This window comes from Suricata suricatta, chromosome 6, assembly GCF_006229205.1.
Source record: "Suricata suricatta isolate VVHF042 chromosome 6, meerkat_22Aug2017_6uvM2_HiC, whole genome shotgun sequence".
Lineage (NCBI taxonomy): Eukaryota > Metazoa > Chordata > Mammalia > Carnivora > Herpestidae > Suricata > Suricata suricatta.
Genome location: NC_043705.1, coordinates 147,685,237 through 147,749,835, shown reverse-complemented (window position 1 = coordinate 147,749,835; position 64,599 = coordinate 147,685,237). Strand labels below are relative to the sequence as shown.

The 64,599-nt window shown below is 46.9% G+C and overlaps 3 protein-coding genes and 2 pseudogenes across 6 annotated transcripts in view; 3 read left to right on the top strand and 2 right to left on the bottom strand.

The window, feature by feature from the left end:
- Window positions 1-5,064: 5,064 nt before the first annotated feature.
- Window positions 5,065-16,857, bottom strand: CCDC127 (coiled-coil domain containing 127). Of its 2 annotated transcripts, none has more exons than XM_029941134.1 (3): window positions 16,759-16,857; window positions 14,306-14,436; window positions 5,065-6,327 (listed from the first exon to the last, which is right to left on the bottom strand). In XM_029941134.1, the coding sequence occupies exons 2-3, from the start codon at window positions 14,424-14,426 to the stop codon at window positions 5,666-5,668; spliced, it is 783 nt and encodes a 260-aa protein (XP_029796994.1). In that variant the 5' UTR covers window positions 14,427-14,436; window positions 16,759-16,857; the 3' UTR covers window positions 5,065-5,665. The 2 variants fall into 2 exon arrangements, with proteins under 2 accessions (XP_029796994.1, XP_029796995.1); XM_029941135.1 differs by lacking the exon at window positions 16,759-16,857 and adding an exon at window positions 16,691-16,753.
- Window positions 8,740-10,811, top strand: LOC115294020 (annotated as a pseudogene).
- Window positions 16,858-16,911: 54 nt separating the features above from the next.
- SDHA (succinate dehydrogenase complex flavoprotein subunit A) lies at window positions 16,912-48,076 on the top strand. Of its 2 annotated transcripts, none has more exons than XM_029941132.1 (15): window positions 16,912-17,020; window positions 24,198-24,287; window positions 25,742-25,903; window positions 28,102-28,245; window positions 28,534-28,698; window positions 29,573-29,721; window positions 30,381-30,505; window positions 32,138-32,306; window positions 33,122-33,317; window positions 34,148-34,319; window positions 37,124-37,242; window positions 43,155-43,266; window positions 43,469-43,599; window positions 45,747-45,860; window positions 47,632-48,076. In XM_029941132.1, exons 1-15 carry the CDS (start codon window positions 16,958-16,960, stop codon window positions 47,716-47,718), a joined length of 1,998 nt encoding a protein of 665 aa, XP_029796992.1. In that variant the 5' UTR covers window positions 16,912-16,957; the 3' UTR covers window positions 47,719-48,076. The 2 variants fall into 2 exon arrangements, with proteins under 2 accessions (XP_029796992.1, XP_029796993.1); XM_029941133.1 differs by having other exon boundaries at window positions 16,915-17,020; window positions 24,201-24,287.
- LOC115294019 lies at window positions 21,477-21,891 on the bottom strand (annotated as a pseudogene).
- A 4,722-nt stretch (window positions 48,077-52,798) lies between the features above and the next one.
- PDCD6 (programmed cell death 6) overlaps window positions 52,799-64,599 on the top strand; it is a 20,435-nt gene continuing 8,634 nt past the window's right edge. The window contains exons 1-4 of one of the 2 annotated variants that reach the window (XM_029941131.1): window positions 52,799-52,969; window positions 53,901-53,962; window positions 63,030-63,074; window positions 64,045-64,197. In XM_029941131.1, coding sequence (XP_029796991.1) covers window positions 52,875-52,969; window positions 53,901-53,962; window positions 63,030-63,074; window positions 64,045-64,197 — 355 coding nt within the window. In that variant the 5' untranslated portion in view covers window positions 52,799-52,874. Of the gene's footprint in view, window positions 52,970-53,900; window positions 53,963-63,029; window positions 63,075-64,044; window positions 64,204-64,599 lie in introns of both variants that reach the window. The other variant, XM_029941130.1, reaches the window with a different exon arrangement.

The following is a 64,599-nucleotide window of genomic DNA, read 5'->3' as shown; positions in this document are numbered from 1 at the left end:
CCGGCAAAGTCTCTGAACCCTATTTTAGTCACATGGAGTTTGTTATTTCAAGAAGCTCTTGGAAAGAGAGTAGTCACAGGGCAAAATTTTGTAATGATTGAATTCTAACTCTAAAGAGTGGAGTAATTTCAACTATTCGTGTCTGTGGCTGGCAGGACAGGACCCCAGCATGTACATGGGCAGCTGTGGTGGGGGTGGGCCCAGGGGTGCTGCAGCGGCTGAGGCAGGAGGTGGGCACACAGGCGTCTGCTGGTGGCCAATGTTCCCGACAGCTCCAGTTCCTGGTGCCCCTGAAGAACAACCGACGTATAAAAGCCAAAGAGCCCGGGCAGCGGTGGGGGGGGCGCACTATTAGAGCAACTCTGAAGCAGCCCAAGCAGGACCTATGCCTCCTGCGCCATCCTTGTTCCCGTGGACCTGCAGGACCCCAACCCCGAAAGTACCGTTTCCAGCCATGATTGGTTTTTGCTGCACCTGCCCAGCCTGGGAATCGGAGGCTCTGACGATGCCAGTGTGATGTCGGTCGCAGAAATCTGCCAGGGCCCAGGCACATCTCTGTACTTTTCATGCTTAGGAGGGCATGGCTCCAACCCAAAGGCAAACTGTGGGGACAAGAAAACTCATCACGAGTCTCCTCCCGGTGAAGCTTAGGGACCGATCACTGCCCAAATCCACCCGGTCTCCCAGCGGCCAGCAGCTGAATTGAACGAGAACAGTGGGAGGACCATGGTGGCCACTGGGAAACCACTTCCCGGGACATCAAGGACATGGTTTTGCCTCCCCCAGGTCCTTTGTGGTGGGTTCTCATTGCACTTCCTCCAGTAAGTCAGCACTCCTTCCTGTTTCCTGTCCTGCAAAGAGGGAATGCAGATTCAGGGGCTTCCACTTGGTCCTTCCTACCCTGCTTTTGTTCCAGATGTTTCTTTCCAGTCATACACTCCAGACGAGGAGAGATCCACAGACCCAGGGAACCCTCTGTGCGGGGGACATGGCCAAAAGACCTGGAGACATGAGCCTGTGGCTCTTATTGTCACTGACACTCTCCTTTCGCTTCTCATTATGTGGCTCGAGCAATACCCGATCAGCTGCCACCTGCTAGACCCATAACCCTATTCTCCATCCCTGGCCACGGCAGCAGCTCCCTACGGATGAGGCACTGTGGCTGCCACCTGGGTCTTAATCCCCCTGGCTCTCATCCCCCACTGACCTCAGGCCACTCATAAGAAGCCAGTGTCCTTACAAGGACACTAGACACAGGGACACAGGGAGTCCCCAGAGCGTGGTGCCCTGCCCCACCCTTAGACACCCCCACCCCCACCCATGAAGCCCGGGTCCTCTAGGCGCAGCCATTTCCAGGGACTTGGTGCTTCTGCACAGGCCAGTGCGGGCGCTGTGAGGGCTGCGGGAGAGGCTCAGAGCCTAGTGTTTCCCTGCAGTCTGCACCCTGGCAAGATGCTGACTTCCCACAGGATCCGGAGAAGATGGACTGCCTTCAGAGCCGCCTCAGAGGCCGCCACTGGCTGGTTCATGAAGCCTCATTTTTTTTTTCTTTTTTCCTAACTTTATTTATTTATTTATTTATTTAATTTTGAGAGAGAGAGACAGCGTGAGCAGGGGAGGGTCAGAGAGAGACGGAGATACAGAATCTGAACCAGGCTCCAGGCTCTGAGCTGTCAGTACAGAGCCCGACACGGGGCTCGAACCCACGAACCCTGAGATCATGACCTGAGCCAAAGCCGAACGCTAAAACAACTGAGCCACCCATGCGCCTCTCATTTTCTTTTTTCAAGATTTCCTCTGAGGTGAACAAAAGCCACACATCTTGATTTCCCTGCACCCTCTCCATTCAAATGCCATAGGGGCATATAGCCCCGCAGCCCCCACGCTGCCACATAGGGGGATAGAACAGGGAAGGTGCAAGCTCCGGAGAGCCAGGAGGAGAAGACTACAGCAGACATGCACGTGTGACGCAGAGAGGCCGCTGACCCAAGGTTCCTGACAGTTGCTGGCCATTTCCGGTTCCTCTCTGAGGGACGGGCGTGCATTCTCCATTCCTGCCCTGCGGTTCCGTGATGTGTCCTTGAAGAAGCCACCCCTCGTTACCGTCTCAAGGAGCTTGGATGATCTCTGTTGCTTGCAGCCAGAGTCCTGATGTGGAGAGAAATGGAGCAGCTGGTTTTGTCATTGCGGGAAGAGAGGGGCACCTTGCATGGGCGCAACCCCCACGTGGGCGGTCAGGGCAGGTCCCACGGGCCTGGCTCTGGCTGCGCACAGCCCTCCCAGCGAGCTCCGGGACCTCTCTCTGGCCTCCACAGCTCTGGCTGAGCTGGTGGGGGCCCCTGTGCCCCCTCACAAGACAGCCGAGTGATCACGCACCGTGGCTGTCTCCACCAGTTCCCGTGTGTTTACTTCAGATCGGCTTTCGTGAAGTGAGATCAAGGCAGTGGAACTAATGAGAAAGACTTGCCCTCCCTCTCTGTAAAGTGATGATCTTAGTAAACTGCAGCAGTCAGACTTCTGAACAATCCCACACAGAAATACTCTGTTACATAGTGTAATTAAACATAACTTCCGTTTCTGAAAACACACAGGTTCTTCGGTGAAGTCTCTTCCCTGTCCTAACACCTCATCTTTGGTGCAACGTTTGCAGAATTACTTTGTCATCATGAAATCAACAACTGTGTCTGCCAGTCACGTACGCATTATAGACAGACACAGCTGCACACGCAGAAGTACATGTGAGACCCTGTATCTGTCTCGTGAGCTTTAACAAGGGGGAAGCAGCGTGTTTACAAATAAATTGAGTGGGATTAACGTACAGCATTATTTTATTTTAGGGACATTTGAGTCAAACGCTGTGCCTTCCAGCTTTATTCCAAAGTGAAGCACACTCAGAGCGCCTGGGTCGTTCAGTCGGTTGAGTGGCTGACTTCGGCTGAGGTCATGATCTTGCAGTTTGTGGGTTTGAGCCCTGTGTCAGGCTCTGTGCTGACAGCTCAGAGCCTGGAACCTGCTTTGGATTCTGTGTTTCCGTCTCTCTCTGCCCCTCCCCTGCTCATGCTCTGTCTCTCTGTTTCTCAAAAATAAATTAAAAACAACAACAAAACCCAAAGTGAGCACCGCTCTGAAATAGGCAGTTCCACAGGAAGCACAGTTAGGAAGCAGAGGCTGAACACCGTCGCGCCCCACAGCCCTTCCTGCATAAATCACTGCAGCCCCACCCACAGTAACCTGGTGTCCCCAAATCAATTAAAACCACAGGCCACAGAAGGACCCTCTTCTTGGCCACAGCAGAACAGGCCCTTCCAGGGACAGGAGCTTCGGCCCGGCCTCCAGAGTGTCCTCCCCGCCTTGGTGGCTCAAGGTTACCGAGAACTCCAGAAAGCGACCCAGACAAATGATGATGTTTGACTCTCAAGTCCCAACAAATCCTGCACGTGTTTCAAACAGCTCCTGGCTCCTGTTCTTTTTCTCAATTTTAAACCCTTTTATTTCAATCATATTGCACTGTAGTCTGAGTCCACACGTATTTTGGTGTATCTGTGAAGCATCACGTAGGCATGGCATGGCGTAAACATTTCAAACCTAATAAAAAACAATGTGAAAAAGATGGATGGCATCAAGTTAACCTGCAATGGAACTTGCTAATGGCAGGCAGCTGTGCCGCACAAATACAAACATGGCCTAACAATTTTCTGTATGAGGTTTGTCTTTCTGACTCTGCAGGGTCAAGCAGCGTCTAAACTGACTTGAATTATATGAATATAGTTATCAAGCTATTAGAGGCTAGGCTGAGAGCATGTTGGACGTTAGAAAATAGGATGAGGATTAATAATTCACCTTGAAAGTTACCTACTTAATGGTTGGCTGACTTTTCCTCATTTAAAAGAAAAAACCAAGAGGAAAGAATTACGTGGTTTATCCCCGGAAACCAGGAGTAACAGGAACTGAGTGTACATCACTCTAGGCGAGGGAATAATGCACCAGCAAATACAAGTAACCAGGGACACTTTTTAGTTCAGATTTACCTGAATGTTTTGTTTGGACTGAGTGGTGGCAGTGGAGCAGAAAGGACATGAGTCACTGGAGAAGAAAAGCAGGAAACTCCTGCCCAGCGCACAGCAGCTAAGAGCTAAGGGCAGGCCGGGCGGAGGACCCTAGCCACTCAGGGAAGAGCCGCTTCCTCATTGTTGAAATGGTTCTGACGATTAAAAACCACACACGAACATAATCAATGTGCATCCGGTGTGCAGGTAAGTCCTCAGCAATAGTTGGTCCCTAGACCAAATCCAGCTCCTGAAATTCCCCTGCTATTAAACGCTGTTTTTTTGTCAGCTCATATTTGTAACAGTTTGTCTTGCTGCCACAGACAGGCGGGCGGGCCTGGTGGAAACGGTTCAAAAGCAGGTAGACCTCAACCAGCTGCCACTGGGCCACTTGCTACCAAGCAGCTGGGTGTAAGGTAGCAGCAATTCTGGAGCCACACTGCCGGGGCGCTCTCCTGACCCCTGTCCCAGCTGCTCGCCGGGCAGGAGGCTGTAGGTCCTCCAGAGGCCTGCTGCAAGGCGGCCCCTGGCTGGCATGCGGAACCTGGATTTGGGGAGGGTCCCCCTGCCGCGACCAGTAAGAGCAGCCCACGTGTCTAAACTTTGTGCAGTGAGAGAACACCGACTTTCCTTCTGGGAGTGCAACCTGGGACTCCAGGCAGAGGGTACCCACACGAATAGCCCTCAACAGGCTGTCTCTGGGCGTCCCAGGTTGGTGACAGTTCACAGGCCTTGCTGGTGCAGGGGGTTGGGGTGGGGGGAGTACTCCCATGACTCCCCTGGAAGCTGCACAAGCTCCCCACTTGGCCCCACGTGCCTTTCCCTCCACTGCATTTGCTACACACCCTTCCCATTTACCACTAAGGTCACGGTGGGATTATGGGATGACGTGTGAAAGGCCGATTCACATTAGCTTTGTGAAAAATGGACCAAAAGTGTCTACCTTTCTTTAGTTTGTGGTAAAATGGAGACAATCTATGCAAAAACATTTAAAAAGAGTAAAGATTACACACGTAAGTGACGTTGTTGCTTTTATATGGCAAGTATTTTTAATTAGATATCATTACAAATAAGTATGTGCTAACTGGATGCAGACACAAGCCAGATGCCAGACACGTACCGAGATTATTGAGCGGTGGGAGAGACCCCGGAATGGCACGAGACCTCAAGAATATTACTATTTTCCGTAATCATCATTAGGCGGTTCTATCCATTACCCGACAACTTTTATTTATAATTCTAGGAAAGAAAAAACTGGGAGGAGAGAACAGAATTTATTTAGGGGGTGATAAAAACAGACAGAAAACTACTTACAGTGAGGATCAATACTGTATTTGACTTTCTTAAAAACAATCTTATCCTACAGCGCAGATAAGAGGTTACACTGTTCAGCCTAATAAAATATTACAGCTTTAAAAAAATTCTCCGGAGAAACTGCATCCTTAATAGCTGAAAAGGGTCAAGGAAGAAACCCTGTGTCCTACTCGGGGCGGGGGGGCGGGGGGCAGTGGAGGAACTCTCCGCCGACAGGTGCTGCGCGCGCACAAAGCGGAAGGAAACCAGAGTGTGATACCCCGGAACGCCACGGCGTCACTGAAGGTGCTGCGCGTCGCCCCTGCCTACTTCTCTAGTATGGCTCTCTCGACTCCCTTATGCTTCTTCAGTTCAACAATCAGTTCCCAATATCTGAGATACAACCACATGAGTCTCCCATTCTGGCGTCTGTTGGTATTCCAGACGTCGCCACAGTACGTGTCGTGCTTAAATATGTCAGTCAAGCCAGCTGCCATGTGCAGGTCAGCGGCGATGGGGTCAGTGGACGCTCGGACCAGTAAGCTCTTCTCTATTTCCAGCCGCCTGCCTCGAGGGAGAAGCAGGCTGCAGTAGATGTTCTGTCTTTCCGCAAGAGCCTCTTCAAACTCTTTCAGCACCAGCCTGGCCCTCCTTTGCCAGTCTTCTTCCTTCTCCAGGAAGCTCAGGTACGCACTCCTCAAGGGCTGCAGCTGTCTCTTTTCTTGCATGACCTGAGCCCGTTCCTGTTCCAGAAGCTTCTTTTCTTCTACCAACTTGCGCCCCTGAGAGATAAGGGCTTCTCGGTAACTAGCCGTTCTGTTTTGTTCTTTTTCAAGTTCCAAAGACAAGTGAGCGACTGCACGCCGGTTTTCTGAGATCACAGCGTGATACTTTGCTTCAAGATCCCGCTGGAACGCAGCCATCCTCTGACGGTACGCTTCTCTCTCTTTTTCTATTTCTTTCTGGGACTCCCTAGACCAAATCCAACCTGAAAGGAATAAATTAGGAGAGAAAAACACATTTAATGAAAAGTCAGAGCTCAAGTTCTATAATCTTTATTTTTAAAAAGCATTAAAAAAAAAAGCATGAAGCAGCTAAAAACATTTCAATAAAATCTTAAGCCCTGAGAGGTGCAGGTAACATTTGGTATGAAGCCACATAACAAGCAACGTCCACATCTCAAAATCAGACAAGGATTCCCAAAAGGCAAGTGGACAAGGCTGCTGACAGTCCCCCTTTCTGCCTCCTCGTCTCCTGCGGCAAAGGAAATGCACTGCTGCTTCCTGCTGCTCTCGAGCCCCCTCTCCCCTGCTCTGGCTACAGTACGTACTGCTGTCGAGGCCAAACAGTTCAGAGCGTCTGGGTGGCTCTGTCAGTTTCGCGTCCGACGCTTGATCTCAGCTCAGGTCATGATCTCATGATTCTGCACTGACAGCATGGAGCCTGCTTGGGATTCTGTCTCCCCCACTCTCTAACTCTACACTGTGCATGGGCACATGTTCTCTCTTTTTCAAGGTAAATAAGCTTAAAAATAAATACACAAAAGTTAATACAGTTATGCTCCATGCACTGTTGGCTGGTGACTGCAGAACCGATATCTCGAAGCGCACTCAGCCGTGCCTGGTCATCACCAGCAAGCAGCTGACATCCCAGAGGCCTGCTTCTATTCTGACAAGGGTGCATAAAAATCAGGTGGAGTGAGAGCTTTGATCTCAAGACAGGGCCTGAGTCCCTTTCCCCAAATTGGGGAAAACGCGAGTGTCACAAACATGGGGCAGACTGAGAAGCAGGCCTCTGTCCTCTGTTGCATGGAGAAATTTCCGTCCTGGGGAGGTTTCCTTTCCACCCCCGACACTCAAGCCGGTGTCCTTGCCATTTGGGTCACCAACTGATGACACCAACCATCCTTTCCGGCAGTATATGCCTGAAAGCCATTTTCACTTCAAGTGCTGCAGCCAGCCCAGTTCTATAAGCATAAAAACAAACGTATTCCTCCCTCACCTAAAAACAGCTTCTAGGGGCGCCTGGGTGGCTCAGTCGGTTAAGCATCCGACTTCGGCTCAGGTCATGACCTCACGGTTCGTGGGTTCGAGCCCCACGCTGGGCTCTGTGCTAACAACTCAGAGGCTGGAGTCTGCTTCCGATTCTGTGACTTCTTCTCTCTCTGGCTCTCCCCTCATGCTGTCTCTCTCTCTTTCTCTCTCTCAAAACAATAAAATAAAATAAAAACATTAAAAAAATTTTTTAAAAACCCAGCTTCTAGTCCTATTTCACTTGGTAACTGACACTTGAAAGCTCACATCATCTGTATGTGCTCCTTTGGCCAAAGTTCACTGGCAGGGAAGTGACCAGGAGAGCAGCAGTTACAGTATCATTTGATCAGCACGAGAGGCGTGTGAGGAGGGGAGAAAGGACTGTTTCAGTTCGGGGTGCAGTTGGGGAGGGCACAAGTGGGAAGAGTGAGGAGCAGCTGGGAGCAAAGGCCCTGCAGGTAGACGAACGGGCGGGGGCGGCCCCCGTGCTCGGAGCAGGCCGGAGCACAGGCCGCTTCCGGGAACCGACACGCCTGGGCTGCCGGGCGCGCGTCGGCGGGGGCGGGGGCGGGGGCGGACTTCGGGAGTCGGCGGGTGCTGGACAGCGGAAGTCCTCCCGGACTCTGGGAAGGAGCAGAAGATGAGAGCTGGGGGTGCAGGAGAGAGCAGGGGGTCACGGAGGGACCCCGAGTCAGGCCGCCACCCAGCCTCAACCCAGGTGTTATCTCATGAAAGCACCACAACTGACACACAGCACAAGTGGCGCCTGACACAGAACATGCAGAAGTGAACGTCAGGTCACATGGGACAGGCTGACTCCTGGAAAGTCTGGGGGAGGTGGCACTGAGTCAGGAAGGCCTCCAGGAGGAGCTGGGACAGGGCTATGACACATGCAGGCCGAAGTAAGGAGGCGTGCAGAGCAATGTGTGGAGGCAGGATTTTTTTTTAATGTTTGTTTAGAGAGAGTGAGTGAACAGGGAAGGAACAGAGAGAGAGAGAGAGAGAGGTGGGGGGGGAATCCCAACTGGCTCCACGCTGTCAGCACAGAGCCCTATGAGGGGCTCAAACCCACAAACTGTGAGATCATGGCCTGAGCTGAAACCAGAGTGGGACAGTTAACCAACACAGCCGCCCAGGTGCCCCGGAAGTCTGAGAAACCTTAAGTCCGGGTCTGATTTTGAAGAACCCTCTCTTAGGACTCTGGGCGGACAACTGTTCACAGCCCGTTTCAGAAGGCAGAGAAGAAAGTAGGGGCTCCTGCTTAAAGAAATAGAAGTAGTCTTCCCTTTGTTTCCTGGTAAGGGGAGTCAGAAACCCTGAGCTCCCTCAACACCGCCTGCTGCTCCCCTGGGACGCCATTCACGCACATGGCATCTAACGTGACTCTCACCGTTCGCGGCTAGCATGGAAAGGAACTAGGAAGCGTCGTTGGGAAGAAAGGGGTTAAGAGGGTCTGCGAGGAGAGTGGCGCGTGGATGAATATCGCATCAACACCTGGAGTGGCACTGTCTGGAAAGCCTCATCACTCTGACCGGCCCCACCGAGGTCATCTCTAGGGCCTTTGCTGTGATCACTGGCATGCTGGAAGAAGACATTAACAGCTCCATGACCAACAGCATGGTGGCCAGCAGAGCCCCGGTCACCCTGAGGCTGGTGGGGCCAGAGCCCCAGTGTGGCTTTCTCCCTGGGAAAGGCAGGTCTAAGAAAAAGAGATCCTGGGGGGTCCCAGGTCTAGGTGGCGGGGGAGATGCTGCCCAAATCCACAGAGCGCCACGTGACCATTTCTGACATACTGCAGTCTGTCACCAAGCATGTCAAGCAGATGTCCCTGGTGATGCTGGAGACGCTCTCCCAGTCTCTCCAAGCCTGAGTCATCACCACTCTGTACCAACCCATGCCAGCCAGCTCGCCAGTCATCTGTGCGGGCGGCTAAGCTCGGTGCAGTGATGCTGCAGGCTACCGCCATACCACCGATGACCTGGAGGGACCACCTCTAGATGCTACTCAATTCAAGGACAACGTACCATTTCTCCACTTGATCTGGCAAAGTTGAACCAGGTGGCAAGACAGAAGTCTCACTTTGCCACGATGCACAGCAGGACCTGACTAGCTGAAATTCGCTCCAGCTCTCCAGAGGTGAAAGGCTGTTGGGCAAGTTTGGATGCATCGATTCAAGCCACCCATGAACTCACCATTCCAAATAACTTAATTGGCTCCATAATCGGGTGCCAAGGAGCCAACATTAATGAGATCCACCAGATGCCCGGGGCCCAGATCAAAATCCCAATCCTGTGGGAGGCTCTGACGGTGGGCAGACTGCTGTCACTGGTTCTGCTGCCAGTCTCAGCCCGGCCCAGTAGCTCATCGAGGCTGTGCATGCGGTGCAGCCAGAACAGTGTAGGTTCACTTGTAACCCTTTCTGCCATTTTCCAATGATCCAACTGTGTAACTTCTGGTCAGTGATCCTAGGTTTTAAATAATTTCTAAGTCTTTGATTTCTATACAACTTTATCATCCGCTAAGAGTTTATTTATTTATTAACATTTATTCACTGCAGAGAGTGAGGGAGGGACACAGAGCCAGGGAGACCGAGTCGAAAGCAGGCTCCAGGTTATCAACACGAAGCCCGACATGGGGCCTGAACCTACGAACCTCTAGTTCATGACCTAAGCCAAAGCGGGATGCCCGACTGAGCGACCAGGGGGCCCCTATCATCTGCTAAGAATTTAAAAATCACATTCTCTGTTTGACTGTCAATGCTGGCATCCAGATTTATATTTAAGCTTTTCCCTGTCTTTAGTCTTATTTTGGGTTTTTGGCTCATGAATTTCATTTGTTTGTTGATAAGAAATGTTAAGAGGGGGATGTTAATAAATTTTAGTTTAATTCTGTTAAAAAAAAAAAAAAAAGACACCCTGGCCATCGTACGTATAACGCACGTAAGATGACTCTGAGGTGGAGCCAGGGACCATGGTGCCCACGGGACACTGTGATGGTGAGTCCCCTGGAGTTCCACTTGCTCACACATCCCAGACTTGGAGGTGAAATGCCAATGGTGGAGACTTCCTTTTAAAAAGCTCCAGCAAAAGTCTGCTCCGTCTGGCCAAAGGACTAGGAAGGCGGCCCAGCAAGACAGAGAACTTGGACAATAACCACTCTGCTCCACCAAACAGCACAGTCACTGTGGCTCCACCCCCACCTCATCGGCTTGAGTGAAGGCTGATGGGTGCCCCTCCGGCTCCGGGGGATGGCGACAGAGGCGCTACATCCCCAGAGAGTGGGGAGTAATGAGACCCTCCCACCTTTTCAGCCAGGGAGCATCCGTGGAGACCTGGGGGGCTACATCTCCTGCCCAGTGGTAATGAGGGGACACTTCCTCTGCATCCATGGACCAGCGGCTGAGTGGAGAGCCTGGACTGGCATCCGGACCAGGGAGTGAGGTGACGCACCACCCTTCCCCTGCCAGAGCCCTGTCCAAGAAGCCAGCCACAAAATGTCCAAATAAAGGGTCAGTCTCGTAATACCCCAAATGCACAGATTTCAGTTGAAAATCACTTCTTCAGGGGTGCTTGGGTGCTCAGTCTGTTAAGCATCCAACTCCTGAGTTCAGCTCAGATCATGATCTCATAGTTTGTGAGATTGAGCCCCGGGACAGGTTCTGTGTTGAAAGTGCGGAGCCCACTTGGAATTCTCTCTCTCCCTCACTCTCTGTCCCTCGCCCACTCTCTTTCTCTCAAAATAAAGAAACATTAAAAAAAAAGAGAGAATAACATCCTCTTCCCCACTGAGCAGTTTAAAAAAAAAGTAAAGAAAATCACTCTCCATACCAAAAATCAGAAATATCTCAAATTGAATTTAAAAAGAGTTCTCAGGGGCGCCTGGGTGGCTCAGTTGGTTAGGCGTCTGGCTTTGGCTCAGGTCATGATCTCACAGTTCGTGGGTTTGAGCCCCGCATCAGGCTCTGTGCTGACAGCTAGCTCAGAGCCTGGAGCTGCTTCAGATTCTGTGTCTCTCTCTCTCTCTCTCTCTCTCTGACCCTCCCCTGCTTGCACTGTCTCTCTCTGTCTCTCAAAAATAAATTAAAAAACATAAAAAAATTTTTAAAAACCATAAATAAAGAGTTCTCAGTAGACGCCAATACCAAGATGAAGATGACAGAGATGTTGGGATTACCTGACTAAGGGCATGATAATTTACAACCTAAGCAAATAAATAGAAGATATAAAAACAAGCAAATGAAAAAGTTAAAACTGAAAAACACAATAAATGAAATTAAAAACATGATGGCAAAGTGTGGAGATGTGAGAACCTGCCATATGGCTGAAATAATAAATCGCGTATGTACAGACATAAAATACTGGCAAACATAATTCTATATTATGTAAGAAGGATTATATGGCATGATCCAGTGGAGATTATTCCAAAAACGTAAGACTGGTTCAATATTCAAAAGCCAATCAGTGTAATCCAACATATGAGTAGTCTAAAGAAGAAAAAAAATCACATGATCCTATCAATTGATACAGCAAAACCTTTGACAAAACTGAACACCAACTCATGCTAAAAACACGGAAAGAAAAATAAAACCAGAGAGGACTTTCCTGGCCGTGATAAGGAGACCTACGCAACCCCGGCTGACAGTGCACTTCCCTGTGCAGACCGCAAGCTTCTCCTCTAAGACAGGAACTTCTCAAGGGAGGCCCGTAAACGCTAGCCAGAGCAAGAAAGCTAAAAGAGGAAAAGGAAATAAAGACAAACAGATTGGAAAGGAAGAAAGAAAACGTTAAGTCTCATACCTTATACTCAGAAAAAAAAATGAACTCAAAACAGATCATGGACTTCTGTGTAAAATGTTAAGACTAAACTATCAAGAAACAAGAATCTTCAGGATCTAGGGCTCAGTGAAGAGCTCGCAGGAAGAGCATGACCCGTGAAAGAAAAAGTGACAGATGGGCACTCCATCAAAATGAACACTTTTGCTCTGTGAAAGCCTCCGTTAGGAGAATGAAGAGACACCTTACAGAGTGGAAGAAGATACTGACAAGCCCGATATCCAGCAAAATACAAGAATCTATAACACAGTAAAAACTCTCAAAACTCCACACGAAAACACAAGACCAACTAGAAAATCACTGGGAGACAGGAACAGACACTTCACAGAAGAGGCAACCTTATCAGCCAGGAGAGAAATGCAAATTAAAGCTACAAGGGGAGTAAAATAAAAACAGCAGTGACGTTCCCAACTGCTGGTGAGGATGCCAAGAAACTGATCACTCACATACTACTGATGAGAACGAAAGACTGTACAGCCACTTTAGTTCTTCTTAAAACACTAAACGTTGACTCCATGGAGGCTGACAAGAGCAGGTGATTTTTATGACTCAGTGTTCTGCACGGTGCCAGCTTCTAGGTCAGAGCCTGGTCAGACCCAAACCCAGCCCTAAGGGTGTTGCCACTTAGAAGCTCACCAGCCTGCCATCTTGCAAAGCACTTCTAACCCTTAGAACGCTACCTGTTGCCTGTGGCTAGGGTGATGAAGTTGGTGAGTGAATTGGAAGGCTTAACATTACACTGACTAACAACGATTAATTGGTTTTGAGGCCGATTAATTGGTTTTGAGGCCGGGACAGGCCCTGGAGGGACTCTCATGTTCCCTCCCTTTGTTTTCCAGACTCTTTAGCTTTTATAGCTTTTCATAACAACCTTTACTTTTGAGGTTCTTGCCTTTCGGGACTTTTAAATGTTGCTTTCTGTTCTTGACAAGGGTCAATGAATATTGTCTTCTCTTCTTGGTGTCTTTGGTAACAGCATCAGGGAAACTTTCAACTTGGCATTCATATCTTCTCCAGAAACACATTATTACATAGCTTAGAAATTGTAATGCCAAATATGGGTGTTAATTAGCCTCCTGGCACAGTCTACGTCACAGGTGATAAATGAACAACTGATAAATGTTACTGTCCTCGGCCTTTACTTTCTCTGCGGTAAGCCCTTCCTCCTGAGAAATCCAGGCAAAGCATCACTGCTAACAGAGGGCAGCTTGTGCTTTTCTTCCACTCAATTATTCAGTTTCTCATATTATCTTTTAATTTTTTTAATGTTTATTTATTTTTTGAGAGGAGGACAGACAGCAAGAATAGCGGAGGGGCAGAGGGAGAGAGGGAGACACAGAGTTCAAAGCAGGCTCCAGGCCCTGAGCTGTCAGCAGAGAGCCCGACGCAGGGCTCGAACTCGAATGAATCACGAGATCATGACCTGAGCCGAAGTCGGATGCTTAACCAACTGAGCCACCCAGGCGGCCCTCAGTTTCTCATATTCTTAAGTGCCAACACAGAACCATGGGAAATGACAAAATATAAAATCAATTCCTGAACATTAGGAAATGTATTATTATAGTGAAAAATAAAAGCTAAGGGCTGGAATAATCTTATTTGGAATTGGTAATTTTCCCAAAGTGGTACAATGTCAATTCAAACTAGAGAGAATCTGGCCAAGGCTGAGCAGAGGTTTAATGGATAAAGTCATCCGAAGGCTGATTCCCTAAACATTAAGACAGACGACCAAAAAGGTTTTCTTTTATGCCTGTTTTATTCTTCCCCGTCAGTTCTTATGAGGGTAACTGAAGGAGAGCCCCCTTCACGCAGGGAAATCTGAACCGGCAGCTGACAGTTAGTTACTAAAACTCATCCCACACAAAGTGCTTCTGAATATCTTGTTTTATTTAGATTTCACAAGACAGCGAGGTAATTATGGTTAGCGAGCTTCAATGGATAGGGAGAGTAAGGCTCGGGGGGTTAAGTAATTTGCCCAGGACTCACTGTATGCATTGACACTGGAATGTACACTTGCATATGTCAGTGTCCAAAGCCCAAAGTCTTTGGGTTCCATACTTTCAGTTCCCACAATGCAAATGTTAGGAAAACCATGACTTACGAAAAGCAGCCAATCCCAGCATTGGAACCAACAAGGCATAATTCCATCTGCTTCCATCACCACCATCAGCCCTGGAATTAGGCCGGATATTCCAATTTGGAGGGTCATTTAAATTATTCATGAAGATACACCTTGAAGTAAATAATAAAACCATTAACCACATGAAAGGAATAAAATACATCTTGGACAATAGTATCATCTTGGCTCAATTCTACCTACGAGCTACATAGCACTGAGTCTTACGGGATTAAAAGAAGAAAAAAAACAAGGCCTCAGACTATAGCAACTCACCATGATATAGTGGGAGAGAAATCTCAAATAAGTGAAATAGAAAGAGTAAGATCTCTAACATAAACAAGCTTTAAAGTTCGGTTGTATACAAAGACACATAAACAGGAAGGTGTGAAAACACTGACTACTTCGGGAAATGGTAAATGACAGTGAGAGGTCCAGTCAGCAGTGTGCTGGGGAGATGGGGGCAGTCCTAAGAAGGCTCTCACGCCTCCCGATGAACACCCCACTTACAGATGCTTCTGCTTAGAGCTCAGGCAGTATCTCAGTAACCAGGCTGGGTCTAATGTTAACATTAAATGTACCAATTTACTAAGTATCTACACTAGATTGGGCATTTTCACAAAATAGAGCAATGAGACTTTCAGCTTATTTCTATGTGACGGCCACAAATAATACACACCGATTACAAAAAAAAATAATCAAGGCCTATGTAAGAAAAACAGAATCCAATTAAATTTCAAAAAAATTTAATGGGGTTTTGAATAAATGCTTAAAATCTAAAAATTCCAATTGGCAAAAAGAAATGCCAAAAAAAAAGGTAAAGGGGAGCCTACTCCTTTACCGCCAGACTCTAATGGGGGGGGGGGGGTCCTCAAGTGGCCGCTAGATGGCCCACCAATTTAGCTACGGTTAGTAAGAATTATGAAGGCGTATTGCACTTATACGCCCAAGGATCCTGACAAATGAGGAAACAAATTGGCTGTCATTCTTACTTTTGTAAACCAGAGAGAACCAGATATTAGAAACCCTACAAGAGACCCTTACCAAATTAACCATGGAGACTGGCGGAAATTGGGTAAACTCTCCTTCCCTATGCCCTTTACAGGGTAAGAAATTCCCCTTACACCAAGGAGGGCTATGCCAGGCTTTAGGGGTACAATGGTTAACTCAGCTGACCCCGGATTGGGTCAGTCACAAGACAGAGGGGGCAATGTAAGGATGCAGGTTTGAGACGATAGAAGGGCACACATTGCCCAAGGCAAGAGGGACCACCCTTGTAAAACCCTTAACATTCCTAAGGGCAGGCCTAGAAATAGAAGCTATAGGTAATCAGTTATTGCCTAAGGCTAGTTACATCCTACTTGAGGGTCCTGGGTCCTGGGTCTACTCTTGGTTAACACTCTAAATGTTGTAATTGGATAAACCTGCTGTCACTAATATTGTGTAATAATAACTGGATCACTGTAAAAAAAAAAAAAAAAAAGAAATGCCAAAAAAAAATGTTAAGGAGTTTGTGGTAACTATAAAACAAAAAATTAGTTATCTGAAAGTACTAAACTGCAAAACTCTCAAAGTACAAGCTGGAAGGACAGTGTTCATTTCCTTCAAGCCAATAAAGTCTACTTGGGGGAAATAGGGCCCGAGGAAACATAAAATCCTAATAGAAACAACCGAATCCTAAATAAAGATAAAGTGTTATAGGCAATTATATTCTTTATGGCCTTATTTAGTACTAGCAAAGATTTGGAAACAACTTAAATGTCAATAAAATGGAAATGAAACATTGTAAACCCAAAATTACAATGCATAAAACTGTGAGCGAAAAAGATCTTAATAATACAAAACAAAAAGCCGGATAACGACTAAACGATTAAAACTATTTCCCATGCCACTTCGTTCCACAGAAGATTTCAGTAACTTATACAAACACACGAAAATTAAAAACACTTCGTAAACCTGAGGCGAAATCAGGCGACTTAGTGAAGACACTTAAACCCCGGGAGGGGCCGTCTACACCGCTGGAGCCCCGACGGAGTCAACCAGGCGCCTGACCCCGCCCGGGAACACTTATCCCTGGAACCCCGAACTCTGCCGGGCGCCCTGACTTACTCCGACCCCAGCCCCACCCCCGCCCTCCCGACTTACTCCCCGGAACCCCTGATCCGCTACCTACCCCTGCCCATCTCCCTGAAACCCCTGATCCCCAACCTACCCCTGGACCCCCTGACCTACCCTCAGGCCCCCGACCTACCCCCGGGACCCCTGACCTCTTCTCAGGCCCCCGACCTACCCCCGGGACCCCTGACCTCTTCTCAGGCCCCCGGCCTACCCCCGGAGCCCTCAGCCTACCCCTGGAACCCCCGACCTCACCCAGCTTCTCCCAAATGCAGCCCAGGCCCTGAATCCCCCACCGAACACTGCCCATCCCTCCGACCTACCCCCGGGCGGGGAGCACCGGGCCCCGGGTTCCTCTTGCGCCACTGTCCGATCCTGTGCGCAGGCGCGAAACCCACTCCCGCCCCGGGGTCGCGTCGTGTTGCGCAGGCGCAGCGTCCCCTCGTCCCGGCCAGGGCTTGTCTAGGTGCGCAGGCGCAGTCTGGCGCGGGGGTTGGTGGGACAGCACCGTTTGAGGCAGACATGTCGGGGGTCCGGGTGGTGTCGCGGCTGTTGGGCGCCCGGCGCCTGGCACTGACTAGGGCGGTGAGTCGGCGCCATGTGGCGGGCAAGGCTCGGGGGTCGAGGTGGGGCCGGACAGTTCCCATGGGGCGGAGCGGAGGCCGCGTCCCCCGGTCCCGGGCCGGGGTCGCAAGGGTCTGGGGACGGATGCGGGAGGAGGTCGCCTGAGGGGTGGGGCCGACCATGAGGCCAGTGGGACTCCTTCGTAAGCCAACCGAGCCGTGTCCCGGTGAAGGTCATGACCCCGGTTGCAGTCCCCAGGGACCCTTCGCTGCGTATTAAGGTCGCCCCCGCCCCAGGCTTTAGCGCGTGGGGAGTCGTGTTTGCCCGAGGTCACACTGACAGGTGGCGGTCCGTGGGTGCCCCGGGCCCCGGAATCCAAAAGCGCTCTTAGACCTCGGGCGGAGGCGGGCCCGCAACGTCAGGCGCTCGCTGGCCGGGCGCCGTGCCGACCGCCCTGGGGACGGTCCGTCGAATGCCAGCAGCCCCAAGGCCCCGGCCGGGCTCGGCCCTCCAGTCCCAGGCAGGGTAGGTGGGCGGCCTGTCTGAGTTCGGCGCTGGCGCTTGTCTCGCAACGGTTTGCAAAACCGCGCCTCCTTGGGGAGAGCGAAGACCTGTGTTTCACACCGGGGTCTGGCAAGTTTAGGACCTTGATACTGGGTTTTGCGTGGTGGCCTGCGCACACTGGAGAGCCAGACGGAGAATTTCAGCACCCTGACCGCAAAACCACGTTTGGGCCAGGACGCCGGAAAGTCTGATTTCCCGTGCGTGGTCTGTGAGGCGGGTGGAAGGTGCCTCTCTTGCCTTGACTCCGGTCGGTCGTGGATGAGCGTCCGGGTTCTGCCTTCTGGAGCCGTTGCTACTGGATTGTGTCAGATGTACTCCTTACATTACGTCTTCGGAATCCATCTTTTCTGGTTTTATTTAAGCGCACTAAACTTAGAGGGTTTCGTTATTTGGGTTCTTTTATATGATCCGCCTGCACACCTACTTAGTAATGTAATTACAGGGTGAAATTCCTAGTGGGAACGAAGGCATTCAACACTATTGACTGGAGTTATGGCTGTAATTATACCTGCAATTTTCTTCTTTTTGAAATACAGATATTAAAAATTATGTTAAACGTGAGACGGTTTAGTCAGCCATCCTGCCAACACCGAGAACGTTTTAAATGCTTTCACGTGCTGCTGTGGGTGATGCTTACTGAGCACAGGTCCCCACTCTGCACACCCCACCCACCTTGGGCGCTAAGACAGTGGTTGCGGGGAGTCCACAAGCTGGATGATTAGGGGCGTATCTTAGGCGAACATGAGCAGGCTGAGTGCTTCCTACTTGTTAGGGGAAGTGACTGATAACTGGTGGTGCTTGGAGAAGAGCTAAATCTGTGTCCTCGGTCACCCCAGACTGGTGCTCAGCGGTCCTCAAGCAGACTGAGACCCCTGGAGCCTGTGGAACTCCCTTCACCATCGCTTAGCCCCCCCTTGCCTGCCCTTTGTTGATGGCCTTGGTGTCCTTTATGTAAGCTGGACTAGAATTCTAGCTTCCAGCTTTTAGCTGGAAGTAAGAATAAGATTCTGAGCACCACAGGTCAGAGTGTATAAACCTCTACTTTTGTATGGCTTGATTGGAAGTTATCTTGGTTGAATCAACTATTAGCTGCCAGCACTTTATCCACATCTTTTTATCTTGATGAAGATAGCTTTTCCTGTGGACATTAATTCTCCCCTATGCAATATATCTAGTGGAATTTGATTGGCAAAATCAAAAGCATCAGATTAGCAGAACAAAAAATAATGGACGATCACCAACTGAGAACTGTGCACGCAGAGTAGATGAGGGTAATTTGAATAAAACCCACAGAGAATTAGTCTTGCTCTTACTTTGTTCATTTCTGTGGCGGTTCCAAGGCAGTTTATATATACAGCTGCTTTTCAAGTTGCAAAACCATCAAACCTCTTTTGCCTTGGTTTCATTTTTAGTTGCCCTAATGCGTTGACATAATTTGCAGACTGTTCTAGTTTATTGAAAGGAAAAGTAAAACCAAGGACCTTGAATCATTGCTAGTTAACTGCTTCTGATGAGATTTTTCAAATTCTTTAACATGGATATCCAAAGTACTCTTCTAGAGTAAGTCAGTTTCTTTTCTTTGAATGTACTGTTTTGAATGGTTTTTTTTTTTTTAATGTTTATTTATTTTTGAGACAGAGAGACCGAGTGCGAACAAGGGAGGGGCAGAGAGAGGGGGAGACACAGAATCTGAAACAGGCTCCAGGTTCTGAGCTGTCAGCACAGAACCCAATGCGGGGCTCGAACTCCGGAACCATGAGATCATGACCTGAGCCAAAGTCAGACACTTAACTGACTGAGCCACCCAGGCGCCCCTGAAAATGTTTTAATGATGTATCTAGAATTATATTATTTGGGCCATTGTAGTAACCTTTTTTGTTTTGTTTCTTGGGGTAATTACAGTGCAGTGGCATTCATTTCTGCATTCTGAGGGATGTTTTTCCTGGTTCACTGGGAAAATGGTGGCTTGGTTTTGATATGCAACCTGGATATGCATCTTATCTTGGAGTCCCAGAGACTTTTTCCTAAGGCTTCTTACATAGGAGGAAGATACAGAATCTGGTGCCAGCCAGGCAGACTGTTGTTGAGACCCTGTATAGACTCTGTTTCTCTGTGGGGGTCATGAGGGTTCTGTGAGGTAGCGTGTGACACCCTTGTGTGGTGCTCTTTCTAGCCAGGACGTATTATCACAGTCTATGCTTGATAATCTTGTGAATTGCATTCTAAGCATCCCTGTTTTAAAAACCTTTAAACTTCTAATGAAAATAGTTACACATAGTTTTATATATATATATATATATATAAAGCCCAGGAATACAGAGGCTTTATAAATGAAAAGGATTGACCTCAGACCTGTTCCCCAGTGGAATCACTTCTAAATTGTTTCTGTTGTTGGCCCCTGATATTTACCTCCATTTCTCTAGCTACTGTGCAGGCTTATTTTTATCTATTTTGGACTTTGCCTTGTGCTGCTCAGTGAGGACTTAGTTCATTTACACCATCTTACTCCCCGCAGCCTCAGTCCTTTCATAGGTTTGAGAGCTTTACCGGCTCCTTTTCCAGTTGTACAGGTTGTACTTACAAATCGGTTTCTTGTCCGTAATTCACAGGTGAACGTTACTGGATGAGGACTCCCACTTTGCTAGATTTAGGGTTTCAGTATCTCTGCCCCTCTCTTCAGTTTTCTCCCTTTTACCTTTCAAGTCATTCACCTGTGCTTTCATGTCATTAAAAGGTCTAAATGTTTCTTTTAATTCTACCTCCAAGGCAGATTTCCTCACGCTTCTTTATGTTTCCTTGTTGGAAAACGTTTGATAGTTTTACTTCAAAAAATGTTAGATAAACAGTTTTATTTAAAGATAAATTGGGTTAACATTGGGCTCTCCAGATTCTAAAATTGCTCTCAAATCCTATTTAGATAAAAAATTAGTATTCTATTTTCCACAGGGAGAGAGCGGCCACTGTTTGAGCTGGCCATGTGTATGTCTATCTTTATTTAGTGTGAACATCCTAGAAAGAAGAAATAAATACCTAGAGAATCACTGTTACTATTTTATTTTTTTATAGTTGAACTTAAGCAGGTAAGTTTAATGATTAGAACAAAAGTGGGATCAATTAGAAAAAACTATATAAGAGATGCTTTATAATATGATATATCCTTTCATGTTGATTATTTTTATAGGATTTAAGGTGATTATTCTTCACTTTTCTGAATTAAAATTGTTCAGGTGGCCATAAAGTCTGGAAACAGACATATATACTTAGTAAATAGTTTACTCATATTCCAACAAATGTTTAATGAATGTGTTGTTCCACATTAACAATTCATAGTTTAACGAGCTGTGCAGAACTGCACTGAACAGTGTGCACCAGTCCTCATACATCTGCCTACGGTGCGTTGCCTGCGGGGGTTTGTGTGTCTCGGTTTCACTGAATACATTTGTGCCCTTAGCACACCCTAGAGGTGAATGAGGAAGAAGTGTGTGTTGTCTGTGTTTCTGGACTGTGTGGGCCTGTATTTTTTTTTTTTAAGTTTCACCTACATAAGTCTTAAAAACATTTTTGACCATTCCTATTATCCCAAGAAAAAAATGAGTACTAAATACAAGATAATGGAAAAACAAAAATTGATTTGTTTACCTTTACATTCCACACCACAACATTTTACATTCAGAACAGATTTTTAAATCTATAAATAGAAGATTCCTAGGTGGATATTTCACAAGTTTGGTTTTAAAATAGGTTAGAATTCACGGTAAGTTTTACACACAACGATTTCAATAAATCAGGCACTCCAGAACACAATGTGGAGGTGTATCAATTATGTATGACTTCTTAACAGTCAAGGAGATAAAGATCTTTTTTTTCAAACTTGGAAAGAACTTAATCTTTCTACAATATTAACCCCTAAAAGCTATTCTCCTTAATAGGCTACAATATTTTTGTCCATTTCATATACTTTTATTTTAAGAAAACCTCCAGAGGAAGAAATTTCTGGAGGTTTTCCCAGATGTATACAGCTACTTTTTCTGTCATATGCTTACAACATCAGCAAATGACAGCACATTCAGAGGTAGAGTCTTATGATCAAGGGGCTCCATAATTGCCTCCTCCATATATTCTTTGAGGTCGGTCACTTTCATAACTGATCCTGTAGCAGGATCAGTCCCTCCATGTACAGTCACCACAACTTTATAATTGTGCACGTGGGCATTTGGATTGTTGCAAATCCCAAACAATGTCAAGTTTTCTTCATTACTCAGAGGTCTGCTGTGGAGCCAGTGGGCTGCTCTGAGGGAGATGAGGTGGGACAGTTGTGTGGTGCTCATGGCTTGCCTTCCTGCTCGGTAGGTGGCAGGGCCGGACAGGCCCTCTGTTTCTATTTTGCTTTCAGCTTGGTATTGTAAAATGTACTGTTCTTTTTGGAACTATTACCTTTATCTTGTAGTTTATAAAAATTTCAAGAACATTTGTATTCTTTTGCTGACTTAGTTCTTTGTTAAGATGTGATTTTTACTATTTAAAATTTATACTAAAGTAGAAAAATTCTCTTTAAGGTTTTTAATTCATTTTCTGAGAAAAAAAGTTGGCTTATGTAAAAAAACAAAAAACAACGAATGTACTTAGGGGCGCTTGGGTGGCTTAGTTAGTTGAGCATCTGACTTCGCCCAGGTCATGATCTTGCAATCCATGAGTTCGAGCCCCATGTCAGGCTCTGTGCTGACAGCTCAGAGCCTGGAGCCTGCTTCAGATTCTGTGTCTCCCTCTCTGCCCATACCCCGCTTATGCTTTCTCAAAAATAAACATTAAAATATATATGCATATAATATATACTTAAAGTTGAAATGGCAGAATTCAAGAATATTGCATTTATCAGTTCAGGTCTACTTAGAAATTCAAGAAACTTTTTTGTAATTGGAGCTGTTAGCAAAAAGTCAGCTATTTATGGCAGCCATCATTTGGTGTCAATCCTAAAGAAAGTCTAAAAAAAGTTTTTTTTTTTTAAGTTTATTTATCTTGAGAGAAAAAGAGAGTGATGGGGGGGGCAGAGAGAGAGGGAGAGAGTGAGAATCCTAAGCAGGCTCTGCACTGTCAGCACAGAGCCTGATGCAGGCCTAGAACTCATGAACTGTGAGATCATGACCTGAGCTGAAACCAAGAGTCAGGTGCTTAACTGACTGAATCACTCAAGTGCCCCTAAATGCTGAAGAAAGTCTAGAGGTTGGAGCCACTGCTCCACTTGCTCCATCTGCAAGTGGCCAAGCCCTCCAGCCCTGGCCTGAGTCCATTAATCTTCCAAGGAGGTCTCTTGGAAGACCTCTTCAAAACTATTCAGACTTCATTTTGTATTTGCCAAATGCTCCTCCCTGAATTCCCCTCTTGTTTGTCCTACAGAAAAATTTTTTAACCCCACAGAATAAATGACATCTCTTTCAAACTGCAGAATCCTTGAAGACCTCTCTCATATCCCCTTTTGTCATTGTTAAACATACTTAATTCTTAAAACTGTTCATGAGATTGCTAAGACTTCATTTTATCAGTAGCCCTCTAAAACACAGTCAGTAGAACAGAAAGACCTGCCTCATAAGTTCATTCTTATGTAAAGAATAGGGCCTCTCAGTGTGGGCTGTGATTTCATTAATACCAGTTTTCTTGAGTAAATGTTTATAGGGTAGGACGTTTAGGCCAAAACTTGGAGAGTTGTAGAGGTTAGCCAGGGAATGGCCAGGGCCAAGTGTTCAGACAGAGGGAACAGCACCCTAGTGTATGTCAGGCAAGAGCGGGGTGGCCATCGCCCAGCACAGGTGTGGTGAGTGGTGAAGCAGGACTGTGAGCATTTCTAGACCTGGAGTCCCTCCATTCACAGTGAAGGGATGGTCCCTCTGGGACCCAGGTGTCACAGCAAGCAGCAGAGCCTCTTGGAGAAAATGGATCTCCCAATACACTGTCCAAGGCCTTTTCCAGTGAATCACAAAACCTTGCCAACATGTGGTGCTATAATGTGAAGAGGGCTATGATGGATCCAATAAAAGTGCTTCATTGTAAACTACCACTCAGAAAATAGATGGGAGGGGCGCCTGGGTGGCTCAGTTAATTAAGTGTCCAGCTTCGGCTCAGGTCATGATCTCACGGTTCGTGGGTTTGAGCCCCGTGTCAGGCTCTGTGCTGACAGCTAGCTCAGAGCCTGGAGCCTGCTTCAGATTTTGTGTCTCCTTCTCTCTCTGGCCCTCCCCTGCTCACACTGTCTCTGTCTGTCTCTCAAAAATAGATGAAAAACAAAACAAAACAAAAATTAAAAAAAGCAAAATAGATGGGTTTCCCATTGTCCACTAAAAACCATAAATTGAAAAATTAATGTGACATTGTGTCTTTTTCATTTCCTGTCTTCTGAGTCTGTGAGTGTCCTGTTTGGAGACTTCATCTAGAAGGGCTTTTCTGGGAGTGCAGACTCCTCGCCACTTGGGCCTGTCCTGGGTCCTTGTCCATCCCTACCCTTCAGGGTTACGTAGAGGACGCCAGGTGAGCTATCTAGGTGAAGGAGGAACAGCCAGATACATAAAAAGGTTAATGACTTAATTCTGATGATAGGCCATTGTTCTTTTAAGACACTTAGCCCTCTCCATCTCTGTCTCAGCAGTGGCCAGCGACATGGCAGACGGGCACCTGTGGTTTTCACTTCACCGTTGATGGGAATAAGAGGTCTTCAGCTAAAGTTTCAGACTCAGTAAGTTTACAACTTTTTGTTCCCTTATAAATGATATCCTTGCCTTAGAGGAGCAGTGATCTTTACCAGTTTTCAATATATTGGAGTAATACACAGGTCACATGCCTTATTTAAAGGAAAACATTCTCGTTCCAATAGTGCTCAAATTATTTTAGTAGTACAAATGTAAGCATAGTTACTAACACTTTTTGCGTATAGTTCTTAGTTGTCTGTAAGCCAGATTAAAATTTAAATCAAAGCAGCAAAATAATAAAATACCAATAACAGCTGAAAATTATTTACTGTGACCGATGATGTAGGACCATGAAGCCACTTGTGTGTCGGGTCTTTGTGTTTACTGGGCTTGTTCTGTTCTCTGTGAAGACACTAAAATTTGTTTAAATGTTTTTTTTTTTTAACTTTTTTTTAAATGTTTTTATTTATTTTTAAGAGAGAGAGAGACAGCGTGAGCAGGGCAGGGCCAGAGAGAGAGGGAGACACAGAATCTGAAGAAAGGCTCCAGGCTCTGAGCTCTCGGCACAGAGCCCGACGTGGGACTTGAACCCATGAACCATGCGATCATGACCTGAGCCGAAGCCGGACGCTTAACCAACTGAGCCACCCAGGCACCCAACAAGTTCTTTTCTCACAAGCTCACAATAGTTAATACTTTTGGCACCTTCTCATTCCAACACAAACATGGTCCTTAAACAGGGTTGTGGCCCTCAGTTATGAGGCAGTTACCCACATGAACTGGAATGTGCTTACTTAAATAAAACAGTATATTGGGGCGCCTAGGTGGCTCAGTCGGTTAAGTGTCAAACTTCAGCTAAGATCATGACCTCGCAGTTTGTGAGTTTGAGCCCCATGTTGGGCTCTGTGCTGATAGCTCAGAGCCCAGAGCCTGCTTCTGATTCTGTCTCCCTCTCTCCCTGCCCCTCCCCTGCCTGCAGTCTGTCTCTCTCTCCTTCAAAATATAAACATTAAAAAAAGTTAACATTTTCTTGAGAAACTTGCTGACCACAGGTGGAGAACCATGGTCGACACTGCATTATGAGCTTAGATTCACATAAGCGCATATATATGAATAAATGGCTGTCAACAGAAAGAGATGACTAAAAGAGATAATGGAATAGGAAAGCCATATTTAAAACTAATATTTTGGTTTGTGTCATTGCTTTCCTTTGCTTCCGTGGTTCCCTGCTTTGAGGCTGTACCTCTTGTTTTTAGCAGTTCTCTTCACGGTGGATGTCAAAGGTGCTAGGATGTGTGCTTCCTCTTCGTCGGGTCGTGTCTCGGTCCTGTCAGTGTGGGAGGTGCCGCCCACATGCTCCACCTGGCACAGGTGGAGACCCCTCTGCACTTTGGTTGCTCTTTTGTCGTTTCTTCCATTCTCTCTGAGGTCTTGCGCTGCGCCCACAGTCCAGTGTGTGGCATAGGTGAAAGTAGTTGACCGGCCAATTGTTCCTTTCCAGATTTCCACGCAGTACCCAGTAGTGGACCACGAATTTGATGCCGTGGTAGTAGGTGCTGGCGGGGCAGGCTTGCGAGCTGCATTTGGCCTCTCTGAGGCCGGGTTTAACACAGCCTGCGTCACAAAGCTCTTTCCGACCAGATCACACACCGTCGCAGCCCAGGTAAGGGAAAGGGGCTCCCTTAGAGGTTCTGATGCCTGCGCAGCAGCGCCCAGTCTTCTGCCACAGGCCTCACCGCACTCCGGCCGCGCTCCTGTCTCTTTCTGTCCCTCGTGCCCACTTACTTGCCTTGGGGGCGTGGGTCCGACACTGCCTCCACCCTCACTGCCAGAGTCACTCTGTGCTGCTCCAGTCACACTCAGATCTTCTCTGAGCACCTCCCTCCCTCCATCATGGTTGGTCTTCTCTGTACTTTCCCAGTCTGAAATGAGCCTATGTCTGGACTTCATTCGGTTGGCCCTGAATCTCATGTTTACTGCTGCATCCAGGATGCAGCCTCAGTGCCTTAATGAGCCTTATTGAGGTGTGGGCTTCATTAAGTGTGATGATGATGAGCTTTGGTGATGGCGTGAATGTGCAGGACAGAAGAACATTGGCCTTTAAATGCTCAAAATTTAGGGAAGAAGATAAAAGTAAGATGAAAAAGTACACAGTGATTTTTGTAATTTTGTTTTCTTTCTTGGCACACTATAGGCAGTATGCAGGTTGTATATGGGTAGTAGTCTAGAATCATATTGGACTGTCTTTTCCAGTTTTTGGAACATATTTCCTCATGGAGATAGCAGAGTATGGGGTGATTTTCTAGGAACTGGTAAAAGCTACCCTAATTACTGTATTGTAATTACTGTGTTATTGTAGCCTGTATTCAGTGTCCAACGACATTGTTTAGGGACTTAGCCTCCCAGATACTTTGTTCTGAAACTATGTTTTGTAAACTGAAAAATAAATAATACCTTTGAAGATTGCCTTGTGTCTAAAAGGAAAAATGGATGTAGACATAATTATAATAAATAATAAGAAATAATAGGATATTCATATAGTACAATTTTAATAAAAAGTAAGAAATGGGTAGCTTAACTTGAATGCTGGTTCTGGAGAAAATCAGGTTTAATTAGGGGAAGGATAAGACAGGTGGGGCCTGGTAGAGTCTAAAGTGTACTTTTAGAGGGGTGCGTGCCTGGCTCAGTTGGTAGACTGCAACTCTTGATCTCAGAGTCATGAATTAGAGCCCTGGGTTGGCACTGAGATTACTTTTTATTTTTCTTTAAGTAGGCTCAGTGTCCAGTATGAAGCCCAGCATAGGGCTTGAACTCTCAACCCTGAGATCAGGATCTGAGCTGAGATCAAGTCTGACACTCAACCGGCTGGGCTACCCGGGCGTCCCAAGATTACTTTAAAAAAAACCGAATTTTACTTCTTGGTACTCCTGGAAGACTAGCTGTCTGTGGCCCTGATTCTTACTAATGGTAGCAATAAAATAATAGCATGTACACATGCACTGGGCCAAGTATTTTGTGTTATTTTAAACTAGGTTTCTCTCTTCTGCTACTACTCTGGTACTTAACGGTTTTTATTAGGATTATGTTTGGCTTTAGAAGCGTAGGGGTTGGAGAAGGAGGAGGAAATAACTTGGTACCTTTTGCTGCATGTCTTGTTACAGGGTTCCTGGCTTTGTGCCAGTGACTCTTTCCCTGGTAACTAAAACATAATAGGAAATTAAGGCACAGCAGCACCAAGTGGGAAAAGAATTCCTGCATGGATCTGAGTGACTCAAAAGCTGTGATTGAAGAACATTTGCAAAAAAGAGGGAAGTTAGAAAATGTGCCTTTTCTTGTCAAAAAGAGATGAGTAATCAGTTTTAAGTTGGGGAGGAAACGTGTAAGTGTTATTGGTCCCTGTGACTCTAAGAGACAGACACAGTGAGGAATGTGACTCTGAGTTTAGAGTGTATTCCTTGATAGTCGTCCTTGTCTTTGACGCATGTCCGTAATGCCGGTGGGAACATGTTGTCATAAAGTCATCCCAGATAGGGTTGTTTAGCATGTTTTATGTGCCGGGTTTGGAGGGGTGAGCACTGCATGTATAACTTCACTCACCCCTCCAGGCAGCTCTCGAGTTTAGCTTCATGTCCCTTCATGGGTGAGGGCACTGAGGCTGAGAGAGGTGAGGGGTGGCATCTGTCATGACTCCCTGCTGAGGACGGTCCTGTAACTGGACTGTGGTCAGGTCCCTTACAGGCCATTTTGTCGAAATTAGTTGGCTTTCTCTGAACCCAGTTTTGGGCAGGGGGTGAAGGGGGTTTGGGCCTGGAAGGTGCAGGGCTCCCCTGTGTACCTTGTGAGTCTGCTCTGTGTTTACAGGGAGGGATCAATGCTGCTCTGGGGAACATGGAGGAGGACAACTGGAGGTGGCACTTCTACGACACTGTGAAGGGCTCCGACTGGCTGGGGGACCAGGATGCCATCCACTACATGACCGAGCAGGCCCCTGCTTCTGTGGTAGAGGTAGTGTCTTCACATGGTCCATTTCTGGTTGAAAAGACAGGTCGAGGCAGATGTGTCGGCCCAGGCCCAGGAATGGCAACAAGTTGACGGCAACCAGGGAAATCTTTCCTGTCATTAACCATTCAGTTCATTTAGTAACAAAGTTTTTCTCATTCTCTGAAGTGTTGATATTTTATAGAACATACTGGTTTGGGGTTTACAGGGTTATGTTGAAATTGTTTAGTGTAAATTAGCGATGAATATCCTGATTCCTTCAAGGCACTAGGTGTTTGTTTTTATATTTCACAGCTAGAGAATTATGGCATGCCATTTAGCAGAACTGAAGATGGGAGGATCTACCAGCGTGCTTTTGGTGGACAGAGCCTCAAGTTTGGGAAGGGCGGACAGGCGCATCGGTGTTGCTGTGTGGCCGACCGCACTGGCCACTCGCTGCTGCACACGTTGTATGGAAGGGTGAGGCCACCCTGGGTGCACGGGGTGACAGGACATGGTCTGGTTAGGCCGGGCATATGGTGAGGAGCTAGAGACAGGACAGCCTGGGGATGGGTCAGAAGGTCAGCATGTCAGCCCCGGGGGTTGCTTAGTAAACAGCAGACTAACTTGGCATGATGTATATAGTGATTGTTAATCTGAAAAGTGTCTATTTTAAAAAATTAAGTTGATCTGCCTCACTGAAAATATAAGAAGAGAACAAGCATTTTATCACTCAGCACCTCTCAGTTCTTGAACTGATTGATTTAATACTTAAGTGTCCAAACTGGACGAAGGTTTGGGAGACAGTAGTTACTGGACGATTGGGGCCTACTCTGGCATAGCCAGATAATCAGCATTCTAAATAACTGACTCATAATAATCAGTATTCTGAATTCTTGCTCTCATGGGGACAGATTATTGATTTGCAAATTTTAGAACACTGGTGGCAGCTTTGGCTGAGTGCATTGACATATGTGTGACAGGGTTTGCCCACCCAGCAGTACCGTGTGTCGTGTTGGGGAGCTGGCAGTTTTGTGAGAGCCCTCCACGTTCACTGAGCAGCCGCAGCATCTTCTCTGGCAGGCAGGACGTGTGTGTGTCCTTACGGTCCGATCAGACAGCCCAGAGCAGGGTACCTTCCATGCTGCTCTACAACAGTCTGTATCGCACTAGGGCTGATGCGAGTTAAAGTCTGTGGCTTCTTTTGCAACCCAGGGTTTGCTCTGTCTATTTGTTACACGTCACATCAGGGCCTTTAACTTGTTTGTATGAGCAGTATTGCTGAAATGTTACTTTAACACCCTAAATGCATTGAAACTATGGGATCCTTTATTTTTTCTTTCGTGTTTTTTAGTCTCTGCGATATGATACCAGCTATTTTGTAGAGTATTTTGCCTTGGATCTCCTGATGGAAAATGGGGAATGCCGTGGTGTCATTGCACTATGCATAGAAGACGGGTCCATCCATCGCATAAGAGCAAAGAACACTGTTGTAGCTACTGGGTAGGAGTATAACTTGTATTTAGTTTCTCTGTAGGAAAGTTGGGTCTTGGGGTTTCTTTAAAAAAGAAAAATGGAGGCACTAGGGAAATTCATAGTCATGGGCAGTGACCTGACTCAGGGGCGTTATAAGCTTTGCCAGTCTCAGTTTCATGTTTCTAACGGGGATGATCACAGCACCTGCCTCAGGTAGGTGAGGGAGTATCTGTCTTCAGCTTGTACCTGCGAGGACCCTTGAGGAAACAGGTCTGGAGAGTCACGTGACATGTCCTGGCCTAACCTGTCTTTTGCTTTACTGGATACTGTGTTTATATTGATTTCTGGGGTAGATAAGTGCTGTTTCTTCAGGTGACGAAAATAACTAAGTTACATTTCTTGCATTGTCCGTCTGTTATTTTAACCCTTTACAAGAGTGAGTCCACAAATGGTAAAAATTTCAGCATCTAAGTAGCATATGCTTCTCAGGGAAGTCACACAGGCAGCAGGAAGCGCTCGGCCGCTGCCGCTCAGGCTCCTGCCCCAGTTGCCCAGGTGGCGTGTCCAGACGGGGCCTGTCACGGTGCTGCTGGACTGCTCTGTCCACTCTGGTGCCATTAGAAAGGCAGTCCTGATGGGACACTGTGTGTCACTGCTTTCTCTGTACTGGCCTGTCTGTTTTCCAGAGGCTACGGACGCACCTACTTCAGCTGCACATCTGCCCACACCAGCACTGGTGATGGCACTGCCATGGTCACCAGGGCCGGCCTTCCCTGCCAGGACTTGGAGTTCGTTCAGTTTCACCCCACAGGTAGGATGGGACCACTTTCATGGGGTCGGGGCTCATGCCTTTCATGCCCCCCCATAGTTCCACACACACAGACGTTTTCAGAACCCAGCTTGTCATTTGCTCAAGGAAGTTTTTTCCGTTTCTCCCAGGGCGGTTTAGGCCACCACCTAGCCTTGACGACACCTGCTCCAGGAGCTTTATGGAAAGACTGGTCAGTGTCCCTCTCCCCAATTCAGTTGTCAGCTCCTGGAGGCGGGGACAAGTGCCGCTGTTCACAGTGCCCAGCACATAGTAGGTGCTCATCAGTGTCTCCTGAGCACTGTTGACCAGAGCTGTGGCTTGGGCACATTCCAGTGTTGGAGGGAGACATCAGGCTGTCCAGTAGAGTATAGAGTCGGACGAGCTATGGCAGACACAGCCCTCCGAGATGTTGATGACTTTGGTGCTAGTCATGGGCACAGTGAGCTCGTCTTGGGTCCTTAGTTACGTGTGCAGTGTGGGGCTTAGAAGGAAGGACTAGGCTGCAGGTGCAGGTGTAAGAGAGTTCGTTATTCAGAAATGAATTGGAGAGACAGAATTGCCTCTTGGGAAAGGTGAGTCTCATTCTGGACTTCTTTTTGGTTGCATTTCTGACCTGTCAACTGAGGGGACACTCTACTTCGTGGTAGTAGCATCCCACCATGCTAAAGAACCAGACCTGCCTTTTCTCTTTGCTCTGGCAGGGACAAAAATAAAAAATGATTTAGGTAATTTTTAAATTACTGGTTTTGGGGGGTTTAGTTTGTTTTAAAGTTTATTTATTTTGAGAGAGAACATGTGAGAGGAGGAGGGAGAGAAAGACAAGGAGAGAGCAAATCCCAAGCAGGCTCTATGCTGTCAGCTCGGGGCATGGCTCGGGGCTCCATCTCCCAGACTATGAGATCAGGACCTGAGCCAAAATCAGGAGTTAGACACCCTGGTGCCCCAGGAGGGGCAGAGAGAGAGTGAAACACAGAATCTGAAGCTGGCTCCAGGTTCCAAGCTGTCAGCACAGAGCCTGACATGGGACTCAAACTCACCAACTCTGAGATCATGACCTGAGCCGAAGTGGGACACTTAACTGACAGTGAGCCACCCAGGCGCCCCTGCATTCTTGTTCTTAAAGCAAGATAATTCTTCTGTTGTGGTAATGACAGTGTTAGCCTTCAGATCACATTGACAGAGGTGTTCGTCTCCCTCTTCAAGTTCAAGTGCTTGGCATTCCTTGTTGAAGGGACAGTGAGATACGAATTTCCCAAGCTGGTTTTTCTTACCTAGTCACAGTTTCATGCTACAAAAGGACCTTCTCCAATTAAAACAAAACCAGAGATATTTAATGTATGCTTGGTTGTGCAGAAAGCTGAAAAGCTGTTGAAGTCGGAATATTCAGCCAAGCTGCATTGTCACCACAGCAGCTGACCTTTCTCCTCACTGCTGCTTTGTGGGTGTTTTTTTGTTGTTAAAACTTCCTACTATTCCTTAACCTTTCCTTTGTCTTACTCTGTTGTGAGCATGCCCCTTGCATACCCTTTTCCTTTCTATCCCCAAAACTGTATTGGAACAAAAGTTTGCCTGTGAAATATTGACCTAGCAATTGTTAGGTTATAATCACCTAATTAATCTGGTTCTTTGCAGGTATATATGGTGCTGGCTGTCTCATTACAGAAGGGTGCCGTGGAGAGGGAGGCATTCTCATTAACAGTCAAGGCGAAAGGTTCATGGAACGATACGCCCCAGTCGCAAAGGATCTGGCGTCCAGAGATGTCGTGTCTCGGTCCATGACTCTGGAGATCCGTGAAGGAAGGTCTGTGTCGTTCTCCCCAAAAGTGTCTGAGCGCACGCGCACACATGCACACCCTCCTCTCTCTTTGGTGGCTGCTATCCTCGTGTCTACATATGCACATAGGCTGGTGTGGCTTCTGTGAGTTTCAGCACCCCACCTACCCCACCCGACTCTGCGTAGGTCACCTCTCCTCCCCTCTGACGGTTGTTTGTCGATTTATGATATCCTTCTAAAGACCTGCATTTTGGGAAGTTCAGCTGGTTTGACGTCAGTCTCTCTCAAATCTGTGAAACGTCGATTGTGTGTGTGAGAGTTGTGATAGAGACAGACATTTCTATGTGAGGGAGCAAGACACACATGCCCACAACCTAACGTTAGCATATGGGCCTTTGATGCTGTTTGGAGACCCACACGTTTCGGGACCTTCAGTGTGTGAGCTCCTGTTCACTGAAGCAGTGTTAGGCTCTTCATTGTCAGTGCTGCCTTACTGTAGTGAACCTTCTCAAATCTTTGATGTTATAGGCTCTAGAGATTTTATATTTGGAGTATTTGCATTAAAAGGACTTCCTAATGCATTTACCAAGGAAAACAGCAAATTGTGACTTCCCAGGACTGGAGTGTGAGCTCAGTGAGGGCTGGAGGTCTGTCCAGGTTCTGGCTGTGTCCTTGCACCTGCAGTCTGCCCTGGCAGAGTAGGCGCTCACAGAAGATGTGAAAATGGGTGACCGCAGGTGACGGGAAACTTTGTACAGCATAAAAAAAATGTGAAACTTGTAGTCTCACATTTCCTATACTTACCATTCTTTGCCTCACACCATGATGTCCTTTTCCACCAGAGGCTGCGGGCCTGAAAAAGATCACGTCTACCTGCAATTGCACCACCTACCCCCGGAGCAGCTGGCCATACGGCTGCCTGGCATTTCAGAGACGGCCATGATCTTCGCAGGCGTGGACGTCACCAAAGAGCCCATCCCTGTCCTTCCCACCGTGCATTATAACATGGGCGGCATTCCCACCAACTACAAGGGGCAGGTGACCCAACCAAGACCCTTCCACCATGGGAAAGAGGGCAGGAATGATACGGTTGTCCCTTGTGAGCTTGGTTAGCGAAGACCGGTGTTGTCCTCAGAAAGCACTGTGCTGTACAGGCTGCACTTGCCTTGAGTAGCTGCTGCCAGAGGGCGGGGGGCGAGGCCACCTTGCAGTTGTCACGTTCACTCCATTGGTGACGAGTAGTTGCTGATAACTTATTGATCCCTCCATAGTAGACAGTCATAGATGCAAATCACTGCTTTTCTAGTTTACATATTATATCATATGTTATATCCTACTATACGATCTCTTGTTACCTTTACTGTGACCTTGTAGATTGTATTCTCTTTACAAAAAGTACCTTTGAGGTGTTTGCAGTTCATCCAGAGCTTTTTGGTTCTTAACTTGTTTGGCCTGCCCCTTGGCAAGGTGACTGGGGGTTATGTTCATAGAGGGGTAATGGGCTGGAAGGGTTTGAGTCACAACTCAAGTCTGCCGTACTCCCTTCCCTTCCTCCGAACCCAGAGTCAGTGAGGGAGTAGGAGGTCGGTTCGAGGTGGAGAGTGAGGTTTCTCATGAGCAGTAGGTGTGGGGTTGAAATCACGGGTGCTGCCACGTGGGATCCTTTGACCTCTCTTGGCCTGGGGTGGCTGCATGTCTGCGAACAGAGGGCGGAGCCTGGGCTGACTCAGTCAGAGGGTTCCGTGTAGGTGAGAGTGTATCCGGTCTTCACTGGCGCTCCTTCCTCTGCCGCTGCATGCAGATGCCCTGCTGCCGGGAAGCAGGCTTGTGCAGACCATGCTCCTAAGTGTTCAGTCTTCCTTCCACAGGTTCTGAGGCATGTGAACGGCCAGGATCAGATCGTGCCTGGCCTGTATGCCTGTGGGGAGGCTGCCTGTGCCTCCGTGCATGGTGCCAACCGTCTTGGGGCGAACTCCCTCTTGGATCTGGTTGTCTTTGGCCGGGCGTGTGCACTGAGTATCGCAGAGTCCTGCAGACCTGGTATGTGTGTTCTCCAAGCAGCCAGGCTGCTTCAGAGTGCGAGAGGTTCCCATGTCGTGATTCATATTTGGAAATTTGCTTAGTGATCATGGAGGGGTAGTATGTTTTCACCCTCTATACACGAGGAAATAGAGCAATTCAGAGATTTATATGGTAATAGGCTTGAGGCTGGACACAGGGTGGGTGAGGTCTTAGCAATTAAGAAGGTAAACTGGTTTGGGTCAGATTCTGTTCTATAGTCCTTATGTCCTGCTTAGAAAAGTCATTGTTAGGGAGTTGTTTTAAGGGGAGGGTTATCACATAGTTGCCTGCTCAATACAAATGACTTTCTTGCGGTGAAATATTTTAAACAGTAGGAATGACGATAGAGAAGTTTTCAGTACTTATGGAAAAGTAATTTAGGTTCTTCTAAACAAAATATAAATAACCTATTAAAGTGAAAAGGGCAGATATAATGCACACAGAACCAAAGATTGGGTCACATCTCTCCCTGTATTGGTACAGTGGATTCAAGTCAGTGATTGTGTTCTTTTAAATTGGTTCTCTGAGGGAAAAAATGCCACATGCTCGAAGGGTGAGCCCCACTGTGAACAGGCACGTACTGTCGCGTGGACCTTCAAGGGTCTAGGGGATTACATTGGCCCGTTTGCTCAGAACAACATCTGAGGGGAAAACACAGTTCCCAAGGGAAGGGTGTTGGGCCCTCAGGTCCCCGCTCTTCCCGTTATGTTTCATTGGCGGTAACTGTTTAGTATTCTGCTATTTCTACTGCACAGAAGCTTTCCGTGTGGATTTTAATTTGGTGAAAGTCCTACTATCCCACTACTTACACACGGCTCTTAGTCTGCCACGCCGCGCTCCCCTTTACACCTGCGGTTAGCGAATACGTGTAAGGAGAAGGCAGTGACCTTTTCAGACACCCTCTCCCTTGCTGTGGCTACACGTCCAGGCTGAGGACAGAGGTGGGGCCTGTCCCAGTGTTTGCTGCAGAGGCAGGAGTCAAACCTGCCTCATCCGGCACCAAATCTAATGCTTATTTCACTGTAGCAGTGAAGCCTGAAATCAGATCTTAGAACAAAGCAGAAAATTCAAGGTTCCCTTTGAGAAAGAGAAAAAGGAAGTTTTATAAGAATATCTTTACTTTTGGGGCACCTGGGTAGCTCAGTTGGTTGAGCATCTGACTCTTACTTTCGGCTCAGTTAATGATCCCAGGGTTGTGGGATTGAGCCCACGTCAGGCTCCAAGTCAGCAGGAAGCTGCTCAGGATTCTCTCCCTCTGCTCCTTTCCTTTGCTCATGCACGCACTCATTTTCTCTGTCTCTCTTTCTAAAATAAAAACAAATTTAATATTTTTAAATATCAATTTAATATTCTAATTAATCTAATTTAATAATATTGTTAGAAAAAACAAGTATCTTGTACTTTTATATCTGAAGGATCAGTGTACTTTTTTAAGAAAGCTTTTTTTTTTTAACTTAGCCATGGAAAGAAATAAATTATTCCTACATGCAACAACACAGTGCATCTCAAAACATACCGTGTTGTATGATCTAAGCTTGGAAGGGTATGTCCATCTGATTATATTTATATAACATCATGGAAGAGACAACTAGGGAATGGCACAGCTTGGTGGTTGCCATTCTGCTCCTGGTGGAGCTTGTGCAACTCTGAGGCAAAATGTGCAAAACTCTATACCAAAATTGGTAATTATACTTCAAATTAAAAAAAAAAAAAGGAAAGGAAAAGCATCGCTACATCCTCCCAATTACAAATATTTTAAACATTAAAATGTTTAAACCTTAATTCTGGATCCTAATTTTGATAGTTACAGGAATCCATACATTTGTCAAAATTTGTAGAACTCTGCACCTAAAGAAAAATAATTCTGGTAAATGATCAGTTTTTTTAAATGTTAAAAACAAAAGCAGAAGAAACTGCAACCACGGGCACCTAGGTGGCTCAGTCAGTGGTGTCTGACTTTGGCTCAGGTCGTCATCTCATGGTTCATGGGTTCAAGCCCCATTTCAGGCTCTCTGCTGTCAGCTCAGAGCCTGGGGCCTGCTTCAGATTCTGTCTCCCTCTCTCTCCCACTCTCCCTGCTTGCACTGTCTCTCTGTCTCTCAAAAATGAATAAATCTTTAAGAAGAAGAAGAAGAAGAAGAAGAAACTACCCAGCCTAAAAGAGCTGGGGCAGGTTGCACGGGAGACCAGTGCCCTGGCCCCTTGCAGAGGGCAGCTGTGAGCACTTATTGCAAACCTTTGTTTCCTGTGTTTCATGCCTTCTGCCCCTATTACCCATTATTAAAGAAAATACATTTCAAGACATACACCCCCCCAAAAGGGAACCTTTAAAAAGCTTCAAAGCATTTATCATTTTAGAAAAGCAAGAACAGCAAATCTTGAGGTTCAGGCAAACAGATATAAGGGTCTGAATCAGCAAGGGAGTTTTAAACGTGCCTGGCCAGGCCCTCCCTCATCTCTGAATGAGGTGGGGGTGGGGGTGGGCGATGTTGGCAGAATTGTTGGAAATGCTCACTGTGTGAAGGTGCCAGTTTCCCCTTCTATGGAGTAACACTGCAAGGCCTCTTTGCATAAACCTAATGTTTAAGCTGAAGAGTAGTTTCCGTTTTGTTCAGAGATTTCTTATTGGATACCTCCTCCTTGCCAGAAATGTTGTCTTTATGTTTACAGCCTGAAGTCAATATGTTCTTCGGTTAAAGGGTGGCTTGGGTCGAATGTTAGCTTAGGTTATGGGTACATTTTCTAAAAGCCATTAAATTCTAGCTTTTTGTATGTTTTTTAAGGAGATAAAGTTCCCCCAATTAAACCAAATGCTGGAGAAGAGTCTGTCATGAATCTTGACAAATTGAGGTTTGCTGATGGAAGCATAAGAACATCAGAGCTACGACTCAGCATGCAGAAGGTAAGCACGTGCACGCATTCTGGTGTGTCCACAGCCCTGCGCCAGGCTTGGGCTGAACAGCAAAAGGACACGTTGCACACAGAAGCCTGGAGGTAGGGCCCAGGGCAGAAACTACAGCTTCTGTGTCCCAGCGTGCTTTCGTGTGGCTTCCCTCAGACCCTAACTTCTGTCATGCATATGTCACAGCCTGAGGGGGAGGGACGGTGGACAGTCCAAGAAGGTCCCGGCTGGGAGCTTCCTTATACCAGGCTTCCTGAAAGCCCAGCACATCTCATTACCAAGAAATTAATCCCACTAATCACACCCAGCTTCTAGCAACTCTGGGAAATGTCTTTAAACTGGGACCATTGAATCCGCTAAATAAAATCAGGGAGAGGAGTCTGGGTGTTGGCAGGAAATGGCAATCTGTACACTAGTTGTTGTCAGAATATCTACCTTCTAGATCAGCAGATCTGATGGCATATTCTCTGAGGATGAGAACTTGTGTCTTTGACCACATGTAGATGCAGCATGTGAAATGTGGCTAATGTGACTGAAGAACTGAATTTTATTCAGTTTCAATTTAATATAAATCACTACCTGTAGCTACTGCATTGGATAACACAGAGTTAGATCAATAAAAGGAGTGTAAAGCAGCTAGGGATCCATCAGATTCTTCGACTTGAAATGTGTAACAATTTGTGGAGGCATTTTCCAAAAAGAAGCCACCCTTTGCTTTAGTCACATTCTGATAAGGAGTCCAGTAGCACAAATGCTCACTTTTCTAGGACTGTGTGGTTCTGTGTTAGTGAGACTGGGGTTCAGGGAGGCTGTTGGAAAGGTAAGGCAGATAGCATGGGGGAAGGGCAGAGGTGTGTTTAAGGAAACCAGTCAGGTGATGTTTGCAGGACTTTTGTGGAGTATTGATATCAGGAACTGGAGGCCAACTAGGACAGATGTAACCATTGCACGGGATAGTAGGAACTTCTGTTTGGGCATGGGAATGGTGAGTCCATGAGATTTTGAAATAGGAAGCCTTAGATGCATTCCCATCAAATACGGCATGTACAGATCTTTGACTTACAATGGGGCTGTGTCCCCCAAAATGCACTTAACTAACTAACCGAACACTCGCCCAGCTGTCTTTACTTAAACATGCTCAGAGCACTTCTGCTAGCTTGCAGCAGGGAAAGTCCATCTGACACGAGGTCTGTTTTATAACGAAGTGTTGTCTGTCTCAGGCAATTTACTGAGTACTGTACTGAAGGTGAAAACAGTGGTTGTGTAAAAGTGCAGATGGTTGTGGAGCCTCAGTGGGAGCTGCAGCTGCCAGCACTGCCCAGAGTCGTGAGAGTGTGCCCTGTTGCACGCTGCGAACTAGGAGAAGGTGACAATTCCCAGTACAGTTTTTCTGAATGCAGATCACGTTTGTTCCATTGTAAAGTAGAAAAATCATTGCTCAAACCTGTGTAGGTTAGGGAGCGTCTGAATTCATATCTGCTGTATGCCAGGCAGTATTCTAGATGCCCAAGTCATCTGCCCAAAACAAAAAATCCTGCCCTCATGGCATGCACAGTTGAATTGGGGGACGGAGTAATTATTTTGCTGATTCCAGTAAATACAGTAAGAGGTAGAAAAGAAATGAGAAATATACTGAAAAGGAGTAGGCAGAATTATTGCTTACTGATACAATTAAAAACTCGAAGCTGTTAAGTGGAAAACTAATAAAAACAAGAATGAAGTAAAGCATCTGGATAAAAGATTCATATACCAAAATGAGTAGCTCTGCAGTATTCCTGCAGTAATCCATTTGAAAGCGATCCTCACAACACAGCCAAAAAGTTTAAAATACCTTGAATAAACCTAACCCTAAAGAGTATAACAACATGAGCCCTGAGGAACATAAAAGAATGTTTTAATTGATATTTACTAGATTCTAAGATAGTTTTTTCCATTTGCTTTTGCTGAAAAGCCAAGACATTTGATGGTGTGCTTTTAATTTTTAAATTATGTATCATTTAAGAGAAATAGATGAGATGTCTGTTAAATAGAACTAAACCAACAAGCTGTGTTAGTCCTTGGAAGAGAAGGAGACATCTGGATCGGTGGCGTAGACCCAGAAGCAGGCCCAGGCCCACGCTGTGATTTAGCATGGGATAAAGGGGCTTTTCAAGAGTGATGAAAAGGTCCTTCAGTGAGTGATAGGAAACAAAGGTAGATCCCAAAATAAATTTCAGTTTTATTTCTTGTCACATTTCTTAAATAAGAAAAGTGTACAGGGATTTGACACACGAGGAGATTTTGCAGTATTTAACCAGGAGCTCACCAGGGAGGGCTCCCAGGCTTCTCACTTCTCCCTCTACTTCATGACCGTCCACCCCACCTTACTTCAGATCACCTCATCATCTTAGCATGTCTTAGTTTGTGTCAGCAAGGGGCCAGCTGCTGCTCCCAGGACATTTATACCAGATCTCAAGGGTGGGGCAAGACTGTAGGAGCTGCTGTCTCCTTGGGAATTCGAAGGTGGAACCCTTATACCTTTCTGCCACCATTCAGTGACATCATGCCCCAGAAGTAAGTCTGCTTGGAATCACAGATTATAGCCAAGTTCCACAAACTGCCTTCCCTAAGTGCAGTGTTCCACTTTAAAGAACATATGTGGATTTAAGACATGTACTTAATGGGAACATAGAAGCATGTTTTAAAAGCATTAATCAGGGCTCAGTTGGTTGAGTGACCAACTTTGGTTCAGGTCATGATCTCACTGCTCATGGGTTCAAGCCCCACGTTGGGCTCTGTGCTCACAGCTCAAGCCTGGAGCCTGCTTCGGATTCTGTGTCTCCCTCTTTTTCTGCCTCTCTCTCTCACTTGCACTCTGTCTCTCACAGATAAATAAATATTAAAAAAAAAAAAAAAAAAGCATTGGGCGCCTAGGTGGCTCAGTTGATTGAGCATCTGACTTTGGCTCAGGTCATGGTGTCGCGTTTTGTGGTTTCAAGCCCCACTTTGGGCTCTGTGCTGACAACTCAGAGCCTAGAGCCTGCTTCAGATCCTGTGTCTTCCTCTCTCTCTGCCCCTCCCCTGCTCAGTCTCTCAGAAATGAATAAACTTTTTTTTTTAAATTAAAAAATAAAATAAATTAATAAAAAGAATCAAAAATTCGTTTCACATCTGCATGTATTTATGCTAAAACTTTCAACAAGGCAGGTGTAGAGGGAATGTATCTCAATGTAATCAAGGCCACACACAGACAGGCCCATGGCTGATGTCACATTCCCTGGTGAAAAGCTAAAAGAGCTTTTCATCTTATCATAGGAGCAAGATAGGAATGTTCACCCTTACCACTTCATTCAACAGAGTGCTGGAAGTCCTAGCTAGAGCAGGTAGGCAGGAAAGAGAAATAAGCATACAAATTGGAAAGAAAGAAGTAAAAGTCACTATTTACAGATATATCAGATTAGATCTGACACAGACACCACCAAAAAACTTAGAACTAGTAAGTGAATTCAGTAAAGTTGAAATACACAAAATAAATACATAAAAATCTGTTGTTTCTGTATACAAAAAATAAATCCTCTGAAAAGGAAATTAAGAAAATAATCCCATTTACAATTGTATCAAAAAATAAAATACCTAGGAATAAATTTAATCAATGTGGAGAAAAATCAATACACTGAAAACTATAAAACATTAATGAGTAACGTTGAAGACGCAAATAAGTGGAAAGATACTTTGTGCTCATGGAAGAATGAATATTGTTAAGATTTCTGTATTGCCCAAAGCAGTCTTGAATATAAGACCTGAAACCATAAAACTCCTAGAAGAAAACACAGGTAGTAAGCTCCTTAATACAGACTCGATGCAATCTTTGTTAAAGTTCCATTGGCATTTTTCATAGAAATAGAAAAACAATTCTAAAGTTTGTGTGGAACCACAAAAGATCCTGAACGACTGAAGCAATCCTGGAAGAAGAACAAAGCTGGAGGCATCTCTCTCCGTGATTTCAAACTGTATCACAAAGATGTGGCAATCTAAACACTGAAATAGCCACATAACAGCAGATCAGTGGAATACAATCAAGCCCATAAATATACCCGCATAAATATGGCTAATTACAACAAAAGAGCCAAGAACATGCAGGGGAATAGAATAGTCTCCTTCATGGTGCTGGGAAGGCTGCAGAGTAGTGAATCCAGGTCACGGTCTTCCACCATACACAAAAATAACTCAAAAGTGTATTCAAGACTTGAATATAAGACCTGAAACCATAAAACTCCTAGAAGAAAACACAGGCAGTAAGCTCCTTAATAACAGTCTTGGCAGTGAGTTTTTGGATTTGATACCAAGAACAAAGGCAACAAAAGTAAAAAACTGTTGGGGCTACATCAAACTAAAAAGCTTCTGCACAAAGGAAACCAACAAAAAAGGCAACCTATAGAATGGGAGAAAATATTTGCAAATTATATATCTGATAGGGGCTATTATCCCCAAATATATAAAGAACTCCTACAATTCAATAGTGTAAAAACAGCCTAAGAAATGGCTGACATTTCCCCAAATGAATGGACATTTCCCCAAATAAGACATACAGAAGACCAACAGATAATGAAAAGAAGCTCAACATCATCATCAGGGCAATGCAGCTCAGAACCACAATGAGGTACTACCTCACGCCTGTCGGAAATGTTTAGTATTTGGCACCTGGGTGGCCCAGTTGGTTAAGCATCTGATTTTGGGTCAGGTCATGATCTTGCAGTTTGTGAGTTCAAGCCTTGCATCGGGCTCTGTTCTGACAGTGTAAAACCTGCTTGGGATGGGATTCGCTCGTGCTCGCTCGCTCTCTCTCTCTCTCTCTCTCTCTGTTCATTTCAGTATAATTTATAGTAGCTAAGATATGAAAGTAATCTACATGTCTATCACTGGGTGAGTGGAGAAGGAAGATGTAGGTATATGTTATAATATGTATATAACATTGGGGGATTAAAAATGATATCTTGCCATTTGTGCCAACATGGGCGGGCCCTGAGGGCGTTATGCTCAGTGAAATATGTCAGAGACAAATATGTGATCCCATTTACATGTGGAATCTGGCAAAACAAAAAACAACAAGAAACTGAGCTAGTAAGTACAGAGAACAGATTGGTGGTGGCCAGAGACAGGGAGTAGGTGAAATGGATGAAAAGAAACAAAAGGCACAAACCTCCAGTTAAAAATAAGAAAGTCCTGGGGCACCTGGGTGGCTCAGTCGGTTAAGCGGCCGGCTTCGGCTCAGGTCAGATCTCATAGTTCGTGGGTTTGAGCCCCACGTCAGGCTCTGTGCTGACTGCTAGCTCAGAGCCTGGAGCCTGTTTCAGATTCTGTGTCTCCCTCTCTTTCTGACCCTCCCCTGCTCGCACTCTCTCTCTCTGTCTCTCAAAAATAAATAAAAAGCATTAAAATTAAAAAAAAAATAAGAAAGTCCTGCAGCTTATACAGCATGGCAGTTATAGTTAGTAACACTTCGTTGCAGATTTGAAATGCTGAGAAAATAGATCTTAAAGGTTCTCACAAACTTCATAACAGGGGCATCTGGCTGGCTCAGTCAATAGAGCGTGTGACTCTTCTCTTAGGATTGTGAGTTCAAACCCCATGTTGGACATAGAGCTTACTTAAAGAAGTAAAAATAACTAAATTCAATAATAAGGAAGTCTGAATTCCTAGGTTTTCAATTTAATTTATATAAATACTTTCTAAAAAGTGAAATGCAGGTTTGCCTGGCTGGCTTAGTGGAGTGTGCAACTCCTGATCTTCGGCTTGTGAATTGGAGCCCTATGTTGGGTGTATAGATTTCTTAAAATCTTTTTTAAAAAAGCAAAATTCTAAAGGGTGTAATGGTTCTTGGCATGGCTTTTTCATATGAACTGAAGATTTACAAATGATACTTTTGTTAACAGTCCATGCAAAATCATGCTGCAGTGTTCCGTGTGGGAAGTGTGTTACAGGAAGGTTGTGAGAAAATCAGCCAGCTCTACGGAGACCTAAAGCACCTGAAGACATTTGACCGAGGTGAGCATTTCCGTGGGCCCCTGCACACAGTTGGGGTGCTAGGCATAAGCGAGGGAGGCTACCTCAGGGTCTTGTCCATCCCACTTGGTGCTGACTTACCCCACCTTTGCTGTTTGTGTGGACGCTGGCACGCCCACAGCTACAGCCTGGGGTCCCCATCTCCCTGGATCCTGTCTCTCATGGGTGCCTGGTGTGTCCCCAGGAATGGTCTGGAACACCGACCTGGTGGAGACCTTAGAGCTGCAGAACCTGATGCTCTGTGCGCTTCAGACCATTTATGGAGCGGAGGCTCGGCAGGAGTCGCGTGGTGCTCACGCCAGGGAAGATTACAAGGTGTGCCTTCACAATACACCCATGTGCACGCCGTGCCTTCTCTCCCCTGGCATGGCTCAGTCCTTACCCCTGCGCTTTCTCTGCATGCATTTCACTCAGTTTGCCCGAAAGTAAATTGAAAAGGGTGTTTTTTTCCTCCCTGATAACTTTTCTGCTTTAGTATCACTGTGTTTAGTACCAGTGTGACCTTTTTCTCTGGAACTGTATCTGTGCTGCCAATAGCAGCCTCTCTGAGCAAAACACACCTGAAGTTTACTTGGTCAAAGGTTACTCTGCAGTCTGAGTATTTTTGCCAGAAAATGCTAACTTACTGACTTAAAATGATGTGTAAATCATTTGAGACTTGATCTCATCTTGGGTCACTTTAAAAAATATTTTTAATGTGTTTTTTTTAATGTTTATTTTTGAGAGAGAGAGTGTGAGTGGGGAGGGACAGTGAGAGGGAGACACAGAATCTGTAGCAGTCTCTAGGCTCCAAGCTGTCAGCATAGAGCCTGACTTGGGGCTCAGACTCTTGAACTGAGACAGAGACATCGAGACATCTTACCTGAGCTGACATCAAATGCTCAACTGACTGAGTCACTCAAGTACCCCATTGGGTCCCTATTTTTTTTTAAATGACCTGATTTTTATGCAGATTCTTTCAGAACTGAGCACTCAGCATGTGACAGCAAAACATCAAGGAAATGGGTACTCGGGAACAAACATGAGTTCAGGATGGAATGTTGGCAGGACCTGAGCCACTTTTCAGACAGACAGACTTTGATCCAGGACAGTATTTAGTATTGCTAGTAACAGGCTCACCAGTCAACTGTGAAATTTTGTCAATTTACCTTCCACTGACTGGAGCTGGATTAGATTGGATTCGTATTAATTAAGCACGTTTGTCACATTTGCTGAGGACTAGAAGCTTCTCCAGGCTGTTGGTTGGCAGTTTGTGTGGCTGAGATGAATGTTTTCATTCTGTCTTAGCAGAGAAGCAGGTGGCAGCTGCTCCCCCTAGGAGAGCTCACCTGGAGGTGTGTGCTCAGAAATGGGGAAGGCGGGGTGTCTGGGGGCTCAGTCAGTTAAGTGTCCCAACTCCTGATTTCGTCTCAGGTCATGATGTCACCATTTGCGAGGTCAAGCGTTGTGTCAGGATTCTCTCCCCCTCTCTCTCTGTTCCTCTCCCCCACTCGTGCTCCTCTTTCTCTTTCAAAACAAATAAACAAAAAAGAGAGAAGATGCTAGCCCCACTTGCTTGCCTTTCCCCACCACCACACTCACCTCACTCAGCAGAAACAGAAGCAAGTGTTTTTATTTTATTTAGCTAATTATTTTTATTTTTAAGTAATCTCTACACCCAATGTGGGACTCAGACTCACAACCCTGAGATTAAAAGTTGCATGCTCCACCGAATGAGCCCCTGGTTTTATTTTAAGAGGCTCTTGTAGGTCTTATCCATTACCATGTGCAGGATATTCCTTAATAGTATTCAGCTTCTCTTTGAGAGTTTTTGAACAAAATTTTAATATAATTGCTAAAACTGAAGCATTTAAATAAAAGTTGAAAGAAGATGAAATTTACCAGAGTACAGAACAGAAAGACAAAGTATTTGATCAACTTTTAAGTGCACGAAAGATAAGTCTAATTTCCGCACCCCACCACCCTCTGGTGGTAGAAATGGAGCTCTGGACTCAAGGTGCCACTGCAGACCCACTGCTGGCTCTGTGGGTTCTGCCCTTGTTGGGCCCCGTGCTGTGGAGGCCCTGGAATAGGGAATGGCCTGTCCGGGAGCCCCAGGGTGGACAGGCCCTCTGGAGGACTGACCACATGTCTCATCTCTCCATCCCACCTGCATTTGGACTCAGTTGCACTGCATTTTATATATTGTGTGTTGTTTTAGGTCAGATCTACACAAAATGGTTTTTTTCATTAGGAATTGTAGAGGTGAAGGGACATGGGTAGAAAAACGGATTAGGAATGTCCCAGCTCCGAACAAGGTCTGCTTCGGTCAGTGACGGACACCTCCTTGTTGGGTGGGGTCTAGGAGGGTTCATATGAGTTTGCCATATTTTCCGGTTATATCACTGTTACAGTGATAAGAAACTTGAAATGTGATTGTTAATGGTATTTTCTGAAATAAACTTAACTTTCTCCGGCCTCAGGAGCGGATTGACGAGTATGATTACTCTAAGCCCATCCAAGGGCAGCAGAAGAAGCCGTTTGAGGAGCACTGGAGGAAGCACACCCTTTCCTATGTCGATGTCAAGACTGGGGAGGTATGTGGGGAACATGCTGCACTCACATGTGCGCTGACAGATAGGCTGTTCCACATGTTTAGAGTTCAGCATATGCTGGACTGGGAGAAGCAGCATGGATTTAAGTCGACCACTGACAGATTGGAGACACCGCTGAAAAAGACATGGTCAGTCCGCTTCCGTGTGGGAGCAGAATGCAGCGTGGGCAATGGTTCAGAAGGGCTGGTCTTCTGCAGCTTTGGCGTTGGGCAGGGAGTGAGCACCCAAGCCTGGGTAGCAGGGGATGAGGATTCTGGAGCCCGCTGAGAGCAAGATCAGGGGTTGGAGGTGGGACGGGAAGACACCCCTTTCTTCCCATTGGCTGGACCGCCTCCACACAGCCTCAGGGAACCCAGGGTATGCTGTGCAGCCCTTAGCATCGGCCTGGGCACAGCAAGGAGAGGAGAGGGCGAGGTGGGCAGGGTCCTAGGAACAGCCAGCTGAGAGTACAATAAAGGCTCATAGTCTGACTTCACCAAAGCATAATTCACCCATTTGGCATTTCTCCTGGGCATTAAGAATCCTAAATAAGCTACAATGTGTTTATCCTTAAGCTTTTCAGACTTGGAAGGGATAGTCTTAATCATTTGTCTCCGGCTAGAGATTCCGTCGTGCTTCGTTGTCATCACTTTATTCAGAGTGTGCCTAGTGTGTCTGACATTTCAGGCAGGCAGTGATTCTCATAATTTTGCATGAAGCCTGTCTTCTGACAGTGTATAGAAAGATATCAGACTGGGGCCACCTTTGTGGCTCAGTCAGTTAAGTCCTCTTGGTCTCACAGTTCGGGGGGTCAAGCCCTGTACTGGGTTCTTTGCTGACAGCACGGAGCCTGCTTGGGATTCTGTCTGCCTTTCTCTCTCTCTCCCCCTCTCCACTTTCTCGCAATTGTGCGTGCGTGCTCTCTCACTCAAAAATAAACAAACATTAAAAACATTATTTAGAAAGATATCAGACCTCTCTCAATACAGTCCTGTTTTTAGTAATGTTCAAGACTTTTTACAATTACATAAGAAATAAGTGCTCATTTTAGAAAATATACGAAGTACAAAAATAAAGAAAATTAACATTTGTAAGTTCACCAAACACAGATACCCTTTATTATTATCATTCTGAAATATTTCCTTCAGGTTTTGCATGTATGTTTATACACTTTTGTCTGTGAGTGTGTGTATAAACATATGAGTAGAAGAAACGTAGATCTATAGTTTGAACATAAATAAAGGACGACAGTGTGCAGGGTTTCACCTACTTCTTGAGTGTTTGTGTAAAGCATCAAGAATTTTGTACACTGTTATTTTAATTGCTGTACTTTACTACATGGATTTACCATAATTTACATGGCCAGTCCCCTCTTGTACTTTTAGATCCTTTTTGAGTTTGTTAGTGAAAAATACTCTAATACATATTTGTGTTTTTAAGCTTGTGAAATTTGTCTGCCAATGTTTTAGGGGTTTTTTTTGTTTGTTTGTCTGTCTGTTTTACTTTGAGAGAGAACAGAGGAGGGGCAGAGAGAGAGACTCCCAAGCAGGCTCTGTGCACTGTCAGGGCAGAGCCCCATTCAGGGCTTGAATTCAACAAACTGAACCGTGAGATCACGACCTGAGCCGGAATCCAGAGTCGCATGCTTAACCAACTGAGCCACCAGGCGCCCCTGCAAATCAGTTTTATCATTAATTGTTCAAAAGAGCATAAGAGACTGCTGTTTCTGTGTTTTTCTACAAATGTTGTCTCACTATCAATTTTTCTTTCTAAGGTCTCCTTGGAGTACAGACCCGTCATTGACAGAACCTTGAATGAGGCAGACTGTGCCACGGTCCCTCCAGCCATTCGCTCCTACTGATGGGACCGGCGGTGACTGGCTTTGTACCCGTGTATAATAGCTCACGCGCGCTTTTATATCGTAACTGTCCTATTGGCACCCTGCACACAAGGGAACAAGGGTCCCCTTTTGAATAGGGACCATCTACCTGGTGGCCAGAGCTTGCCAGTAATCAACAGCCAGGAGAGTGAAGCTTCATTCTTGTGAACTAATAAAACTGGGCATGATTCTTAAATAAACATAAATTACAAACTTATTTCTATTCCAAGCACATTTATGAGCTTATACTGTTTGACTTGAGGCCTGTTCATTGACCTGAAATATCAAAACCCAGAAAATTTGTTGTATATAATTAAGTAAAAATGAATTTGGATGCTGACATATTCTCCTTGTTCTTAGTAACCAAATGGTTTAATATGTGAACATGTGTCCTAAAGTATTTAAATAACCGGGTACTAAAGGAAACAGCTTGATTTCTTCCTTCCCCACCTGCTTTCAAGTGTCTCTTGGGGTCCTCTTCCTAGTGATTGTCTCAGGGCTGGCTTCTGTAGAATCCAGGCCACAGCAGGGAGGATCACTGATGTTAGTCTGGTTTTCAGTTTTAGGGATGGTCTTTAAAAACTTGCAGTTTGTAAATATGTAGAACATTAATGTCCCTTCAGAGCCCCTCATGCTCAGAGCTGACTTCCTTAATTGTCCTGTGTCCTCTCCCTTCTCTCCCTCGTGGCAGCCGCTTTGGTTACCTTCCTAGCGAGTGTTTAAAGAGATGAAAGCAAATCTGTATTTGCATTACGATACGGAGACTTGTGCATGCCTTGTCTGCACAAATGGAGAGCCTTCCTTGTCATCAGTGAGTCCTCGTCCTTCCTTCTTTCGGTGGCATGAATGTACCTTACCCTCCAGTGATAGACATTTGTGTTATTTCCAGTATTACAGATGCCACAATGCATAACTGTGTGTGTGAGAAGCCATTTTCTTTGCCAGTTTCTCCGAGGTGAGTCCTAGAAGTAGAACTGCTGGGTGCAGGGGTGAAGGCACATGTTGTTTTGTTAGACGTTCCCAAACTCTCTTCCATGGGGGCTGTGATGGAGGAGGAGAGGTCCTGTTTCCCACATCTTTGCTAAAAAAGTATGATGGCAAGTAAGAACTATGGATTCCTGGGCTGGGGGAGGAAGTGTTCAAGATGAGCCTGAAAAGGTCTCTGAGCTGGAAACCTTCAGGGGGCATTAGAGCCAGCAAACACTGATTGAGACTGATTGACTATATTAAAAAACAGTTTGTTAATTTATAATGATAGTTTAAAAAGTCAGCCAAAACTGAACAAACAGAACCATAAAATTAATCACTCTTGAAGCAAGTAGAGCACTAACTACTAACACTGAAAATGGGCAATTAAAGGAAAATAATGATTATCCTGCCTTTTATCCACACATTGCCATTCAGAGTAACCTAGTTAATTAGAAGTTGTATTTTACAGAGGAATTCCTTCAGATAAATGAGTAAGGAATGATAGAATTTAAAGACCCTCTTTGCAATTCCTAATGAAGTTCTGGAATTTGCATGTGAATCAGAGTTACCTGGAGGGATCATGGAATAATTCCTGACCGATCCCAGGACTTCTGGTTCAGTGGGTCCTGGAGTTGGGCCTGAGAATTTGCATTTTTCATATGTCCAGGGACCACACTTTGAAAACCACCTGCATGGGATCATGTGGTTCAACAAACATGAAGGAGGGGATTTTGAGGAGAAAACAGGTGGAAAGGCTACTGACAGCTTCAGACCTCCATCCCAAGCGGCAGATGGAGCAAGGTGAAGCCAACGCACTTTGCAGAAGTGGGGGTATACATAGAGGCATGCGGGCATCACTCAGGTGTTAAGACAGTGAAGGAAAAGCTGGGAGAGGCATGCGCGTGGGGTGTGGTGCGATGCCAGAGGGCAGCAGGCTAGTCTGTCTAACTTCTCAACGCAGAATCAACCTGCAGATGGTCAGGAACATTCTGAGACCACCGGGGAGCGGCTGGTCTGGCAATGTAAGTTTCTGTGGAACAGAGTATTTCATGCTGGAAATGTTTTATACATTTTGCATTCAGCGTTTCTAGGAGAACCCACATGTTGAAGGAGTTGACAGACCAGAGATATTAAAAAAAAAAGTGTGCATGAAGGTGAAAACCTAGAGTACTGCCCAGAGAGATACGGACATTTCTAATCTGGATCAAAAGAAGCAAAAAAGTTAAGATCCCACACAATACTCAGATGTAAACACTGTCGATAGCATTAGCCATAGCCACATTACTATTAAGTCCACTAAAATGATGCAAAATTTAAAATTCCATTCCCCAGTCACCTTAATCCATTTCAACTAGTGGCTACATATGACAAGTGGCTCCCACAGTGGACAACAGAACAATCCCGTCACTGCCGAAAGGTCTGTGGGCCAACACCAATATAGACATTTACTAGTATTTTACATTAAATAGCATATATTTGATAAATTGATGACTACTCAGAAACCTGAGTTCAATAAAAAGTGGTAGGTCATTATCAATACTGAATTCTGTAAAGAATACTGATTGGAAAGGATGTGGAGGGCTGGGAACAGTCAGCTCTGTCCCCTAGAGTTCTGCACCAGAGTCTACAAAAGAGAAAGTGACACAGGTCTCTAGCATGTAAATGTCACACTGTAAGCCGTCAATGATCCTGATGTGAAAATAAGGCATAAATAATCAGAGTGGCTTCAGAGGGAAAGCTCTAAGGGCGCACACACAAAAACAAATGGGCACACAACTTTTTTGATCATTTGTTTAATATCTTTTGAGGGCTTACTATATGCCACAGACATAAGATGAGAGGGTAGACTGTGAAGTGCTACGAATCCTAGCTCTCAGAAAGAGACAGTGTTTAGAAAAAGTCTCAGGATAATAAAAGGCATTTTTCAATTAGCTCAGATACTACACCAAAGGAAAGACTGGCCCAACACTGGATACATGATGTGTTAACGTTAATTAATGGGAGGAAGAGAGCAGTGTTGTCTTTCAGTTTATGTATCTACTCTCCCATCCAGGAGCACCACCTACATGGAAAGCTTAGAACAGACCTGGTTAGGAGGGAATTGAATCCCAAGATAGGCAAGGGGATAGTGCCAAGCACATCAATACTTTTAAGTGACTGAGTCAGCAGAACTAGGCAGGGGATGGTCTGACTCTGCTGGCAGACCGTCTCCCCTATACTGTGCATCTTCCTAAGGAGGTGCAACACCCCCGCATCAAAGGCAGTGGGAGGCTTGGTCCTGCCCTACCGGTACAGCACAGGGGCTGTGAGCCACATGCCATGCTCTATCCAGCCTCTCAGAGCAAGGGGTTCATTAGAAATGAGGGCTGAGGTGAAGGGAGGGACGTGCCAGGCCTGTCTCTCTGATGCAGCCTTCTAGATTCATCTGTGCATTTGGGTATACGTTGTTGGGGCGAGGGGGAGAATTTTCTTTAAGCTTTATTTCTAGTCCTTAATCTCTCTTTTAGGAGTCAGCCTTGCCCTGACTGAGATGATCCAGGAAAGCAACGATAGACCTGGGCTAAAATCTTGCTATTTGACCTTAGGCCAGCCATGGTTTTCTCCTCAGTAAAATGCTTGCAACCCTGGTAGCCTGCCCTGAGGTGCTGGTGTGAGGATTACACAAAAGAACACTGAGACACTAGCGTAGAGTCTCCTTGTGAGCATTCAGGAAGTGCCCCTCCCTTTGGACGGTTCGTTTCGCACACCTGAAACTGAACAGAAAGCAGAATAGGGCACTTCTGAGTCCTGCAGATGGTCCTGGCTGTGGCCATCCAGGTTGGGGGCTTGGCCACGGGTTGGTGGAGAGTGACACTGTCAGGAGAGGGAGGCCAGGGCCTGCTGCAGTCACAGCGACAGTCCTTGCTGAAGTTTCCCTGCAAATTGTGTGGCAAAATCAGTTATTAATTTTGTGGAGTTAGAAAAGGAGCCAGAGATTGGATTAAAGATGGATTTCAGAAGCCACAGATCAAAGACCTGTGGAAAATTCTAGAAAAGATTATTCAGTAACTGACTGATGTGAATAAAAGGAAATTAGAAACTTTTTGAATTCACTAAGTCATGGGAAAACCTCAGGTTGTTGAGGAGTTTTGTAAATTAACACTGTAGGTGAACGCCAAAGTCACAGAATATTTTAGTTTCCTGAACCTGCAAGAACCGTCTTCAAGTAGTGTGGTGGTTAAGACGCTGGAAATGGGGCAGAGTGATCCCTGGACGTCTGTGGCCCCACCAGGCCTGAATAATGTATCGGTGTCCTCAGGGAAGGAGAGCTCTGGGATGAAGGCCAGATCCCAGAGGCTGGGTCCTTCCGCAGGCGACTGGGAAACACCGCGGGAGGGTCTAGCCTCAAGAAACCCAGCCCTGAGGACCAAAGAGCACTTAAAATCCCCGGGGTTGGTAGAGGCTCCGAAGCAGAGGAAACCGTTTTCGGGAAGCCGCCTGGAGCGCGCTGCGGTCCCCACGGGAGGACTCCCCTGCGGCAGAGTCCACAGCAGAGCCGGAGTGCCGTGCAGTCCGCGCAGGGGCGAGGTGACACGCCTGGAGACACGTGGCAAGTCTGACAAATTCTAGAAAGGCGTGTGTTCTTCCCCTCGGCCACATTCACTTTGATGGCTTTTTTAAAAGCTTATTTATTTTGAGAGAGAGCACGGGAGCAGGGGAGGAGCAGAGAGAGACACACACAGAGAACCCCAAGCAGGCTCCGCGCGGTCAGCGCAGAGGCCCTCCCCGGACTCTAACCCGTGAGATCGTGACCTGAGCCGAAATCAAGAATCCCTCGCATTCCTTTGATGATTTTTTTTTATGCAAAACTTAAACCCGCTGAAGGGAAGCCCTTCCGCACGTCTCAGCCCTCCGCCCTGCGGGGTGTAAGCGGTACCTGCTCTGAGTTGGTGGCCCGGGCAGCGCGCACGCGAAGCGCGGGACCCGGGAGCCCCACCCCGCGCGCGAGGGCGCCGGCGTCGCTTGGCAACGGGGCCGCCAGCGGAAAGGCCGCGCACCAGCTGCCGGGGATCTTCCAGTATCCCCGGAAGTGGCGTATGGCAGGTCCCGCCCCAGCAGAGGCGGAAGTGGAGCCGCCTCCAGCCTCCAGCCTCTCCCCGTAGTCTCAGCCCAGCAGCGCGTCTGGGCCTATGGCCGCCTACCCGTACCGTCCGGGCCCCGGGGCCGGCCCTGCTGGAGGCGCGGCGCTGCCGGACCAGAGCTTCCTGTGGAACGTTTTCCAGAGGTGAGGCCCGGCGCCACCCAGGCGCTTCCAAGGCTCCACCGTCCTCCCCTACGTTGTCCTCAGCTTTCCTCCCCGCCGCTTCCTGGCTCCTTCCGGCCTTTCACCGGCCTCCTTCCCAGCTCCCTCCGGCCTTTCACCGGCCTCCTTCCTGGCTCTCTCTGCCCCCCCCCTCGGCCTCCCTCCAGCTTCCCTTTGACCTCCTGTCACCCTGGCCCCCTTCCTGGCTCCCTCCGACCTCCCCCTTGGCCTCCTTCCTGCTTCCCTTCTGCCTCTGGCCTCCCCGTTACCCTGACCTCTTTCTTCCTGGCTCCCTTAGATCTGACCCCGACCTCGTGCCGATCACCTACCTCCCCCCCACCAGGCCGCTGTCGAGGTGCGGAGCCCGGTGCAGATGCCTGGGGCTCACGGCCTCCACCCCTGGGCCCACAGCTGAGGGGCTTGCTGCTCCAGGAGGGTCTCAAGGGGATGCTTATTTAAGGTAGACGGAAACACAGACTGCTCCAGTGCTGTTACGACACCAGCAGTTGGGAAAGAAGCTGGTGGCTGGCACTGCAGCATCTTCCGTCCAGGGTCGCCCTTCCGAGGGAGTGAGTGACCGATGGTCACAGAAGGACGCGTCTGGGACGGTCTTTTTGCTGTTTGTGAAAAGGAGAGAAACTGGTGCAGGTGGAATTCAGACTGGCTTAGGGAAAGAAAAGGAGAAAGGCCTGCGAATTCGAAAGGAGGGGTCTCTTTGGGGAGAACACTGGACTTGGCGCTTCCTCCTTCCCCTGCGGACGCGGGAGTGAGAGTCCTAGCTGAATGAAGTGAAAGTTCCAGGGGAAGGGACAGCCAGAGTTGATGTAGGGTTGGCGGACTTAAAGGGTTCTGCTTGCCCTGTGCTGCTTGTCCTGCACTTCTACCACCAGCTTAACCGGTCTTGATCTTGTAGGGTCGACAAAGACAGGAGCGGGGTGATCTCGGACAACGAGCTTCAGCAGGCACTCTCCAACGGTGAGTGGGACCTAGCCATCAGGACTTCTGCTGAACTTTGAACCTGACCCCCGTGTAGTAAATAACTTCTTTCTCCAAGTACAGAGGACTTAGGCCTAATTGCTATTACTGGCACGTGGTAGAGGTGCTTCTGATTTATTTTGCCCGCTGGCATCCTGCTCCAAGGCCTCTCTGAACTTCCCAGCACCCGCATGGATTGTGCAGGGATGCACTTCTTGAGAAGTGGAGGTTAGGGTGTGGGTTTTAGGGAAGGATAGAAGTTTAGCTTCGTAGGGCCAGTATCCTTCAGGGTCATTAAGATCACTGAATTCCTTTCGTAATTGTCCCTCTGTGACCCCTTGGGAGAGGATTATCGAGGTGCCAAGGGCACCATGGAGAAGTGATCGGCGTGTTGGGGGTGTGGCGCTGGCAGGTGGGTTGTGAGGAGGTGGTCTTACCAGCGGAGAATACTAGGCCTTCAGACAGGGATAAAGGGCTAATGCTCTTATGTGGTGGCATGTTGGGGGCTCTCCAGGGAGTTCTCTTCTTGCAGTTTCAGCCTGATTAATCCATGAAAGTACTGCTTGAGACCGTTTATTTTATTAACTACCTGGCTATTTATTTTGCCCTTTTAAAAAACCCTCAGATGCCACTGACTTTTCTCATTCTTAAATTTGTAGCTTGTCTTTCCAGAGATGTGCCATTTAAGGTAGGAAAGGGATAGATTCTAAGATGTTGGAAGACTCATTTTTTTAAAGTTCATTTATTTTGAGAGAGAGAGAGCGTGTGTGCACGCGCACACACAGACATGTTTGCAAGAGAAGGAGGGGCGGAAAGGGGGAGAAGGAGAGAGAATGAATCCCAAGCAGGCTCTGCACGGTCAGTGTAGAGCCCAATGCAGGGCTCGAACCCACAAATTGTGAGATCATGACCTAGCTGAAATGTTTAACTCGCCCACCAGGTGTCTCAAGACTCATTCTTATTAGTGGAAACTAGGTTGATGTTCTAGAAAGAGTACGGATTTTCCCTACCGCCTCCCAGTGCCGGATATCGGGTTAAAAGAGAATGCGTTCCCTCACTGTGGGCACATCCCAGGCATTTAGTGTTTTTTGTTGCCCCGTGATTTGCACGAAGTGCAGGGTTTGTATTTACAGATTAATACATTTACTTTAAAAAACGGTACATTCCACTGACTTTACCCCCCAGTATTTAACATATTTGGGCCACAGATATTGGTGTCTAACTTCCCATGTATTTATGTAGTTGTGTTTAGGGAACTAAGAAATTTCATTATGGGGCACCTGGGGGGCTCAGTCAGTTGAGCGTCTGACCAGCTCAGGTCATGATCTTGCAGTTTGTGGGTTTGAGCCCTACGTCGGGGTCTCTGCTGACAGCTGGGAGCCTGGAGCCTGCTTTAGATACTGTGTCTCCCTCTCTCTCTGTCCCTCCCATCCTCCCTCTCCCTCCCTCTCTCTCTGTCTCAAAAATAAAAATGGACATAAAAGAAATTTTGTTACTTCTCTTTTGACGCTTGTGCCTTCTTGATTTTTCTCTTATCATTATTAATTCCTTTTCAATTTTTGTGTCTCCAGTACTTGGTTTCTTGGAGGAGTACAAGATAGGGTTACTAGAAAGATGTCAGAAACAGCTAGAACCCAGAAGGCTACGACCTGGCAAATCTGGCTTAAAACTTTCTAAGTGTTTGCCAAAACGTGTGTCTTCACGCTGTGTTTAATGTGGTCAGAGGTTCCGAGGGCAGCCTCCTGTGAGAGCACCCTCAAAGTCAGGCTTCTGAGGCGCTCCTTCTGGGTTCTTTCCCAGGAAGTGGGGGCCAGCTCATGACCCATTTGGACCTCCATTTGCTTGAAATTTTGAGCGTGCTACCCAGGTTTGGGATCTGTATGAAACCTGCCCCTCAGGCAGTGAGGGTCACGCTCTGTCCTCATTAGCATGATAGTGTCTCTCCCCACCCCGCACCCTGAGGTGGGGCTCCTGTCTGGGTTCAAATCCTGGGCTCTGCCAGTGCTAGGAATGTGACTTTGGGCAAGGGCTTGCCTTCCTGGGAGGGTAGATAGAGGAAGTGCGTGAAGAGTGCTTGGTGCAGTGCCTGGCACATAGCAGGGGACAGCATTGTCAGCAGAGAGTGGGGCAGTACTGGCAGTGGCCAGGCGGCCAGCTGGGGCGCCGTGTGAGGAGCAGCCACTGTTGGTAGGCACCGTGCCAGGCACTTAACAAACCGTATCTCATGTCAGCATTGTGGTTTGAGCCCCCGGGGGGTGGTGGTGGGACCTAGGCTGACCAGCAGGTTTAGGCTCCCGTGTCTTCACTAGAGGTGTCAGTAACGCCCCTAGTTCAGCTGATTGTTAAAGACTATGGTTCTTTACTCGGTAAGAACGTAATCTTGAACTCGGCTCCTACTAAATATCTGCCAGGAGCCTGTTTAAAAGAATGAATTTTCACAGTTGTCTAGAGGATGTTTGGTTCCCCATTGCTGAGACCCTTTGAAGTCAATACCGGGCTTCACCCAGCCAGTATCTGTCGGGACTCAGTGGCCCGTGGAGGCACCTTTATTGCGTTGCCCTGTGGGATTCCGTCAGCTTTTGTCCAAGGGGTGTAAAAACCGGCCGGCGAAGCAGGTAGGCCGAGTTCACCCTGACTGAGGCAGGCGCCGCTGCACCGCGCCCTCTGCGGGCCGCTGCCAGGGAAGGGCCCTTCCCTTCTCCCTGGGGGGCGGTGCCTCTGGTGTTCTAAGCGCCTTTGGTGAGTGTTCTGGCTGATTTTGTTTGCGTTTTATTAACCCTGAGTCTTTTAACCAATTACGCGTTCCTCTTCAAATCAGCTATTAAAAAGTTTAAATTGGTGGCTTCCCAGTAGCATGAATTGAGAATTTTCTGAGGTGAATTTTACTGACCTAGTCTTAGAACCCTTTATCTCCTCCTACTTTTCCCCTTCCACCCAGTAGGATTAGGATGCACTTCATTTTGCTCTCCCGTGGATAGCCTTATACTTTTAAGCCCTTTCTGCAGTAAGGCAGGTTACTTATGATGCACATTCACAGAGTGGGTGGTAGTATCGCTTGCTGAGGTCCCCGTTGTAGCTTTGAGCTGTAGAGAGGATTTAAACCCAGATGTGTGTTGCTGGCGCCCCTCCGTGCCCGTGCTCATACTGTGCTGGGGTTCACTTCTCACGGTGAGGCATCAGAGCACCGGGAGCCCTGGTGTCTTCCCACTTGTCTCCATGAGAGTGTCCACCTCTTGCTGTGGGCTCTGTGCTCCTACCTAGAGCACCTGCCGTTCCTCGACCTGAGGCGAAGCCGTGTGCATCCTGAGTCCCAGAGCCCTTCCTGCTGGGAGGGGTGTGCTTGCTCCTGCCTTTGAGCCACCTCAGCATCTGTGCTTTTTCTTCCATGCTCCCCACTCTCCATTCCATGTGTTCTGTGTAATCATTGTTGTAGCTGCCTCTGGCCACTAGACTGTCCACTTCTTGAAGGAAGGCCAGGCTGGGCTCCTTCACATAGCTGCGGTGTGTGTGTGCCCAGGCACCGGTCACTGGTTGGACCTGCCTCCACCATCTTCACTCCCTCTGACTTCCTGGAGCTAAAGCAATTGAAATAATTTTAAATTTCTTTTTAATGTTTTATTTGTTTTTGAGAGAGAGAGAGAGACAGTGTGAGCAGGAGAGGGTCAGAGAGAGAGGGAGACAGAATCTGAAGCAGGCTCCAGGCTCTGAGCTGTCAGCACAGAGCCTGACACGGGGCTCCAACCCACAAACAGTGAGATCATGACCTGAGCCGAAGTCGGACACTTAACCAGCTGAGGCACCCAGGCACCCCGAAATTATTTTGACTTCTAATTGTTCTCCCAGGATTGGGCTTCTGTTTTTATATTAGAACTGGAATATTAGGCTGTTATTGGTTAGAAAACGGAAGTTGCAAACATGTATGATTTCTCACTTTAATTAAATCTGTGCCTGTCTGCTCTCTGCTAAAATCTAGTTGGAACCGTCCTGAAGAAGTACTTGTGGGTCCCATACACTGACTCCTGTATAAGACTTGTTTCCATAGGAAAGCTTCTAAAATTGGCTGCTCTCAGCAAGGTGTGCGGCTAATAAGCATAAAGAAAGAAGACCGTTCTCTTGCCTCCTTTTTGAAATAACATCCATAAATGATCTTGCGTTTGGTACCTTTTTGCCAGAGTCTAGCTCTAGCGGGTCTAGGGGTCCCTGAAGGACAGACGGTGTCAGCGAGGGGGAGGGGGGGCGGCTCGAGTTTCTTACTGATCACCAGGCAGGCATCTCTGCTCTGTTTCTGTCTTTCTTTATAGGTCAAGCGATAACATGACATCAGAAAACAGAAATCTTTTACAGTGACTAATTCCTTGTGATAAGATGTTTTAATCATTGAAAGTGATGACATTAGAAAATAGAAAATTTTTATAATGACTTTTTTATGGTAAGATGTTTTAATCATTGAAAGTGTACAGAAACAAGTTTTACAGAAGTTTTTTTGTAGAACCATCTCATTCATTCTTGGCATCAGTTCCCAAGATTAAGAAAGTAACAAACCTATCTTATTTTGTATGGGTTGGGTTTTTTTTTTGCCAATAATTATGAATTTGTTTCTAATTAACAAGTTACAACCAAGTTATGTAATGCACTTGCAGTGAGGTTGAGTAAATCTTATAACCAAGAATATAACAGGATGTTTTTAGTAAAAAACAGGATAACATCCATGTTATTTAAGTTAGTAAAGCTAAGATTAAAACATAGGTTAGGTTATATATGGATAGGCTAGGAGTTATTTTGTTTGGCTCATTAACACAAGAAAAACAATGCTTGTTAGCAAGTTGGGAGAGAAAGCCCTTTCTCTGATGCAAACACAATGGGGGCCTGTGTGCGTGCAGCTTGGACCTGGGTTCCCATTTCCTGATCCATCCTCATAACTGAGGTCAGTACAAGGGAGGGTATCTGTAGAATGTGGGCCTTGGGAAGGGACCGTGTCCTGACCTCGTCTTCTATTTCTTATCTCCAAATTAGGCTCCTTTTCTCCGGGGCAGACTTAAATGCAACTCTTGTGTTTTTAGCCCCTTCATAGTCTATGTTTTGGGACTGCAAGGCTCATTAGAAGAGCCTTTTGTCAAATATTTACAGTGTTTTGATCCAAAGTCTTTCACGCAGGGACAGGAAAATGTTTTTTCTCCTGGGGTATCTGTGTGGGGAACATCGGTCTGATTTGGAGCCCTGTGAGGCCTAATTAATGGCAACAAGCTTATTCTCAACACGAGCAGCAGTAGCAGGAGGAGATACCGGTTTCGCCAATCGTGGCAGGAGCCGTGCAGACGTCTGCCATTTCCTCGCTGTGACCGTGTCATCCAGTGAGGCCGGTGTGGTTCCCAGCACCTTTTCTTTCCTAACTTGCACCTTATTTCTTAGAATTATGGGAATTCAATTTTGCTCAAGCCTCTTTTTTGTACTTCTGTAGGTTTCTCTTAATATTACCTATGTTGGTATTTTGTGGAGACATTTTTAGCTGCCCTTTAAAAAAAACAATAATTTGTATATGCTTTTCTTGAAGGTATTTTTATCAAAATAGTTCCGGCTTTCTTGGGGATCCCACATTAGGAAGAAGAGAGAGGGACACCTGGGTGGCTCAGTTGGTTGAATGGCCAACTCTTGATTTCAGTCAGCTCAGGTCATGATCCCACAGTTTGTGAGATTAGGCTCTGCACTGACAGTGTGGCACGTGCTTGGGATTCTCTCTCTCTCTCTTTTTTTCTCTCTCTCTCTCCCACTCTCTCTTTCTCAAAATAAATAAATAAACTTAAAATAAAAAATAAAGAAGAGGGGCACCTGAGTGGCTCAGTCAGTTAAGCATCTGACTTCGGCTCAGGTCATAGTCTCATAGCTTGTGAGTTCAAGCCCTGTATTGGGCTCTGTGCTGAAAGCTCAGAGCCTGGAGCCTGCTTTGGATTCTGTATCTGTCTGTCTGTCTGTCTGTCTGTCTCTCTCTCTCTCTCTCTCTCTCTCTCGCCTCTCTCCTGTTTGCGTGCTCTCGCTCACTTGCTCTCTCAAAAGTAAATAAACATTAAAAAGAAAAGGTATCAAATTCAAAAGAAGAAGAAGAAGAAATGAGAAAAATCAGACCATATAAGCAGACTGTTCCCTGCAGCCCGTGCTTCTGGTGCTGTCACTGCTCGCGCCGCACAGGCCCCCTTCCGTGGGAGGGCTGCTTGCCACTGGGAATGCAGCAAGGGCGGTTAGAGATTCATCCTGAGCTCCCTGTGCCTGTGTGCGGGGAAGGGCTGGCTCAGCAGGCCTGGGGTGCTCTGAGCCTGCTCCTTCCCAGAAGGGGCTTTCTGGCTGGCTGCCGCCTGTGACCCTCTACCTGAGAAGGGTGTTTGGCCCACCGAGGGCCCTAAGTTGTGTGGTACCTGTTGGCCTGGATCGTTGATACTAACAGCACGATTTATGGCAAACACCTGCTTTCCCTCCGGGTATCTGGACCTTCCATGACTGACACCTCCCCCCCACCAAGAGAAACCCTGGCTGACAGTAACTCGCCTATGTCCTCACCACTCATAGCTGGAGGGGTGAGGAAGTCCTGTGTGGCTCCATGTGGAGGGCGCTCTGGGCGCTGCATGAGTCTCCGCTGGCCTTCTCCCAGTGTCTCTTCCCTCTGCTGATTTTACTTTGGCCTTTCATTGCAACAAACTGCCGGAGTGTTGGAGTCCTAGTGAGTCATGGAGCCTGAGGGTGGTCCGGGGCCCCAGCCCAGCCTGGCGTGTCTGCTGCTGGTGTGCCCTGCCAGAGTTGCAGGTAGAACACCAGAGAGTTGGCATTCAGTGGACCTGGCTTTTCCAACGCGTTACTCCTTGGGCACGTTGCACTTCTAGCTCCAGTTTCTTTGGATGTAAAAATAGGATGACTAGAAATTTAGTTCCTTTTCCCCATGGAGCCATGCCCCTCTCCACCAGATCCTGCATCTGTCTGAGGCAGAACTGGGAGACTGTGAGTTTTCTGGGATTGAGTTTACAGTGTTTCACTATTAGTCGCTTAGGTTGTTTCTGATTTTTATTAATGTAAATGCTGTAGTAATTTGGCCCAAACATTCATAGAGCCAGTTTCTGGATGCCGTGTTCATCAGATCAGTGCTGTTGGTCCGTGTTTCAGAAAGGCCCTGTTTCCGACTGTGCTGTGTGAAGCTCTCACTGCAGACACCTGGTGAAGTGTGGGGTTTTGCTGAGCCTGAAGAGACACCGCAGTTTTGCAGATTGGGTGCATTGGGTGCCGGTGCTGCATGCCCATCCCTGCAGGACTTGCTTCCTCCTCCTCACTGGTGGAAAAGGCCAGGAAAGCTGGGAATTCAAGGTCTGAGGCAGTAAAGTGGAAAGATACCCCCCAGTGACGACGTAGAAAAGTCTGGTTTTGTTGCCATGGTTGCCCCAAGAGGTGCCAGGTCGTTAAGTATCTTGATTGTACAAATGGTAGATGTTGTCAACTCTTAACCCTCAACCACTCACTAAAGCCAAAGTTTAGGGACATAATTTCAATAAAGAAAACTCTTTGAAAAGAGTATAAAAGACCATATATTAACCAGGGCAGAATGGGGTTTTACCAAACCCTTTGAGAATGGAGGCAGATGAAGATCCTGGACAGAATTTGTGTACTTGAGGGTTAAGTGAGAAAAAGTCGACCTTTATAATGTACCCCCCTGTTTCTGTGGAAACAGCACTTGGTGCCTGCAGCAGCTAGCTGGGAGGGAGAGAAAAACCAATTAGGCAAAGAAGTGACACTCTCCGTATTTAGAACTTTTCCTTTCTGTGGGGTTCTCTGTAACGTAGTTTTAGCATACTGATTTCCAGTAATTCGTGTCCTAATAGCTTTACATACAGGCTTCTGCCCACTCTGCCCACCCGAGGGACGCCTGTGAAGCCTTCAGAAGATGCTTATCCAGCCCCGATGTGTACCAGGCCTGGGGACAGGTGTGCCCCTGCCTCCGGGGGAAGAGCAGGCTTCGCCCAGTAACTGTGGTGGCACTTGTTCCAAAGGGGAAGCTCACTCACCTGCTAGTGGAGCTGGCGGGCCTAACTCGGGGGCTGGGGGGATGCAGGGCGCTCCAGGACGGCTCTCCTGAGGACACGGTTTCCTGTGGCTTAAAGGAGGGGTGAGGGTGACGACGTGCGGGGAGGGCCACGCCTCGGGTCTGGGGAGCTGCGGCGGGCGCCCAGCATGGAGGACAGTGCCCTTTGGGCTCTCTTGCCCGCCGCCCGTGTCAGGGGGCCTCAGACTCGAGCGAAAGGTCACTCTGTGAGGCCAGGGGGTGGCTGTGTGAAAGCCACCAAGAGAGTGTACAGAGAAGAAAACATGGGTGTTTCTATACAAGTTGGGTGTGGGGAGAGACTGCCTTCCCTCCGGGTTAGAAATACCTTTTTCCCTTGTTTTTAGTGTGAGATTGATGATGGTACAAATCACTCTGAAAACAGATTTCGAGGCATAAACTTATCTAGTGAACATTTCATTATCAGTTGACAAACGGTTCTATCAGATTTAGCAGTCTCTTCATGACAAATATGTGGGAATATCCCCGTAACTGTACAGACGGACGTGAATCACAGGATGTGGTAGCCTGCTTTTCCACACTCTCCAGGAAAAGAATGCACAGACTAATCTTAGGAGGAAATTCTAGGGCCTGGTTGTATGGTATGTTGTTCAGTATACTTCTCAACTTACCTGGTGGCTGCATTCCCGGAAAGCAGTGTGTATTAAAATACCCTAAAGCCGTGTCTTTCTTATGTGTAAAGCCCCTAGCCTCATAGTTATAAACAGCTTTGAATTGTACGTCTCTTGTGGCCAAGAGACTCCCGCAGCGTGTGGGATAGGACCCCAACCATGATGTGCTTACAGCCCCCAGTGGTCATGGCAACCAGAAATGTCTCCTGGGGACAGTGTCCCTGCCAAGGAGTGTGGTGCCAGGGCCTTCCTGGGAGCAGCAAGTTACTTCCGTTAGGTTCCGATGTTACAGATTAGGAACCTAGAGCTTGCTGGTGCAAATGTTTTTCTCTGATGGTGATTTCCTGTCGTTTATTTTCAGGCACATGGACTCCATTTAATCCAGTGACTGTCAGGTCCATCATATGTAAGTACAGGTGCCACCGTCCCGTGCAGGCAGACACTGCTCTGCTTCCCCTCGCCCTCCCAGGCTGAGCGCTCCTGCTGTTGCTGCCGCGTCCTTTCACCCCCGGTTCTGCAGAGTTCGGGCACACACAGTGCCGGCACGCGTCACCCGCTGTCCGCGTGTGGCACTGTCACAGACTAGCGGAAGCGCCAGCGCTCGGTGTCCGACCTGCTGCTCCATTCTGTGCTCTCACCGTGTTACGATGTACTTCTGAGCGGCCAAGAGTGCTCGGTCCAACCTTCCGTTAGTGTCTGTACCTGAAAAGAGACCAGGCGATTTGTCACTTTCTCAGTAGCAGTAGTTCAGACTGAACTCATATGTGTATTGTTAGCCATTTTGCAGTTACATGTCGATGTAGTTGTAGGCTCTTTCATATTTGGATCTGGAATTAGGCTGATTTTTTTTTTAATGCAAAGCAAGTCTTCCTAAAAGAAAAAACCAAAGCCAGTAGGGTCTTTTTGTCACTGGGGTGGACCTGTGCTGGTGGGTGCCGGTCTTCTGGGAGGATGGAAGGGGCGATACCAGGAGGTGGACCCAGTTCTAGGAGCCGGGAGAGTGGGGGTGGCCCCTTCACTCTGCACTTTGGTGTCTTCCTGGCAAAGTGAGAGGCCCACCAGGTGCTGTCTTTGTAGCCTACTTCAGCGTAAAGCATTCTTTCTGTCGTGGCTCTGCTTGTGTGTTTTCTTGCACTTTCCTCTTTGCCGTGTGCCTCGCGTGGTTCAGGGGCTATGGCTGGAGAACTAGCCGGCAGAGGTGGTCCGGCCCTCCCGTTCAGCGAGTGAGCATTTCTTAGCGAGCCGCGGGCCGCTGCTGGCTGAGCACCGCGCTGACCCCGAGGGGGTGTGGAAGTGACCGTGCTGTAGTTGAGCCTCTTGCTGGCCGACGTCAGATGCCGGCCGCCGCGCACCACTCATGTTCCTTTCTGTCTCAGCCATGTTTGACCGAGAGAACAAGGCTGGCGTGAACTTCAGCGAGTTCACCGGCGTCTGGAAGTACATCACAGACTGGCAGAACGTCTTCCGCACCTATGACAGGGACAACTCCGGGATGATTGACAAGAACGAGCTCAAGCAAGCCCTCTCAGGTTTTGGTAATTCACTTATCTTGATTGTATAGCATGTTTCATTTTGGAACCTAGGTGCCATCCATGTTTTTTTACTTGGTTCAATTTACTGATTTTTTAACTATGAGTTTTTGTTGACATACAGATTTATACTTCAATACTTTTTATATCGTGAAGGTTTATATTTGACATGAAGACTTTTATGTGTTTTTTTTTCATCCAAAATGAGATACACGCTATGCAATCACTTATCACTTGTGAAATGGAGTGATGTCACGCGTTGAGAATGCGGCAGCTTTGGAAACAGTTTAATGTGAATAAATGAAAAGAAAATGTCGAGCAGCTTATATTTCTTGACACAGCACAGCACAGCAGGGTACTCCTCAGAGAGGCCCATGTAAGCTGCACAGCCCACTGTGCGTC

What these genes read in the sequence shown, in the direction of transcription:
- CCDC127 (XM_029941134.1), bottom strand. Translation starts at nt 14,426, where the DNA reads ATGAATAATTTAAATGACCCTCCAAATTGGAATATCCGGCCTAATTCC. An exon ending in GCTGGGATTGGCTGCTTTTC is followed by an intron (nt 6,328 to 14,305) that starts GTAAGTCATGGT and finishes TATTCCTTTCAG; the next exon opens with GTTGGATTTGGTCTAGGGAG.
- SDHA (XM_029941132.1), top strand. Translation starts at nt 16,958, where the DNA reads ATGTCGGGGGTCCGGGTGGTGTCGCGGCTGTTGGGCGCCCGGCGCCTG. An exon ending in CGTTCAGTTTCACCCCACAG is followed by an intron (nt 30,506 to 32,137) that starts GTAGGATGGGAC and finishes GGTTCTTTGCAG; the next exon opens with GTATATATGGTGCTGGCTGT. An exon ending in CCTGAAGACATTTGACCGAG is followed by an intron (nt 43,267 to 43,468) that starts GTGAGCATTTCC and finishes GTGTGTCCCCAG; the next exon opens with GAATGGTCTGGAACACCGAC.